This window comes from Gasterosteus aculeatus, chromosome 11, assembly GCF_964276395.1.
Source record: "Gasterosteus aculeatus chromosome 11, fGasAcu3.hap1.1, whole genome shotgun sequence".
In the NCBI taxonomy this organism is placed as follows: domain Eukaryota; kingdom Metazoa; phylum Chordata; class Actinopteri; order Perciformes; family Gasterosteidae; genus Gasterosteus; species Gasterosteus aculeatus.
The window spans coordinates 8,862,592-8,934,680 of NC_135699.1; the positions used below are offsets into that span (position 1 = coordinate 8,862,592).

The 72,089-nt window shown below is 44.4% G+C and overlaps 1 protein-coding gene across 1 annotated transcript; it reads right to left on the reverse strand.

The window, feature by feature from the left end:
- Positions 1-433: 433 nt before the first annotated feature.
- On the reverse strand, positions 434-29,683 carry spop (speckle type BTB/POZ protein). The gene is given in 13 exon segments (XM_078084733.1): positions 434-2,197; positions 3,248-3,270; positions 3,273-3,363; positions 5,519-5,574; positions 9,032-9,113; positions 9,116-9,196; positions 21,808-21,908; positions 21,911-21,948; positions 27,931-28,003; positions 28,006-28,047; positions 29,416-29,482; positions 29,484-29,555; positions 29,666-29,683. Coding segments are annotated over 13 exon segments (783 nt in total). The 3' UTR covers positions 434-2,158.
- Between the last annotated feature and the right edge of the window lie 42,406 nt (positions 29,684-72,089).

The window sequence follows — 72,089 nt, forward strand, 5'->3', positions numbered from 1 at the left end:
TCTGCAACCTCTCTTCAGACACCTAAAAAATGATGATCCCTTCACAGAGCCAAAGCTCCCCTGTTCTCAACTAGTGGGTCGCGGACATGTTTTGTGATGGGGGGAAAATCAATAAAAAAAATATTCTTTGTCTATTACGTTTTGTGGAAAAATGCATTTGAAGAATTTCTTTTTATTGTCTTCTTTCATATTGATATCTGCAGTATACGTTTCAGCCAGATGAAGAAGCCTTGATGTTTGCACATTCTGATAATTGTAGCCTATTCTAAAAGGCTCACATACACACAGTTTGTTTTATTGATGTGAGGATATGAAGACATTGCCTTCCGATTCTGCCTACATGTTTTCAATAACACATGCATGAAACAAAGTTATGAAATGTCAAATGTATAACATATAATATATATATATATATATATATATATATATATAATATAAAGATAATATAAGATGATGCACAAATGTCAGTGAAAATGGTCAAGAAAGACTGTAGAAATGAGTTTTTGTACACAATTAATAGACTAATGCATTATGTCTCATTAATTGCTGGTGAGTATTATTGGCGGTCATCTCACACCCACAGATGTATTTCCCCCAGCAGACCCTGCGGCGGTCTTCAACCTCCTGACACCCGCTGCACTATCACGCACACCGCTGTGTGGCCTTTAATGGCATTTGTCTTGATTTACTGTGTGTCTATAAACAACAGCATGTGTGTGTGTGTGTGTGTGTGTGTGTGTGTCTTGGCATGGCCACTCTTGGCACTTCGGGGTGTGTGTGTGGTCCTATGTATTCCGCACAGCAGCTCCAGACCTCCAGCTGACCTCTGACCCGAGCCTCTGTGGAGGAGGTGGGCCTCTGCCTACGGTAATGGCTGGTCTGGTGAGGGTGAGGCGACCGGCCAGCGAAGGGCAGGAAAAGAGCAGTCACAGCAGGAGAGGAAGCGGGAGGGACGGACCGACAGGGGAAAGAGTAAAGGCAGCAAATAAATAAATAAATGAATAAAACACCAGGAGGTGAGCGATAGATAATAAAGAGAGCAGCAGCGATGTGAAGGTAAATTAAAAAGAGGCCAAACTGTGACCTCCAGACGCAGGTAATCACACTGGATTGCTTTTGTTAACTAAAAATTCCAGCAATTATTAAATTGATTGTACCGTCGTACTACCATCACCAACAAGAAAAGTGCGTAAATTCTAATCTCTGAACACAGTTGATAGAGATTGTCTTTGTGGCTTTACTCTCTGCATCATCCCTGTGGAGGGTGAATAAATGAGACTGAGAAGGCAAAAAGACAAATCCTATTGTCTGGAATAAATGACGGTAAACTGCCTGAGAAGGCGGGTCTGGGAAGAGGTTGAGGTACTACTGGGCGGGAGGATCCTTTATGCATTCGTCCTCTAAATTGATTTCTTCCATTGTGTCCGCGGGAGGCGGATTGATATTGTTTCGCCTGCCAGGAGTCCCTCGTGGCCAATTTCCCCTCCACCACAACAACTCTCCGGCAAATTAAACTGTCATAACGGCCGTAACCACAATTAATGACTTGGATTAAGGGCAGAGATCTGCATTGCTGAACACCTTTAGGCGTGCAGGAGCCCTTAAGCACTGGCCGAGAGGCGAGAGGGAGAGCATGGAAGATGGGAATGAATGAAAGGAGAGAGGGAGGTCCAGGCAGGAACAAGTGATGGTTGAATAGAGGACAGAGGGATGAACAAAGGGATAGAAAATAAGAGGGAAGGTGATGCGCTTTTGTGGGAGAACTGGTCGGTCAACCACCGCTCTCCGTGGACATAAACGGCGGTCACAGATGCTAATAGGCCCCGTCCAACCTAAGCAGGCTGCCCGCCACATGATGAACATCGGCAGCTGAGCTTTATTGCTTTAAATGGCTCAATACCATACCGAAGCAAAATGGTCCAATCTGGGAATTAAATTAAAATTCCTCGGGAGAAAGAAAATTGCTCCCACTGAAAATGAATGACTTCCCTCCGAGCAAAAGCTAAGTGTAGAAGTGTGTGTGTGTGTGTGTGTGAGACCGAAATGAACAAAAAAGCTTGAAACTTTAGTAGTTCTGGAGATCAACGGTCTCAGTCGATAAAGTCGGCGAGGATCTTGGCGAGGATCTTGGCGAGGATCTCGGCGGCGTTCTCCACCCTCAAGACTGGTGCACCACCTTCAGCCTCACCAGAGCGTACTGCCAGTAGCCGGGAGAGAGACGGGAAACAGCAGGTAAACTAAATTACTTAAACAACGCCGCCACAAACAACTGTGTAATGATACGGAAGTGCGGAATTACTCCGCCGCGGCGAACAACAAGACTTAGATTGAATAAGAGGAAAAATATGGCCGAGAGAAGGAAAAGCGACAGCTCGGGAGGGTGGTGGGGGAGCAGCGGTGGGAGAGGGGATCACTTGAGAGGTAGAAGAATTATTTCCACTAATTACAAAATTGCGAGCAACAATAATCTTCTCACATATTCAGTCACACTTCAGAATGAGTCATGCTGCTTCAGCGGGGACTGCGAGGGAATTTTATTTTGAGCGTGATTTTGATTAACACTAACGATGTGCTCATCTCAATGCACTCGCACTAAACTTATGCAGGGATGTTTAGGAAGATGCTGTTTGTAAGCGAAAATAGCGGTCAAGAGAATACACAATAATTTCAGTGCAATTTTGCTCTCAAGCGTGAAGGCTGCGAGTGAAGTAAAGAAATATCAACATCTTGAGATAAGCTGACAATATTCAATCCTCAGTGCCGTTGATGAAAAGGCCCCGTGAACAGCTTTTTTTTTGTCAAGATCTTCGTCTTTGTTTTCATTGAAAAGTATTGGACTTTATATAACAATATACTCAATAGTGGATAATTGGATCCTTCAGACAGAACAAACAGGAACGGATTTGTCAAAGGGGGACAAATATGATACAAACATGTATGTGCAGCTTGATAATATTATTAAAGCAATGAGCTCTTAAAAACTGGAAGACCTGAGTGGCTTTGGATGACTTGACAAGAAACCTCAGGTATGAAAGCTGTGTGTCGGAACAAACAAGAGAAACTCCTCATTCTACATGTGTTGATCTCTATATGTTCCACATCTCTAGAAGATTTTGAACCTCTGTGTATGTCTGTGTGTTCAGGGCATAAGGAGCACATGGTTGTTTTTACACAATTATGCATGCTGTCTGTATATAAGGGTACCTAGTAACAGGTGCACGCACACACACACACACACACTCTGTACCTTGTCAGCTGCAGCCAGCAGGCCATCTTGTCCAGGTTGGGGGCCTCGCCTGTGTAGATGAAGCACGTCACCTCTTTGAAGACATCTGGCTCCACGTCATTTATCTCCACACGGTTCTGAACAAGGGGAGAGGACAGGAGAGGGGAGTACGCACAGGCTTTAGTGGAATAAAAGGCTGAAGCAGAAAAAGGCCGATGCATTGACAATCCTTCAATACCGGGAGTGTTTCTTTTACTATCGTTTCATGTGAAGATCGAAACCGGTACCTGGACTAAACTCCCTCACCTTGTTTAGCACACGCACAGGGACAGGCAGTCATGCAGTGATACAAAAACAACAACAGACTTCTGGACAGGAATTACATTATAGTGCATTCAATTTATCCCTTTCAGCTGGCTCCTGAAAACTTCTCTTGAACATTTCATTCGTTCATCCCTCGCTGGCCCAGTGTCGCCAACCTGCATCTTTCCGTCCTCACTGAGAGGCCGAGCAGAGCTTTATCGTCGCCACGGTGACCAGCGACGTCTTAGCAGGGTCAGACTGAGTGTACCAACCACTCAGTGCGTTTGAGTCAACTCTGACCGCTCGGCAACAACAGAAAACACACCGGCAGTAACGGCGGCGGAGTCTGAACGCGGACGGGTGGAGATTACAGTCCTTCAGTGTGCCGCAGTGGCCTAACTGTGACCCTGCAGGTACACATGCAGCACGAAACCCTCTACCCGGGACATGATGCGTATCAAATCTCCATGTGCATATTGTTTCTCAGACTCTTCAGGTTGTCTCAAAAACAACCTTTCCTGTCACAGCCGGAGCTCTCTTACTTCTGCTGTTTTCAGGCAATCAAGCGATTAACGAGGAGGTTTGACACGCAGAAGATGAAAAAGTTGATTAATTTCCTTCTGCGGATTTTCTGACAGCAGAGCGTGTTGGAGCGTTAACGGAATTAAGAAGGCAAAACAGCGGCGCGTTGGAAGTCACATGAGAGACGCAGTGGGGCCTCCTTCGGTCCTTTCGGAAAGTCGAGCTTTCAACGGCAGCTCGTAAAAGAGATGGCGCTCCTGTAGTTACAGCGTCTGAAGCTCCCCCTCTATCCACAGAGCAGCCCTCTATTAGAGTGTTTCTTTATGAGCTCATTTGTCTCTTCCATATAGAGTGCTGCAGAGGAGTGTTAACCCATTTATCTGTTTTTCCTGAATTGTACGGGGACGTGGCCCACCATCTCTGCCTTTCTGATGAAGACGCCCACTTAAACAGCAATTAAGATGCATTTCCTGGCTCTAAGCTTCATAATTTCCCCATTCGAGCTTCACGGGCATCAATATTCCGCTGACGTGACGGCTAAATCACCACGGTTCAATTTCACCACACAATCAACCAGATGAACACAACCAACTGTACAACACACACACTTACAGAGAGGAAGAAATGCACAAATAGAAACACAAAAAGGAACATAAAAATGATATGTATACTGTATATATGTCTGTAAAACATGTATGTACTACTATTCGACACATCAGCATGTATCTAACGTTTCTATAATATGAACATGTTTATGGGGACAAAAGCAAGACACTTGAAAAAGGTGTTTGTCTCATGTTAAACAAACCATATAAATACCAATTAGCTCAGTTGTGATCAGTGATGCACACCCATGATATGAAATGCTTTGCATATTTTATTTTCATCCAGCAAAAATCCACCACTGCACAAAGACAACATATCTTGTGGTTGCTTTTACTTAAATTAAAATTTCTACTTTGAAATTCTGAAATGTTTAGCTAAATATCTACGTTATTACAGTGATTTCATAATTAGGTCAAAAAAAGGAATTCTGAACTTACATTGCAAAACAAATATTGAACAATATCTTGGTTCAATTTTTTAACTCTCAAATATTGATATTGGTATCAACCAGTGATATCGCAGCGAATGCATCTGAACATTTTAGCTTTGACCTTCCTCAACAAATACCCCCCGACAGGCCGCCGATATCCTCCAACTGCCACATTTGCATCCCAGAGGTCCTTGAGAGGATGAAAGCTACACACTACCCTTCAGAATCAATTCATACAATCACGCACAAATGCAAGACATGGTGGCTTCAAAGACACCAGACAATAGAGACATGGAGGGACACGTGTAGACACAGCGAGATATTCGGAGAGACCAACGCTTCCGTAATGAAACAGAGAGGGGGACTGGAATTTAGACATTAGGCTCGATGCTGAGGGGGGAGGGAACGAGAGAGTCAAGCGCTTGACTCACCTTCTTGCTCTCCTCCACCTCGTGCTCAAACACGGCACTAAAGGCCCGCGAGCGGGCTGAGACAGACAGAGACACAAAAGACAGAGATGCAGACATAGAGAGAGAGATGGATGTTTGTTACTGCGTGTAATGTTGATGCATGGCGAGGTCTCTGATATGCATTAACAGCCATCCACGGAGCCGGAGGAGAGCGATTGACAGCGGGAGAAGCATCACGTGGAAAAAGTTGACTGCAGCTCCGTCGCGCTGACAGACTCATGACGGCCTCCGAGTTGTGTTCAGCCACTTTAACGCCCTGAGACTGACTGGACTGGAGCTCGCTTGTACATTACGGTTTTGCCTTCCAGTTTCGATACGGCCGCCTGCCGCCTCTCCACATAGACTGTTCCATCCTAGCACAGAGGACCACTGAGGGATTATTTTGCTGGAAAAAACAAATAACAAAAAGGAATGGATATGTTTCACTTGCTTTTCACCCAGCTTCTGTGCACATGCAAATCCCAAATATATGCTGTCCCTTGATGTAAGAGGACGCTGTCTACAAATCCTCTTGAGGGAAGGAAAAGTTCACACATTGCCTACATTTGCAAAAAAAGTAGAGAGTAAATGAAAAAAAAAATGCTGCCAGCGTCCCTGAAAGAAAAAGTTAACCGTTGAACAAAGTGTTTGCCAAGCGAGTAGTATTTTTATAATCCAGATTTAATTTCTATGCATTTTCTTTTATCAGTTTTTTTGCAGCACTTTCTAAATGAAAATAACCAAACGCTTGAGCGGTTGATTTAAAACACATTTGTGTTGTTATCACACAACAGGTGACTGCACGCTGTTCTGGCTCTTTTGCTACTCTGGACACGACCGCAGCAGGAGGAGTACGTTTAATCCTGCGGTCATGCTCACTGTCTGATCCGAGCGCAGCACTGCGAATTACAAGAATCAGTCTCACTTTCTGCTACATCAAAATCACCGCTGTATGATTATTCTGACAATAATCACCGCATCTCGTCTCTGTAGTTGTGCTTCAGGCAGAGTAGATTTTCTCTCTTATCATCACGGCGGTGAAAGCGGTTGGTTTCGGCGAAGGATGAGGACGAGCCTGTCAGACGCAGACGCAGTGACTTTGTGTCTCTATAAGCTTCAGGCCTTGAGCTAAAAATCACTCATCAATCGGTTAACATATTAATTATGTGCTCATTGGGTTTACATAACTATTCACCAATGAAATTAATGCTTCATCAACTAGTGATTAAAACATAACAAATATTTCAACACATTTTAATTGTGTGTCAAAGTCAGTTAAATGCAAATTATCTTAAACTCTCAATAATGAGTTTTCAACATCAGTGCTAGCAAGCTTTTTAATCCCTCTTTCAGAAACAGGAGGTCATTAACACGCCACAAATAGGAAGAATACTAATATTATAATATAGTAAACGAATACGTTGACAATGGGACAAAGTGGTTATACGGTAAGCCTCTGCTGCTTCGGTGGCAACACTGTGACTTACAGATATGTTATGAGTCTAGATAATGCATCAGCTCAGGCCAGGATCATCTTTACTTAGATTTAAAATGTCCAATACTGTATTCAGGAAAATCAATTGAGCTGTTACCAACTTTTGAAAGGTCCTTATTCCTTTAATTTTATCATCTAATTATCTGCATGTGAGGACGCATGCTGCAGTAAGGGTTTACTGAAGGTTAAAGTTGTAGACACTCAAGTTGAATGGACGGTAAACTGTGTTCAACTAGTTCTCAACAAGATCAGTGAAATAGACATGAATAAATATTGAAAAAAACAGACATATATATATATATATATATATCTTCCATTTCCTCTGCCATGGTAATTTGCAGGGTTTATTCAGAGTTGAGGGAAGCTGGTCGCACAATTTAAGTTTTTTTTTTAAAAAAGGTTCTAAAAAACAGAAACTTCCCCAAAGATGAGGACTCTCCCATCAGAAAATGTGTTGATAAGAGTTGATAATAAAAAGGGAGTTTGTCAGGCAGGTCAGGTGATATCGAGGATGTCGCTGCCAATCCTTTTGTCACCAACTGATAAAAAAATCCTTAAAAATAAAGTTTATTAATTTATTAATTAACGTCTGCATCCTGGAGCCCTGAAACCAAACTTAGCAGGTAGGACTATGGGGACAAACCAACAGTAGGTCTGTGTGGCGCAGCTCAATGCCGGTGAGCTCATACTGCAGCAACAAAGGGAAGGGGCGGGCGAGAGAGGGTCGTAGAAAGTGAATGGAGAGAGAGGAGAGAAAAAGTAGGAGGACGAGAACGGTAGACGGGAATGGGGAGTGAAAAGAACCGAGCGAAGCTTTGAGGTGGGAGGGAAACACTGAAAGGACGGAAGACAAATAAAAGGGATGTGATCACAGAAAAGAAAGTGTGAGGCAGGAGAGAGGAGGAGGAAAATGGAGGCAGGAGAAGGACACGAGCGAGAGAATGAAAAAAAGGAGACATCAAAGTGAAAGGAGTACCGTAATATTGAGAAAAGGTAAGAAGGATGTAGGAAAGTAAAGAAAGGGAGGGTAAGAAACATTGAGGGGGAACCAGAATGGAATGAAGATCACATGGCCAATGTGGTGCCAATTTGAGTTGCTCGCCCTCCTTCGTTTGATCCCTCTCTGTCCGTCTCCACGGCGATTAACGGCCGGGAGAGTTGTCACGGGAACGGCCGAGAGGAGGAATAACGAGGAGGAGGGACGTCGTCTGGACCAAGTAGAGCAGAGAAAGAGAGAGAGAGAGAGAGAGAGAGAGGGGAAGACCCCAAACCACAGCAGCACATAATTAAAATGGCTCCTCGCACACACATTTCAACAAATCCAATAATGAACAGCCTCTCCCTTCCTCCACAGAGACCCACGGTTCACCAGTTCCCTCAAACCACTCACTATGTGACGCTGTCTGTCATTAAGAGTCGGCAACAAGTGGCTGCATAGCGGGGCGCGGCCACTACGGACTCCAGCGAGGCCTCCACGGGTCACGTGCTTCACGGGCCAACACCCGGTGCTTTGACCGGATAATGGTCCGTCTTCAAATGTAACCAACCGCACTAAAATAATTTATTCAAATTGAATTCTGATCAGGGTGTTCCGACTGAATATAAAACTCTCAAATGAAATCCAGGATGATCAAAACATCTCCTTCCCCTCATATATTTGTTTGAGTTATTTCAATTCAATACAGTCAGTTACTTGTAAGTTGCACCTGAGTTCCTTGATTGACTTCCAGATTTGTGCTTTTCATGATGTTTTTATAATCCTTATGTTTATGTTGAATTGACATTGTTGTAACATCAGTATCAGTCGGTCTGACTATCAGTTTAGGTTGTCTCTTCTTTCCTTTTTTAAACAAAATCATTGTCATGAATTCACTTTAAAAAACTAAAAGGTAACCAAAGTTAACAATGCATTGCCTCCAAGCTAACACACCTTCACCCTTGAACTGTTACATTATTGGACAATAAAGTATTTTTCTGGTGGGTTTTCAGGTTACTCTCACCTGCCAGGATGGCTTTGTGCGCCTGCAGCTTCTGTCCAGCGACACACAGCGAGCAGCCGGTGAGTCTGGAGTTTTCCCACAGATCTTCTCTCCTCCTCGGCCGGCCCGCCGCTCAGGAACCTTCACCGGGTCCGTTGGGTTCTGGCCTGAGAGGTTCACGGAGTCCTGAGAACATACACACTTATTGTCTCAGCCAGGAGGATTGTGCGCTGCTCCTCTATGAGTCCATGAGTGAGCGTGCCCTTCCGTGCTTACCCAGCGTTCTGCTGCATCATTTTTTGGGATGCTGCACGTCCATGTTGGCATTAACTCCCGCTTTCTAAAAACACCTTTTATTGCCTGCATCGTACTGTCAATAGCTGCCTGCGGACTCCTCACTAACTATTACTATGTAACTATGTAGATGTAACCGGCAAGTGATGAAATTGATGAAACAGCTAAATGGATCGCCAACCCCCCCACTCAATACCAAGAGTGAACGACACACACGCTGATGAACCACATCACGACTCAGCGTGCTACGTGGCCAGACAGCTTGTCGAGTTTAATTTAAATGATCAGTTTGCGCAGATTTTGGGTTGACTCACCACTTACTACAATAAATAGTTCATGCAGAGGCAAATAAAAGCATACAATGTGCATAAAAAGAAAATAGATCAGGTAATCAAACATGCTGTGAATGATTAATGTGGCTTCCCAGCCTCCGTAATCAATACATCAGACACTCAATATGGAGGCTATTCAGAGACGACCTATTCTTCCTGCTTTATCCAATCGTATCGGCTACGCTCTCAAACAAGCCAGAAAATCGGCATTGTAGTCAAATTGGGCGTGTGAGATTGTGTGTGTGTGTGTGTGTGTGTGAGAGTGAGTGCATGAGAGTTGTCTCCCCTGCTGACTTCACCACCTGTTCCAGACAATGTCAACCAGACTCATCTATCTCTCAACAGGACTTGCTGCAAACGCACATGGCTCAGGAGAAGAAACACACCTTCTCTCTTACACACACACACACACACACACACACACACACAGGGGGGCTCAGGAGGACAAACGCACATTCTCACACGGGCACGCAAATCACAAGGTCTTTTAATTTAAGCTTTGGTGACCTTGGGAACGATCCAAATGTTAGCGCTAAACAGAGAAGGAGATCCATTGCTGAGTCCGACAGCCGGTAGAAATAAAACGCAGTAAGTAACTTACTGAGTATTTGACATATTGAGACTGAAGAAAATGATTCCTCTTCATGTTGAGATTAAGTTTGAATATCTGAAGGCCAAATCCAAATCCTCTAGAATTTTTGTCTGTGGGTACAATTTTCTTTCTTATTAAACAACAGTCCTCCTCTGTAGCTGAATAATTAGGTTTGTCCAGCGACATTTGACTGTTGCCACAAATTATTTGTCAAAACTGTCATAAAGCCTATAGTAGAATATATATAGACGTGTTGCTTTACATCCGTTATATATTTTCTCTCTTGACCATTTCAAACATTATTCCATACCAACAGTGTACTGAATTCTAATAATTTGCGTTTAATTAGTGTGAATGTAAACATGGCACATTCAAACTAAAACCTTTTTAAACAAACTTCACAAATATTTGAATTGTTTTCCATCAATTCAAAGTATTTTTTTCATGTTCAACCCGCACAAACAGAAACATAATGAGGGAATTTAACACTATACAATTATGAAACGGTCTATTTGGTTGTCTATTAATTCTACATACACAATACACCACCATCACTGATGAAAATAAAACTCCAAATAAGAAGAAAAAATATTTAGGGTGATTTTTGTTCTCTGTTTTCATTGCTGACGGCTTTTGAGCACATTCGGTAAACTGTTCACGAAAATCCCAACAAAGTGACCTTAGTACTAAAGCTTCAGGGAGACTGTCGCCTTAAACCCCACAAAATACATCCCACCTCATCCACCCCCATCCACCCGAATGCCCACCTATTCCCCCCAACAGCACATCCATCCACCTATTCAACCCGCACAAAAAGAGTCCTAGAAAAGGAGGAGAAGCGCATACAATAGACAAGTGCGTGGCAAGCAGGAAATTGAATGTCAAGGAGCCTTGTTTGCTCCTGATGGAGGTTTCAGAGTTAGCCTGAAGGGGACAGAAAGACAGAGAGAGAGAGACAGACAGACAGAAACGATAATAAAACAGAAAAAGAGAGGTATGAAAAGGGAGGAGAGAGTGAGGGTGGAGGAAGATGTAAGGGTAATAAAATGCATAGAGAATACAGATACAAAGGAGAGAAGAGGGGGGGGGGGGGGGGGGGGCTATGTGAGGAATCTACAGTTACAGACGCCCTCTTATAACCAGCAGCTCATTTCTTGCTTGGAAATGACAGGGACACGGTGAGAAGAAAATGGGACTTTTCTGAAGACTGGAGCATTCACTATATGTGAGTGTGTGTGTGTGTGTGTGTGTGTGTGTGTGTGTGTGTGTGTGTGTGTGTGTGTGTGTGAGTCTGGTTTTGACACAGCTGGCTCTATTAATCCCACTCCAGGGGGATGCAGGTCGGACTGACGTACACGCATCTCCTGAACACGCTCACACAGAGGAATGCTCACACACACACACATGCACTCCCACCAGGACTGTCTCACACACTGGCTTCCATAAAGCACTGATTAGCAACTCAGAGGACCCGGTAGGGTCCTCTGAACACTGTGGACAGAGACAGACAGACGGGGAAAAAAAAGAGAAAAAGGACAGAAGCTCGGTCAGCTCAAGTTGGAATGAAAAATGTCTTCCTGGAGAGGAGGAGGGGGAGGAGGAGGAGGAGGAGGGCGGCACCGTGTCCCGAGCACACATGAAAAAAGATGAACTGAGTGCTGAAAAGCGAATTGGAAGGGAGGGCATACTGCCTGGTCGATGGGTTTCAGTATAAATAGCCCAATTAGCGCGGCAGGGCAGACGCAGGGCTCTCGGATGCAGCGCGGCAGAGCTGGTCTAATTACTGGCTAACTTGACCAATTAGTCCACTGTTTAACTAGGTGGAAACTAAATGGCAGCACCTGGTTATTTAGACACGCTCGCTGCCCTGACAGTCTTCACGCTAGCGGCTGTCATCTTCTGTCATTATCAAGCCCGTCCTCTTTATCCTTCAGACACCCACAAACTAAAAGCAGAGACGTAGCCGGTTTAACTACATTTGCAATTGCGAAATAAACAAATACCCCACATCTATAATAATAGATCAATTTAGGAATTGTCACAGATTAGACCTCTTAACTCAAAGATGCTGTTGTTTCTTATACAGCCTAATTAGGACTATAAATGCATTACGTTGCACAACCCAGTGTTGAACAATGACTTAACCATGTTCATTAAATGAAAGCCATCACAAGGTAATAGTAGGGTAATCATTGTAGTCATTAGATATCTGTAATATCAGAAAAGAACGTTTTGGCTTGATGGTGGTACGATGTCAAATGTAAAAAGGGGTTACCAAAAACATTTGGGTTCCCTCCAAATGTCAAACATTTTTAGGATTGGTTAGGGTCAGTATTGTGTGTGTAGAGGGGAAAATCTGATGATTTGAAGGCCCACCAAAATCTTAGGCTGTGGTTCCTTATGGTCTTCGATGTGATTTTTCTCATTCAATCAATAAATGTCAAATCTGTACGCCTTGGGATCAGATCTTGCTCACATTGGGATTCGATCCGTCAGACCACGGAAATAAGCACATTTTTCATGAAATAAAAACATATGAACTTTGGAAAGTTTTCGATTCATCTTTGTTCAAGACATTTGGACTGAGACGATACAGAGCCATGAACTGAGAGAGAGAGAGAGAGAGAGAGACTATCGCGCGCAATGTTTTCTGCAAGTTGTTAATAATAATAATTTGAATGTCAACGTTAGGAATGAAGCTTCAAATTATTCGGTAGCCTGCAGCCCTAATTATGTTATTACCAGCACGCCGGCATATAAGCTCGCTATCTTTGCTTGAGAAATCCACGCAGCCCCGGAAGTAAATTAAAATGACCATTAGGTATGTATCACATAGAAATAAACACATACGAATACGCTACATACGCTACAAATGAATCAGTCCATCCGTGAATGAGGAAAGCTGACGTTCAGAATGCACACTTGTTAAGCTTTATAGGTGTGTAACTTTTCATGTAGAACATCATAGCACCCGTTGTATGAAGGGTCTAATGTGTAGATAGCGTGTGTGTTTACATGCAGTGAAACCCACTTATGAAGCGATGATTGTGTGATTTGGTAGAATGTATTGAACTGTGATATTTGTGTGTGAAAGGTTTGAATGCCAAAGGTTTGTTTGCGTTTGTGGGAAAAGGCTGTTAGTCCCAGTTTAGTGTCCAACTGGCCGACCAGCCAGCTTTTATTTATTCCCCAGCTGTGTTAATCATGCCGACGATGATGATGATGATGATGACAGAAATACAATCTGTGTAAAAACTGTGGGTAAAAAATTACAGTAATGAAGAATCATTGCCGCCATATCACCACAATCATTTGTTTGGGTAATTATGTTCCCGGGATAAGTACTTGCTAAAGCGTTCGCCTTCCAGTTAGTTGGATATCAAGATGGATCTGTCTTAAGCTCCCTCTTAACCCTCCAGGCAACGCAGAGTTAAAATTGAGTTTCTGTCCCCAGATGATTTATTCATAGAGCATCAATCTTTTTCTGCCTGTTTATGTGTTTGTTTATGGATTTACAGTGTTTAGCCAAGCGTGAAATAGTTTGGAACAAAAAAAAGTCAAATAAAGTGAAATTCATTAACTTAGGGAACACTTGTTGTTTCCCTCGTATTAGAGTCATACTGCTGCTGACTTTATGGGCAACTATATGGCACTCAGTGTGAATCTCCAGTAGCTCCATGCAATTGTCAAGATTAACCAGGCCCACGTGTCAGTTTCCTCCAAAGCTCCTTTCCACTCATTTCCATGACTGCCAACACATGGCGTTCAATTTTAGACACATTTAAAGACTATTGCGGCATCAAATCAGAGAGGGTGCAATTAGATTGCTATACGGGTTTCAAAAACTGTTATTCACCATATAAAGTATATTCGATATAACTAACATTGAAATAAGTGCCTGTTTGACTGGGACACAGTGTCTAATGATGTTTCTAGAATACATGTAGAAGTTATGTGTTTTTTGACAGATGACCAATCTTTCTGCAGAATCTGTGTAAAATAATGGATTTTTGAGAAATACTTACAATAAGCAAACCCAAACTGACAGAATGAATGGCAAAATTCGAAACAATTCTGCTGGCAGAGACGGGGCCCAAAACCAGTTTCAAGAAATGGCTGCCAGGCGAGCGAACAGCTATATCCACCATAGTTAAATTATTTTAATTGCTTATAATTAGAGGGAAAACTAAATTGTGTAATTGCAGCCTTTATTTTAATATCAAATGGATACCAAAATTAGCGAAACGCAATTTAATTCCATTGTGCACCTGCTGCAGCCCACTGACTATTTATTAATTCATTTTTTAACATTTACCCTCCTCTTTTCGTAGCTGCTAATGCTTCCAACGCTTGGTTGTAATTAATACTCAATTTGAATTGTTTTTGTCCCTCTTTGTTGATGAGAGGTCAGGACTGCATTTTATTCCCTCCAAAATTGCAGCAAGAGTACTTATATTTGCTAATAGTTTAGGATTCAACGCTCTGAGCATTGGATACACAGGAAACATGTTGTCTACATCTTTTTGTACCTGCGCTTTTGTTCCATTTAAAAACACCATATTCATCAGTGTGATGAACAACACCAATGCATTAAGAACACAATTGACTTTATTTTACAGAGAGAGTGCAGCAGTGTATAACGTCGTCTGTTATTAAGAGGGAATTTGATTGCAACTCAACCTGAATCTAGGGTTGAAGGGTGATACAGTATGTTTTAATCACACAGTGAACGTCTAAGACACGGTGGGTCTGTACTAGATGAAAAATGAGAGAAAGTATAAAGTGACCAGTAACTCCAGGATTTTCATTAAAACCAGCTAAATAAACACACTACAACGGCATTATTATATCTTTGAACCCGTCCTCTGAATCCTCTGGGCGCAAATCTCATCACCGGCTTGTTATAATGCACGACTGGCTCTCCAGCCGGTCAGAGTCAACATCCCCGCTGTCACCGCCCGCTCTGCAGCTCTCTTTTTCCATCTTCCTTTTCTTATTTGTCCTCTCAACCCACCTTCAGGTGCTATCCCCCCCAAAACAAAAAAAAATCAAAAATCCTCAGAGCAATGACAGGATATCTGACGGACTCTGAAACAGGATTCAGAGTTAACGGCCGCTGCAAACGTTGACCACCATCAAGCAAACAGAGCCCCAAGTCCCAGCACTATTAAATAAAAGTCAAGAATCAACACTGCACTCTCCCCTTAGAAGAGAATAGCTAGAGCCTCCTTTAATATCATGCTATTCATTTCATCCCAAGTGGTTATAATTGTTTTTTCAAGGACCTTATTCAACCTAAAAGACAATTTTGCAGTCGCTGTTCTTACAAGATACCGTTTGGTCTTTTCTTTGAAGGACAAAGTGTGACACGCTTTGTATTTCTGGGCTTGTTTTTAAGGAAACAAAGGAAGAAAAAACTGGGCAGATAGCTTAACACATCAGAGAAAGATCACAAAAAACACACAACTCACACAACAAATCAAAGAACAAAGACAATGTGATGAGCCGCACACCTCCAACTCCTCAGCCAGGTTTGTTGTCTTACGTAAAAAAGGTACAACGTGCTTTTTTCTTTTGAAAGTAAAGTAGACATTTGGAATGAAACATCGGGGCGGGACTTTTACCTTTAGCAACTTACGGTGTATTTTCTGTTGAGACGGAAACTCGATTCTCAATTTTTTCTTTTTTTCTCCTACTAGATCAAACCACCGTATCCACCCATCCGCGTTCTCCTCGTGTCGGAGCGGTGAATTCAGTTGGCTGTTTGCACGGAACCCAGCTGTGTCCGTGACTCACAGGGAGAAGCCCGCCATTGACACAGAGGCCTTCAGGTATATCTGCACACACAGAGGCATATTTAACGCATGGTTTGAAGTCCAGCTGCTGAACGAAGCGCCGGCGCCGGATTTACCGCCAAGCGTGGCTGTCTAACCCTGTCCGTACACATACACAGGCAGACACGGGCAGTTTTCACCTACACACGCACGCACACTTAGTTTCACAGCTGGCAGTGAGCATGAGCCACTGCGTGTCGTCTGTAAGCACCAGCCATTCGGGTGTCTTTTCGAGTACTTTTGTTTTCTCTGCTGGAGGATCGCAGACATTAAAGTGATAGCTTCTAGACTCCGAGGCGCTGCTAGATGAAATGTTTGGAAAAAGGAAACTAAAATAAAATAAATAAGCAGGCCAAAGTTGCCTGTTTGTTTATTTTCTACTGAGAAGCCAAGAGCTTCTGGAGGGATGCGAAAGATCTGTTGATGTGTTGCTGGTGCAGAAGTGTTGCAAAGGCGGTATCAATTAAAGGAGCCATTGTGGCTAAAATACTGGGTGACAACAAGCCATCCCGATAAAAACCCCTGTGCACGAAAAGAAAATCAAGCATGCATTCTCTTCCTTTGTCTCAAGCCTTATTTTCATTTCTATTGCTTTGACCCCTTTTCAAATGATCCAAATCGTCTCATGCAAAGCCTTTCAACTTTTTGCTCCCTGTTCTGATTAGGCAGAACAAAATTAGAATTATATTTTACCTCATTTACAAGGAATGAAAGATTGCTTTGCTTTTCCTTTTTTACCCAAAACTCCAAATGCAGCCTTTCCCCCCTTGTCACATCCTCTCCCACCAGCCTCTTTATCCTGCTCAGATAGCTGGTTGCGCATGTGTGTGTGTGTGTGCGCGCGTTGCTCGTTGTGCACGGGGGGTGCAGCTGGAGCATCTGCAGTCGTCTCCTCTGGCATCGGCGCAGCATATGGCAGAGCCCAGTGAAGGATGAGTGCTGTCACCCGGCAAAGTGCTTACCCACCGACAGGAGAGGAGAGCCGCACCAACACCAGGAGGAAGAGGAGGAAGCAGCTGAACGTCAGCACCCCCTCCACCCTTTAATTCTCCCCCTGCCACCCTGCTCCTGAAAAGGGAGGCACTGGAGGAGCCTCAGAAGGGACGACCTCGGACCGGCGACGTTGTTGAAATGAATTTGAGTAAATTGCATGAAAGATTGGCTATTTGCAGAAAATCAACCAACCGGTGGAAGGAAGCACCGGCCCCCTTTTTCAGTTTACACGCCTGTGCTGATTTTCACATATGTATTCATCAGCCTTCTATGCGTCACAGAGGACTGCGGAAGCCTGGCTACCGTTCAGTGCATGTATATTTTCTGTTTATACACAAGCACTTAATCTGTAAGCACAGTTTTTGCCTGTTATTTTGGCTCCCCTTTTTGTCAGACAAATTGGACATCTAAGGTCTGAGGTTGAGTAATTTAGATCAATTTACATCACTAAAGCTCTAAACCTGTGTCAATACTCTGCTCATTTTCATCTCTTGGTGTGTGCTAAATAGTGTCTATTTAATTAAAAAAATAATAAAATCTCGAAATCCATATTTTCTTTCTTTCTGTAAAATGTATTTTGATGCCTCCTCTTGAAATAGAGGCAACTACCTCCTGTGATGATTAAAAAAAAGGATGCTGTATCCGTGAAATAAATACGCCGGGTAAAGAAAACAGAAAATTGAGTTTTCTTTGGCCTTGCAGTCACTCTGCGTTTGATTTCACATTCCGATTAACTCGGTAAACCAGGACTAAATTTAGTACTGATCCACCAAGACGACGTCTGCAAGTGAAGGACAGCTCCTAAGCAGTCATGTCAGAGTTCAGAAAAAAAGAAGATAATGCCCTGATCTTGATCACAAATATTTAAACTGGTCAAAAGCAGAATAAAAATGTAAAATTCTTCAGCATATCAAGAGAAATGGTCAACAATTGTCTACTTTTGTTTCATTTCAGTAATAAGACATTCTAATAAAGAAGGCCTAATTTCTAATGCGCTCTTTTAGTATCTGGAATCCTTTATCTTTACCACTACAATCTTCATTTTCAGTCCAGTAAATCTCATCAATTTACGCGTCTTTTTCAGGGGCAGCTAATTCTCGATCGTAAATAGTGACCTCACGAATATCCATCAGAATACATAATCCTCGTCTGCTGATATAATCCTGCTGAGAGGCGTGTGAGCCTCCCTGAAATGCACATGCAACAAGTGGAGAGGTGCACCCGGCAGACACCAGCGCCAAGCACCAAGGACGGGCATTCTGCTCCAGTCTGCCGGGTGCGTCGGATTGATGAAAACACATTTGTGTTTGGGGCAGAACGCGTTACATCGTTACTTATTTCAACCTGGAGAAACCTATCATCTAATTTAAGTCTAAATAGGGCCAAATATACTTCATCCCACAAGAGCTTGCAACTGCTATGGAGGAAACACAAAATGTGTTTCTTAAAAGATTTGAGGTGGGAAGTTGAGGTAGTGAGCCTCGACTCCTATTCGATGTGCAAGGCTTTATAGAAGTTGTTTAGCAGCGAGCTATTAATGGCACTGAGGCCGGCAACTGCAGCTAGACAGCTGGGGTGAGCCGGCGTGTTTTCACTCGGTGAATTATGGGTTCATCTCAATGAAAGCAGAGTGGTTGTTGGAAGTGGAAAGCGCTCACCGAGACAGTTTTTGAATTACAATTAGCAGGCTTACATAACTGCTTTTGAGAAGAGCAACATAAATTATAGTGGTTGTAACCTGTTAATCAATATGTTTGGAAACAGCCCCACATGTTTTTTAATCTGCGTGCGCCGTTTTGAGGAGCAAGATTCCTACAAGAAAGAAAGCACAGTACACATAATTTAAACGGAGATAAGCCAGCTGCAACAGTACAGATAAAACTGTCTGTCGCCCAGACAACAATGTCACGTTGATATAAACGGGTGTGTACATTCTACTCCTATTTCATTTCTATGGTCTTTAACAAGTACAGACCAATAGTTAATATAGTATAATGTGTCTGTTGGGTACAGAGAGTATCAAGGTGTTTCCTCCATAGGTAACTGAGGAGGAGGAAGAGGAAGAGGAGGAGGAGACGGTCTCCTCTGAGAAAGAAGCCAGTAGTTCTCCGTCTCTATTTTTTCTACCTTGGGCAGACAAAAGGTGGACTGGTGTGTTTCAAGAACCAATTTAACATGACTGACAGGTAAGTTTCGCCGTGAACTTTTTCCTTCCCAAACAACCCTTTCTCTTCCCTTTCCGTCAGTCAAAACTGACTTCCAGGGAAGCATCCGCCACCACCACTCAGCCTGCAGGCAAATCACATAAAACCCTCAGAGCGTCTGCGTCATCGATAGCATGAGCAGCTGTGGTTAGCGAGGACCTGACCTCAGAGCCAGGGGTGACCTGCGGTGCTCGACGGGGGAAAGGAGGATTCAACCTCTTTTGCCTCCGCGTCTCATTAGAGGAGGAACGAGGAAAGAAGGTGAAAACGTGTCTCATCAACACAACAAAAACATTTACACTCCCTGTAACTAAATCACTCATCGTTCAGGCGGTTGTTCATCCACCGGTTGGCTCGATGGCAGCGAGCCCGCCCTCTCGGAAGGCCTCTGCTTCCATCTCTTCTTACCAAGTCCTCTTCCCCTCCTCTTTTAACTCCCGCTGTCCCTCGTCTTTCTCCTCTGACAGCCAGCGCAGCACCTTTAATGGGGATCCGTCTACTCGTTAAATACCCACAGGTGTCTGCAGCACTTTGGCAGGGACGGAGACAAAAGAGGGAGACGAAAAGTGAGAGAACAGCGGCTGGTGTTCTTCGCTCCCTCTCCGATGTGACACATAGTCAGATTCGCCCGCGCTACATTGGAATTACTAATGCCTCCAGCGGCAGACGAACCGAGCAGAGAGACCAGGGGTCAGGAGGGGAGATCCGGAGCCAGTGTTCCTCTCCAGCAGTGATCTGGCCTCTCCTCTTAGCCTTTCCATCCTCTTTGACACTACAACACAAAGAGACGCTGAGAAAACGTAGACGGGGGAGAGGTGAAGGTAAGAAACTGCGATGCTCAAAGTAGGAGGCAGCCAGAGATGAAAGAAGAAAAGGGAAAAGAGGAGGAGGAGGAGGAGGAGGAGGAGGAGGAAGAGATTGGGCTTGAACGAGAGACACCATGGAGGGAGAAAAGAGGAAGTGGAGGGGATAAGGGAAAAGGGGGAGAGAGAGAGAGAGAGCTGGGCTCCCGGGCGTTGGGGTGCTCTCAGATGCGGGACTAGACCATCTGGACGAAATCGCAGCCAGGTCTCTGGCGTTAAACACTGGGCTTCACTTTCGCATGGAAAAACCGGCAAAAAGAGATTCTTACCACCATGCCCCCAAAAACCTGAATCCCCGTGGCCAATGCGACCAGACCTCACTGTTGACAAGCTTATCCTTTACCGCAAATGTCCCAAAATCACAAACACACACACACAGAGCCAATTTACAATGTATTGATGTCAACATATATATATATTATATAGTCAAAACTGCCATAGCACACGAGGGAACTTTTTAAACAATGCAAATTGTCGGCGCCTTTTTAATTTATCTACGTTCTGCCCTCATTGAATCTGTGTTTTATTAACGATTCTCATTTGCGTACAAAATGTGTTTCATGAATTAGGTTAGGCCTCTCCTGCTTGCTCATCAGCACTGTCGGCCAAGTACAACAGAGGGAGGAAGTGGCCAGTGGGACTAGAACCAGCAACCTCGCTTCCTCCCCTCCAGGAGAGTGAGGACTCTTCACAGTAACTTTATCCCACTCTCTCCCAGCTCCTTCTCTCCAGCAACTTAAAACACACACACACACACACACACACACACACACACACACACACACACAAGCTGTGTGCACAACGTACTCCTAAAAGACCCCCATCGCCCGTCCCACACGGCTCTGAAGCAGCACTGCCCCTCCCACCCCTCTGTCAATAAGCCCAGTTTGGAAACACTTTAAACAGACTTGAACATTGCTCTGCGAAAAAAGGGAAAAACTTCAAGACATGCTCTCCTCCATACCCGCAGGGTTAATTAGAATTGTTTTAAACAGCCACCGCCATGCTTTTTTAAACATTTATGAGTGCATGCATTACAACTGAGACATTAACATATCCAGAAAGTTTAACCTCTTCTTTGCTCCCTGGCTTCATTAAGAGCAGCAGAGGGGGTGACAGAGAGGACAGTTGACCTCTGCTGCCCCCTGTGTTACAGCTGAAAACAACAAGGGAGATTCCAGCGAGGAGCAGCGGCGGCAGCCGGCTTTGGATCTGAGGAATCGGAGCCAAGTCCTCGCGCCGGCTGAATGACAATCAGCTTGCATGTTGGTGACGAGAGAGAGAACCCAGAGGCTGTGCAGCACCAATACAAACGTGCACTATTCACTAACAGGGACAGACGACGGGCTGTAGAGTTGTGTAAAAAGATTAGTCAGAAAGGAACTACAGTCGGGATCCCCTCCGGTAAAGCAACAACACCACATTTAGACATTTAAACAAAATTCCTTATTTTAAGGTTCTAGTTTGGGGAATTACAACTAGTTCTACGAATGCAGTTTGGTTCTTTTTAAGTTAACAAAAGACGTCTATGTTTGCCCGCAAGGTTGAAATATGTACTGTAATTTTGATCCAGCAACATAATCAGGATTATCCTTTTAAAATCGTGCTCCATGGATGTTTTGGGGAATGATTTTGAGACGTAAACACAAAGACAGGGGCAACAAATGATGCGAATTCATATCAACACAGTCAGCCGTCGCCTCCCAGAATGGTGTTAATTTGTCATCAGGCAGCAGACCGTCGTCCTCGTCCACTAGGAAGTCCCTCCTAATGAACTTTCTAAACCCCAGTCCTTCCCCTGGACAAAGCGGCACGCTCTCTGGAACAGACAACGCACACGGACAAACAAGATTATTTGGACAACCTGATCAAGCTCTGCTCGTGTGAATGAGTGTGCAAAAGACAAGTTTGGTTATGAGTCACGGCCGTGAGCCGCGCGCAGAAACAATGGCGAAGGAGGCCGGGCGCAGGAAGCATTGCCTGCAGGGAGCTTTTAACACTTCAGAAGAAAACAGTCTCTCTCCCTTTCTCCCTCACTGTATCCTCCCGCCGCCACATAAAGACGAGTGGTAAACACGAGACGGAACTGCTGCGCCTCTTTAGCCAAGAAGTGAGAAATTGCAGGGATCAAAGCAGTCCAATTATCATGTGTTTATGGAGTGCCAATTATCTCAGACAGTGGCAGGAAGGATTCTGCAACACGCCGTTGCACTACAAAGACACAGGAAAGGTGCTGGAGTTGTGTGGGGGCGGTCACAGCTCTGCGCGGTCCCCTAACAGTCACAAATGCTCCCATACAAGGTCAAACCGTAATGACTGCGGACTACGACTGCCGCAGAGATCACAGCAAATTAACGATAATTGACGACAGAGAGGTAACAAGTAACGGGGGTGGATGTTGGAGGGATGTCACACCATTCTTTGGAGAAATTACATCACCCGCCATTTTGTTAATGAGTCGGGAAAAAAAAAACTTCCCCGGGCCCCGCGCGGGGATTTCAGAATGCTCTCAGGCGAGACATGCTTGAGACCGCTTCTGTGTTCCGGAGACATCTTTGTCCAATCCCATCAGGAGAGGCAGGTGATGACTTACGGCTGTATGTATTCGTTATTGTGAACCCTGTCCTACAAAAAGCTCAGGCGGCATCAAACAATGCAGGAAAAAAACACTAGAAACCAATTCATTCGTCAAGTATTGTCTTTCTTTGGTGGGTGTCGTCAGCACGGCGTACACATGATGCTAAAAGGCATCAGGCTAATTGGATTGTGTTGAGAAAGAGCAGAGCAGAAAGAGCACAATCCGAGAGTAAAGTCATTGAGAACAAACTAAAGATTTAATCATTGAAATTACTAGCAGAAGTTGCCTGAACTGAGAAAATGTAAAAGACATCATGTCACAAAATTTTTGAGCAATTAATTCAATATATTGATATGCAGGAAATATTGTATGAAATACCATCGGTGGATAAAATATTTCCACAACGGAATTTCATCTGAATGATTAGGCTATAATGTTTATTCATCATGTGGATATAATGACTAAGGTTTAATAATAGGTCTGATAAGTTCAGAAAATGACAGTACTACTGATTTTCAGCATTTGAAAGAAGGAATAAACATGAATGCTATAACGATAATGTTCAATATCTAGTCCCATTTCACGTTATTGATCTAATTATTGCCCAGCTGTAACCACTTTAATGCAAATGTTATCATATCATTTAAGAATTTCGTGGGCCGTGCAAACAACATCCATGGACATTCTGCAGATTCAACTCATGCGTTAGTGTCAAATGAAGTGAAGCCATAGAAACAACCCGGTCATGATAAAACACTCTGACGGAAACCGAATATAGAGTCAGCACATACACCTCTCATGTTTATCTGCAGTGTGTGTGCAGACTAACATGTGTTTAGCCCCGGCTGTTAAAAAAACATTTGTCTTCAGGCTGCTCTTGTGCAGAGATCCCAACAGGAGATCTGCCGACAGATCACAGTGGGAAGCACTCAGACAAAGTGTCAATGCTGCTGTAAGATCCTGTGTCAAATCCTCTGTTTGGATCTGAGAGAGCAGGCAGCCTAAGAGGGGATTGGTGGGGGAGTGCAGTGCATATGCAGTTATTCCCACCACTGCTCATGCAAGCGGTCCTTCACTGTAATCCTCTGCCAGACTCAAAGACACTGACAGAAATCACCATAAACACACACACACACGCATAAGCACGCAAGCACAACAATCAAACAACAAATCCTTGCATTCGGCTTTCCCACAGCACTCCACTTTATTCTTTGTTCTGTCACAGGAAAAGTATCAAAAAAGACTTTTGTAGTCCAAAGATCTTTCAACCAAACCTGAACAGGTTTGAAAAGAGAGTGAAACCTTTGTGGCCTCGCAACACTGTACTGCTTGAGGCCGACTGCAGACTTTCAGCCACACTTTTTAAGTCCTTTCGACATGTTTGATAAGACCAAGCATGAGAGACCCAGATGAAGTCCCAGGGCACCTCGTGAAGTCGTGTTATTCGGGTACGAAACAAGACGAGCAGTGATGAGCGAGGACCTCCCCAGTGGCAGAATCTGCAGCTGAACGCGGGCGTGAGGAGGGAGGTTTGCAGGAGGGTGAGACGCGAGGAAGACCAAGAGGAAGAGGTGTGGAGAGGTGAGAGGGAGTGTTAAAGAAACCCCACCAGGCTAGAGGGAGGGAGGGAGTGGGGGGGGGGGGGGGGGGGGGGGGGTGAGATCTTTGGTGTGTATCTGTGACAGAGCACAGATGACTGTGTGTGTGTGTGTGTGTGTGTGTGTGTGTGAGTGAGTGTGTGTGCGTGCATCCTGTGGGCCATCACTGGCAGAGAATCAACTGTAGGTCAGATGGCTGCTGCTCACTCTTTCAGCGAGTTGGCCGCGGTGACGGGGAGCACGCCCACTGCGCCAGAATACCAAATACCAAGCCGAGCTGGACATTGGTGGAGGGGGGGGTCAGCACATCTGAGATATCAAATGGGACGAAGTTAACAAGTGCAGACGGGATGTTGCATTTAGTCTCACAGCACACTTAATATTTGTAATTGAATTTCTGTGAAAAACACAACCTGGAAAGTGTAGGACACATGAGATGTTATAATACTCCTGCATCAAAGTGTCTCACCGTCCAAAGAAATGGTGAAGGTGATGGAGAAGGTGAAAAAGAGGAGGCCTGAGACAGAGAGGAGAAAGGGCGGGGGGGGGGGTAGCAACGCCGTCTCAGTGAGCGAGGGCATCCATATTCAGGCAGAGGGCTCAGGGGCACGGTTGGCACACAGAGCGAGAAGGTCGCCATGAAGACCGGCTGGCGTGTTGGAAAATACCAGGCGCCAGAGCAGCCAGGGTCAACATCTCTCGCCGTGTCTGTCACTCTCCTGGCCTTCTCTTTAACACGTTCAACTTTGGCACAAAAAAAAAACACCACCCTCCCCAAAATAAGCAACCACGCACGGGCGGATCACGCTCACGACCATTTACCCCTCAGAGCACGTTGACGCGGCGAGGGCGATTTAAAAGCGTGATTACCTCCGTGCACCGATTCACGCCGCATAAAGCAAACGGATACAAATGCAAACACGACGCACAATCTTACCAAGAAGGAAAATCTCTCTTGGAGACTGAGCTTTGTAAACTAGTGTCGCCACAAACATGTTTATTGACATCCTTCCCACCAATTTCCGATACCACCTGATTACTTAAAGGCTGACCAATTGCTCCCCCCCCGCCCACACGGAACGCCTGATCGCTTCTATCAGTCACTGGGGGCAACAGACTCCGACAAGATCGCACGGGGGGCTTCAATTAACTGGACGAAAGAAGGGAATGAATAGGCGCACTGAATCTGCAGCTACGAAATATGAGAGCAGCACACAGCAACTCGCACATAAGCTCGCTTGGCCTTTGGCTATACAAGACAACATTACGGGTGTCCGTAGGGGAGACTTAACAAGGAGGCTATTTGAATACAAAACAGCTTGCGGCGGAGGGTGAGAACTTTCCATCTCTCCTCGCCGAGTGGTCAGAACAGGAGTCCCTCCGGCGAAAGGAGGCGGAGACGCGTTACAACCCGCCCAGCAGCCCCCCCCCCGAGGAGAAAAACCAGCACATTAAGCCGGGGAGAGAAATGATGTGGCCAAGTCGAGACTACGGGAGTTCAGTGTGAGGAGGAAGGGAGATAGGGAGGGGGAGGGGGGGTAGGGGGCTCACGCTGTTGCCTGAATCTATCTCCATTAGCAAGTAGGGACCATCAGAGGATGCACACACACACACAAACACACACACACACACACACACTCTCTCTCTAGTGGGGGGGGCTCAAGGGCTGACTGATGCAGATGTTGTGTTTCATCAGACAATGTCAAGCTTTCCAGACAAGATCCACCATCGCAGTACGGCATTTAAATGTTTTCATCCGTCCTCCCTGAGTACTGCAGGGATGCCTTAATTCTCAACATGTGCACGCCAGTCGGGGCAAATCCAAATGTATGCCCGCTCAGAGAGCAGGGGCAATTAAATAACCAGCGCATGGCTAATGCTATTCCTTTGGTGGCTTGTGAGAGTTTGCCTCATCCAGAAGCTTTAAAAGACAAAAATTCTAAAAATCCGAGTTGCATTCACTGGGAGTTTGCCGTTGGCCTGGGAGAGCAGTGTTGCTCTGCTCCATCTCAAAAGTGTCCTCGCCATGCATTTCAAAACGTGATTCCCCACATGTAGTTCTAGCTCAGTACTTCTGTAATAACTAGATCTAATATTGTATTGGAAATTCTTTCCACAGGGACAAAGCGTATAAGAAGGCCTCATGCACAGTCCACCGCCACCCTGCTTTCTTGATTAAGGCCCTTTGTTTTTATTTGGGCTGCTTTGCTACGGGCCTGGATTAAATTGGATTCTAAATGATCCAGAACCGATAGAGCAATCTTTACTGCCATATTCTTAGACGGAGGGCTCACTTAACTGTCACAAATACGGTGGCAGTTGGGTAATTTTCTGCTGTGACACGGCGAGCGATGATGAGGGCCCAGGTTTCCCCCAGAGGGATTGTGGGAAGATTGGAGGAGGGCATATGGCAAGAATGGGATGGGGCGTGCACCATGGAGCACACCATTTATAGGCGAAAGCCCCTTGAGACACAAAAGAGAGGAGCAGAGGAAAATGAGATGCTCTTCACTTCACTCCCTATTCTTCTCGCTTTTCTGGGGGCCATTTACAAGAGCAGTGCTCACGAAATGGCCAAGCAGTGAAGTCACACACCTAAAAGCCACGCAATATCACCACGTAGACCCCCAGGATACAGTATAATAGCCGGGAGAGAAAGATTTAACTGCAGTATGTTCAGTTTCCGTGTCGTGGAACGTTAAGAAGCGGGATAAAAGACAAGGCGCGTTATACTGTCAGCGGGAAAGCGAGGAGACGGAGGTCTCAGGGAGCAAACGAGGGACCGAGGGTACACACGGGGGAGGGGGGGGGGCTGTCAGGCTCACATGGGGGAATGTTGCTCAGCAGGAGAAATGATTTCCCTTTCTACACAAACGGCACCGCAGGGGGTTGTACACAGTTTCACTGCGTGTACGCCTCCGATTTAAACACACTTCCGCCTCCCACCTCTTCTCCCCCCCCCCCCCCCCCTCCTCCCCCCGCTCTCCCGAACCATCTTCCCTCCTGCGCGCTTCCTGTACGGCATGCTGCAGGGCACTGGGAGAAAGGGAGGCAGCCAGAAATGCCTGATAACCGGAGGAAGCGGTCACATCTGGCCCTCGCTAATTCAATTCCACACAAGTTTGCTTTTCCTCCCCATAACATAACCTAATTAAAAATAAATACATTTTAAAAAAGCAGGGTTTGGAGGCACATTCATTTCCAATTCATCAACGGGGAGAGAGAGGCGGACGATGACCGAAAAAGGTTGGGTCTTTTTTAATTAAAATCAAAATTGCTCCACACCACTTTGAATTATATATTTACTGGAAATGAAACCAACTGGCAGTGATTACATAAGCCCATATGGCTATCAATACCTCGCATTATTGGACACACTCAGAGTATTAGACACGCTCCTCACCTCTTGCATTTACAAGTTTCCGTGCCCCAAAGACACAGGTGGGACAGGAGTTTTTACTTTTCAACCTCTCAAACTTCAAGATATCCTCCGTTTTCTGCCGAACATTCTGATATGCAAGTAAGGCCTTATTTTCAATTATTAACACCGTGACAAGCTAAGAAAACCATTTCCAGTGGAGGACAATTAAAAGGAAATGGAAATATAGACTGCAGGTGTCTTATCCGTTATTTTTGTGGCTTTGGTCTCCTTTCCCTTGGCGTTGAGAATAGAAACTTCACTTTTTGGACCGCGGAGTCGAGTCTATAGTCTTTACTCTCCTCATCTGGACCTTTAGGGTTCACACGCACCCGGAGGTAGGGAAACAAAGACATGTACGGATCACAGGGATGAAGCTAAAAGGTGAAGTGATGCTTTGATCCCTGGAATCTTTTTATTTTATTTTATGTTTGTAGCAATAATAGTTTGCTTCTATCAGTAATGGCGCTCTGGCTTGACGCTGTGAAGAATGAAATTGTGCTGTCCTCTGCCTCACAATCACATCTATTGATTTCATCCACAACCCTTCACTTGTGGCAAAGTGATGGTTTGATTGGTATTGATTCTGCAATGCACACTGCTGTTTATAGCATGAAACCATGTGAGATAATCGTTAGAGCTGCTTACGTGAAGTGGGAGGACAGCACTGTTATGCTGCTGAAACAGAGTTGAAACCTGGAGGATCAAACCGTCTAAGCCTTGGAACAAAACACAGCAACATGGTTAAGTATCAAACTGGGGATGAGATAGTTAAGTTTGATCCCTCGTTTAAGTCTTTTCAGTGTTGTTATATTTATATCTTGTGCTCGCTCTCTTGGCGGCGGGCCTAAAGGTGTGACGCTGACCTGCGGTACACCCCGGATCTCATTTCTCTAACAAGCGCCCGTGAGACCATCGCGGCAATAAGCAGTGATGCTACCGACAGTGAGCTATGATACAGATGACAGTTAAAAGGGGAAAAAAGCAAGAGGATTGTCTCTGGGTTAGGCTCTTACAGGAATGTCCAAAAGCAGCTACGGCTTGGGGTTTCTCTAAAAAAGGGCCCATTTATTTTGGCATTTAAGCAGGTGGCTTACCAAGGCCACCTCCACCCCAGGCTACGGTCATTACTTTCAGGTACCAGCCATGTTTTTGTGGGAGATACAGACCCTCCGGAAGCTCTTCCGGCGACGTGACACAATGTCATTTTGTTTCACTGCTCACTATAATACAAATCTGTCTCTCCTACTGTATTCCTGATAAAACGGGGACGCAGTTTATGTAAATCTGTTGTCAAAAGTAGAAGCTCACATTCACTCAGCCTTCAACTCGTCAGTCCGTTGGAGACTTTCTCAGATCAGGTGGATCTTGTCTACTTCTGAGTAGTTCCCACTTTAAATGGGAACTGCTCCCCTTCCACGTTCCCACTGCAATCCCTTCCAAAACATTTGAATATTTGAAGATGATGCCAGACTAAATTCAACCATGGGAAAGTGCTACAAATATTAATATTCCAAACACATGTGTAAGTAAACATCATTGGAAATACAGGCCAGATGAAGACACACTCGACGCCCCCTGAGGCGGGCGAGTGGGTGCTTAAATCTCTTGACAACAACGTCATCCCCCTCAGAGAGGTAATAATTGGATAACACTTAGAGCAGTCTCACAATCTGATAGCTGCGATGAGCAGCCTTCAGCAACCGTTTGAGTTTGTCGTTGGCTCCAAATGAGAAAGTGCTGCTTTTGATGACCCCCCCCCCCCCCCCCCCCCTACACCTCGCGACAGAAGCTGAAGTTGTTGATGGTCCACGTGTAGCAGAACTTCACCACTTTGATCTGAAGCAAAAAAGAAACAGAAAGAGCTGAAAGCGGATCTATTTCTTTATATATTTATCCATTCCACGTGGGTAAGTGGTGCTTGGTCAGCCTGGACTTCAAAACCGCACATCAAAACTGGCTTTCATCTTAATAAACACTGACAACAAACAGAGTGAAAGAAGAAAGGATATTGTAAGAGCAGCAACAATAAAGAAGAAAGAAAAGAAAAGATTTTGAAGGAGGGGATAAAAAAAAAAAAAACATACTGGATTGGTCTTGGTCTCTTAACAGAAAAGCAACGTCTGAACTAACAAAGGCTGCACTGCAACGACTGAAACAAACACACATTTAAACACATTTTCCAGGGAAACAATGTAGGCGTATAATATTAAGTCAGCAAAAACAAAGTTACTGGATACAACCCTGACAATGCTCATTCCATTCAACTGCTGATTGAGCAACTTTACAAAATACGAACGCTTTAAGGATTATACACATATTTAAAGGGTCCTTCTTCTGCCTTGATAGACAGGCAAACTTTCATAAGTAACACCCACATTATGCATAGATGACCAGCATGTGTGTGCTAACGGCGAGCCAGAGGGCGATAATATACTCGGGGAAACAACACCTGCCGTGAATCCAGAGCAACGGGACTTCCAGACTACGGGCAATTGCTACTGTTGGGACGCAAAAACACAGTCACGAAAATGGCTCTAAACTAGCGAGGCACATTTCGGGTGGACGTCTGTGTTTGAGCATGCCAAAGCGTTTGCTAATTGAATGGATAGTCTAATCGAGCAATATTTCCCAGTGAGTGGGACATGAGAGGTCTGAATTCATTTGGGTTAAAGGAGGCTTCAGCATTGGAAGCACGCGGCGGCGGCTCGAGCTCCGCTTCCCCGGGGGGGGGGCTTCCTTCATCAATTGGCTCCAGCCAGGCTGCGCTCGTCCGGCGTGTGGCCCCCCCCTCGAGTGAAGTGCAGGACTCTCATCCGGAGCTGCCAGAGCGCACTCACACAAACGCGTAAAACCCAAGGTCACGGGAGACTTCCAGAGGTCAGCGTTGGCGCCCGAAATCTTAGCGTTGTTTGTAAAGAATGGAAAGGATAGGAGAAAATAAGGATTGGTTATTATTTATGAGATTTACACTGCAATTGTCACATTGAAATTGGCGTTAAGGGAAGTTCCGCATTATTTTCTAATTTTAGGTCCTTTGGTGCACCGGCTGCCTCATGGGATCAAACAATCTTGTTGGAAAATAAAAAGGACAGTTTGGTTCCAAAGCTTCACTTCTCTGCTGCCTAAATCTCCAATTTCCGCTCCTCTCGAGTTCCTCTACACATATTTAATACCTAAGTCGACGGATCTGGCTTTTTACCCCTGAACCTGTGCGTCCCCCCCTCCCTCACAATCTCCTGTCAAAGAGACCCGTACACGCTGCTGCTGCTTAATTAGAGGCTGATTGAAAGCAGTTCGGGACCTGAGGAAGCTTAGCAGAAAGGGACATCAGCCGAGAGACAGAGCGAGAAACGAGAGAAGTGTGGGACAGACTTCTGTCTCTGCGAGTGCTTTTTACGACGGGAGAGGCGACCGCGACGGCTTCACTCTCAGACGCGACTTAATTAATGCTCAGAGATAACGCCTGCATCTTATCTTCCCTCGATCCAGTGCACCCCCCCTCCCCGGCCCCCGTTTTATTCTTTTGTGCAATTTGTATCTGATGAAAAACACTGGTGGCATTTTCGCTCAGTAAAACAATAAAATATTAATCACAAAAGTTGGGAGAACAAGGCTGCACTGATTTGCAATTTAAATTACCTGAGACTTCCTGGCAATTAATTATAGTCCACATGAGTGAGTGAGGGCATACACGGGTTCTCGCATGCGTTTATGCACGCGCGGCTCCATTTTTGCATTTCCGCAATAAATCTGAAGCACAATTTACCAAGTGTTTTTTTTTGTATTCACGTCCCTTAAAGAGCTAAATGAATGGCAAGTAATCACAGAGAATCAATTTAAGGCAACACGACGACAGCGGCAGCTCTTCCTAAGTAGACACCGATGACAAAGCAACGATGGGTTTGTTTATTTCGTTTTTCATCTTTTTGCGACAAACATCAAGAGCAGAGCGGCAGGAGGAGACTCCGAGATGGAGATGTGCGCTAATCGCAGGACTCCCTCTGAAGAAATGCCTTCAGACAGTTCATTTGTCGTGGGAATCCGATGATGACAGCGAGAATGGGAAGAATGACTAATAGGTTCTAATGCACGTAGCATAGAGAAAACAAATATTGTCACATTACAGTGTGTGGCGGGAAGAGATTCACAAAGAAGGCCTTCCACTAATGACAATAACCAATGTGAATGAGGTGCTGCGCTTCACATCAGGGAGTTCTTGTTGCTGCTACTTTGGCTCCATTGGCACCTTGTGGGCCCGATAAAAAGCAGTGGAAATAAGGGAGAGGGTGCTCAGAGAGAGGGCTGCAGGAAGAGAGCAAACTAGTCCAGCTTCAGCATGTACATCTGAATCTTTTCTCCGAGAATCAAACGGAGACGGAAAAAGATTTTAAAAATAATAGCCAACTAAAAGGGAGCTTACCACACGTGCATAGAAAGGGCCTGCAGTGAACACCGGGGAGGTTTGTGCTGTTCGGTTCCTGCTGGGATTAAACACCTCCGTTTCAGAGGGCTGAGTGGTACTATGGCAGACGGCGTATGTTCATTCAGTGTAAATGAGAAATTGGACATCATGAGCATCACAAAGACAGCATTAAGTATAGGACCTTTTTATTTAAAGCTTCAATTGAGCTTTTTCAATAACGCTTCAAATGTCAGTCATGAAAGGAATATGTGACTATACTAAAACAGTAAATACAGAGTTCAGTATATGATGGTAGAAATACTTAATACGAGCTTTTGGACCGCAGTGAAAAAGTTGTTCTTGAGTGGATTAAAGATCAGCAGTTTGCATTAAAAACACTTTTTCAATTTTGGAAATGATTTTGTCCCTTTTTTATTAAAATCAAACTTTTGACCACGAGACGGAAACAATCAGAAGCTATTGTTGCACGTATTTATAGTCATTGCATATGTGTTTATTTATTATTGTGTTGGAAGTTATACAAACTTGTGATTAACACATGAGGTCGGGCGGAATATCAGGATCATTTTTTGACACGATTTATCTGTTTCATGAGCTGTGTACATGCATCATCAATATAAAAAAGTATATAACAGAAAAAAACACTTCAGAAGATGGAACAACAGCATTTTTGTCAGTCAAATGACTTGTTATCGCAGTTCTTGCAGATTAATTTGCTGCTGATGCAGTGGAGCGATTATCTACTAATTGTAAACAGTCCCAGTATAACAAATGTGTATTTTGAATATTCAAGAGATTGTGTCACCTTCGATCACACAGATCAAACAAAAACATCTTCACATCATTTTTCATTGAGAACAGAAAACTGGTTTTCAAACACACCGCTCCTTTGACGAAGTTCCATAAAATGAAAACTATTCGCTTAGACTGTCAGTGTTTGTGTGTGTTCCGTTCGTACAATGCAGGTAAGGAGGGAGTGCTGGCCAGCTCCACCCCACGTCCTCGTCCCATACGGGTTTCCAGGGAGGGGAGCCAGAGGAGGAGCGTGAGACCTGGAGCCTATTTATATTCATTACAGAAAGACTGTCGGCTCTCCCTCTGCCAGTCCAGCCGCCATCTCTCTCCATCTCCCTCCATCTCCCTCATTCTCTCTCCATCTCCCTCTTTCTCTCTCCTTCTCTCTCCATCGCTCTCCATCTCTCCGTCGCCCACCCCAACACACCAGGGAGGAGAGTCTGACAAACGAACAGACAGATACATTCAACTTCCTGTGTACAAACAAGAGCCGAGCGAGGATGGTGCCGCCCGCATCAGCCTCCCTCGTCCGCATGAGAGCCGGAGCTCGCCGACGGCCCGTTGCAGCCACACGACGCGCATTAATAAAGCTTGCGCTGTGATATTAACTCTTGTCTGTAAATTATGCGCAGTGATGGCATATATTTCTGGGCATATGTTACCTCCATCTGCAAATTTGATAATGTGAACAGCTTACAATGCATATTTACACTGGAGGACACATTTCCGTTCATTTGTCTCTCCATCTGTGCTCGTTATAATCTGAATAGGTGGCGAATGCAAATGTCTGCACATCCGCGCAAACCTGGGAGTCTTACTCTATTTTTAATACAGTCGACTTTAATTATTAATTCTAATCGCAGAAACCGTTCAACAGTTTCATTTTAACACCGATTCCTCTTTATGTAACAATCAGAGAAGATTTGCTATTTGTGGTTTATTCCAGATGCTCGTCATAAATGCAGCTTCCCTCAGAAACTGCGGCAACCGCTGCCCACAGCTGGCAGAACCGAGTCCGGCTTCGGTGCCTCCTCCCGGATGAGAGCGGTCAGACTTTGCTTCATTAGAATTAGAACTTTTCTAAGTGGATTGTAGTGCTCGGAAACACGACCACCTTCCTCCACAGAGACGAACAATATCGACATGAAATTGCAGTTATTGTATTAAGTTCTGTTGGGCAGCGTCTGAATTTCCCCTTTGGGATCCATTAAGTCTCAACCTATAATTGCATCATCACGTATTTCTTTGATATGATTATAGTGTTGATATGAATCTCCGCTGTAAGTCATCAGTGTAGTGGAGATACAACTTTCATTCTGTCTGAGGAGTTTTGTTTACGCATTTGGTGTTAATTAAATGATTCACATAATGGCTTTTACTGATTGAGTGATACTTGGTATTCTTCTTGTTTTTGAAAAAAATTGGAACAAATATCCGCATTTTCTTTTTGTTGTTGTACTTGTCGCTGTTGCTTTTTACATGGACTTGTGTGTCTGGAATATATAAAGGTACTAGAAAAGTAAAAATATTGGAAAAATGTACTTACGCCCAACACATTACATTTTATAGTTTAATCAGTACATTTACATGAACCAGCGCCTTCATCCCGAAAAACTCCCAGCGTGTGGCCATGCGGGGAGTGACATCCGGTGACCTGCTGTGAAATTGGGAGGTGAAGAGTGACGGAGACGGGGGCGATTTCAGCAATTCACAACATAAGACATAAAAAGATGAAATACGCACTTTACACCCTACATGCAAGCACTTGCGCAAATAGACATGTCACCATTTAAATTCCTTTTAACTCGCAGAGTTAAAAAGACACAAATACAGGCACCTTCCCACCAGCACTCTCCCCCAGGGGGCTGCTTCCCGCTGGGGGAGAGCAGAAAGCGGCAGGCAGCGCGCAGAGACGCCACCACCAGGTGGACAGGGGGTGGAGCTGTGTGATTTTTGGAAGGGATCCCAGCGGGGGGGCCCGGAGTGTTTAGAGGGTCACCTTGTGCGACAACAGGCAGCGAGCGAAACAGCGAGGCGCAGAGGCGGGCAGACTACAAAGACCAGGAGACCGTGCCAGAAAGCCGAGGCTGAGTGTGGCAGCCTTGAGCGTATGTGTGACGCATTTCTAAAGGGCGAATCACAACGGCCACATGCTACCTCACTTTTCAAGTTAGAGTCAATCCTGGAAAAGCAAAAAGAAACCCACTAAATCTGTTCTTTTTTCCTCCAGCTTGTGAGAATTCTGACAGCGGGTTAGTGAAGCCTGTTCGTTCTAAGGTCAGATAGCATTACAAGTTGTAGAGAAATGGTGTGCAGCCGCATCCGGGGGATCAGCAAGACTGATCAAGTGTAGCGGACTCTCATTTAAAAATCATACACAGCTGGCTGGAGGCACACACACACACACACACACACACACACACACAGGGGCCATGTGACAGAAGCGATTCCAACTCTCAGTTATGTGAGATTGGGGAGTTCTGGCAGTCGACGTGAGAGAGGAGAGCAGCGCTGTGGTGTCTCTGATATTAGTGGCAAGAAAAAAACAGCCTCGATGAGAAGCTGCTGCAGGTGAGACCGGGCAGAGCAAAACGTGCAACGGGAAAGAGGCTTTACGGCTGAGTGTGAGAAAAAAGGGAAACGCGTGTGAGACGTGGCTGGACGTCGTCTGCTGTGACACGGTGTCCGGCCCGAGGCGCTGCCGGGCGCCACAACGCTCGCTCAGAGAGGGTGAAAACGGGGGATAAGAGAACGCCGGGGGTGGGGAGGGGGTAGTCGGCCCTCACGCACAACGGACGGGGGGACACAGGAGGTGTGGTGAATTAAGAGGCCCACCAATGTGGCACAACCACCAGTGGATCTCTCTCTCTCTTTATGCCTGTGTTGAACCAAGTCAGAAGTGCTATTAAACCAGGCAACCGTGCCTCACATCTTCATACTGCTTAAGTCCCACCTTCCCACCTTCACCACCTCAGATTCTGACCTTCGCCAAGCCTCTGTTGCAGAGTGCATGTGTGTTAAGCTATAAAGGACCAGAAAACCCATTCAAAAGAGCACCTTCAACATAATACTCACCTACACACTAAACAATCTTCACCAGCTGTTTACTTTAAATGTTGAACACTCAGGCTCTATTTACATGACGACAAAGCTGCAGCATGCGAATGAATGTCGGTGTCTGCAATTAGTACGATAGACGATGTATTTACCCATGAAATACCTCAAGGACTTTGAGTCTCATCACACTGAACAGGCAAAGCCATCTGCATACTCTTCTCCTTAGAACTTGAACACTCAGCTTGAAACGTTCCGTATAAGAAATCCAATATCAAAACAACCTGCAAGAGAGATAAAGGGCTCATTTGACCGATACAATCCTCCAAAAACCCTGCACAGCTGCTGTAGCTCCTTGTGTCATTACACACACACAACCAGTAGATGTACTGCACATGAGTGTATGAATATAATGCCATCCTGGGACAATACATATCTTTAAGTCAATGGTGATTTGTTCTTACGCGACTCCGATGTGTTCAATTAACCCTCTGAACATACCAACACTTCTACATAAGCACAGATGGACACACACGGCATATATAAGCACACTCTGAGGCAGACATCAGACCCCAGTGGGCCTGTGTAGCCAGGATAACAAAAGAAAAGTGCTTTCTAAATGACAAAATGATACTGGTTGCAGCCACGTCTCGCTCTCTCCGTCTATTCGTTTCAAACGCAGCCGCCGACTAAAACGCAGCAAAGTGTGTCTGACCATCAGAAGATTTTTTTTTTTTGACAATACATCTCTCCCTTTCTCTGAACGAGGCCGCTGGGAAACAATATCGGTGCGCCCTCGCCATGCGCCCACTGAGATGAAGCTCCCTTCACGTCGTGCGGATCTTCACATGGATCCGCACGACGGGTGGGTTTCACTCTCCGCCCTGCAGAGGCCTCTCCGCACGGAGATCCATTCTCGTGAAGCGAGCCGAGCTCGGCGCCAAAGGGAGGAGCGAACGGAGGAAGAGGGGGGACGTTTTTGTTCCCGCGCCGGGTGCAGTGATGCAATTTACAATTAAAATGCAAATAATAGGACGAGGAGTCTCTCTTCACCTTGTTTTCACTTTGCCCAAACATTCTCAGGGGGAGGCGTCTCTGCCTGGGATCAATGTATCCGAGTCAGTAAATCAATATTCATACGGAGCGCCGAGAATCAATTTGAGACCGAGGCTGTAAAGTAAAAGCGACTGTTTAGCCGAGAGAAAACTTGCAGGTGCACGGACAGACACGTCCAGCCTGTGGCTAGAAACCGTTTTTTCCCCCACAAGGATCCATTCTTAAACTGAAGGCTAAAAGCAATTATTTCTGCAACGTGAAAACACAGCTCTCAGTCGCCGTCGGCCCGTCTCTGTTTTGACTGTAGCTTATCACAATAGGTGGCTCAAACATTCCCCTAAGCTTCAATCTCAACCAACAACATAGACCGGTGCTGGCGAGTGAATGATTTGGGAGTGTTTCATCTCAAAAGTGTGTGTGTGGGGGGGGGGGTATGATTTTTTTTGTGGTTGTCCTTCAGCGTGACTTTGTCATGTAACACATTTCCAGCTCAATTATCTGCATCCAGTGGATTTCAAACACATTTAGCAAGGACCAGAGAGCTTGGTAATTAGCAGGAGCCCTGGCTCATGAGGGGGCAGAAAAACAAAGCCTTTCTTTAGCTCTATCTTTATCCCCTCCGCTTGTCTAATCTCCTCTGATCCTTCTCTTATCAGAGTGTGTTGGACATCATGTGTGCACTCAGTCAACGCCTTCATCGGCCAACAGGTCTCAGCTTTTATAGACCAAAGCGTGACGCAAAGCAACACATTTGATGCATAACAATAGAAGATAAGTGAAACCCGACTGCGGGTTGTTAATGACAAAACTTCATGAAACCCCATTTACTGAGCTATCCCTTATCCGGGATCTAAACACAGAACTATAGTATATACAACCACAGAGTGTTGTTTTTGGAGGAGGACGGGTTCATCGATACCAACTTGGCTTATTAGTTTGAGAAAACATCAAAAACTCCAATGGACTCTGAATACTATTTTCTTCCAATTTTGAAAGAAATCTTGTGGCTGAGATGACATTTCACACAGAAATACAACATTGTGCAAAAATCGATGTTCAGTCGTGACATGATTACAATTTCCAATCTAAAGGTTAAGGCCATGTCGGGCTGTGGCTGCCAACCTCCTCCTTAAGTTGTTTCCATTTTAATTATGTTTTCAAATCATGTCAGCCTACTTTAGCACAGGAATGTCACCTTAGGTAAAACCGCTTTCGTTTTATTCCAGGTCACATATAAAGGCATTCTAGAATGGACAATTTAATCTTCCCTTCGGCTCCCCCTTTTCCTCACTACGGGGCTTTTTCCACAATCGCTCCCCAGTTGCTAGCAAGTATGTACTTTGTACTTACACTGGGCCATTTCATTTTAAAGCCTGAGTTACATTGCTTATGTTTATTTACTTTAAAATCATAAAAGAGACTGAATGGGTGGAACATAACATTTTGAACTAGACGGTTGTCTGCTCCCCCGGAGATGAGAATCGAGACAAAATGAAGAATGATTGGCGCCTGAAATGGTACAATAGACTAGACTACTGAGTGTTTCATATACGTAAGAATAGTGGATGAATATATAAGGCAGAGGTTTCAGACAGAGTGAGGTTCTACTTCCCTTTCTCCTCCCCATCTCCTCCCTTCTTCTCCAACAATTATAATGATGAACTTTGCCGGCAGCAGTACAAGTTGATGGATTTGTGAGACGCCATCTCACAAAAGAGCGGAGAAGAGGAACACAGCAGTCAGAGAGGAGCGGTGGGGACAAACTTTATGTGGATCTGCATTTCAATTCTATTTTTTTGGAAAATAAATCCTCAAATACAGATGTTGTGACTGACAGCAAGGTCTACTAGGTTCAGTGTCCCCCTACAATGAACCAAATATCAAAGAAAAGTCAACATGTTTCTGCACGTCCCTGCTGTTGGTCCCCCTGCTAACATTAAATCAAAGTGGACCCACACGCACGAACTGAAGAGGAGCCAATTAGTATCACGTTCACTTAGCTTGTCACACTGTCATGCCAACGTGCTGGAATACGGGGGGATCAAGGGCAATCCAGCGCGCGGGGCGGGGGGAGAAGCTGGCATTTTTTCACGCAACAGCCCATCTTCCACCTGAGGGGACAATATTCCTGCTTCTTACCAGATGTCACATCTAATCTCTCCCTCGCATTTTAGACCATTCAGCAGGAACCGCTGAAGCAAGGAGGCGCCACACGGGGTCATTCGGAAGCGCCGGTCCTGGGTCGTCCTTCGTTGATACTGTTCCCCCGAGAAAGAAAACGACAAACCGAGACAACAGATTTATCACGTTTGTATACTCGTATTTCTATGGGGGCGTTTAAAAAGTTAACGCGGTGTCCATTAGCAGTAAAAGAAATATCCCACATGCAAGAACTGAAAAGTTCTCAACTGATGTTGGGAGTTCTGCAAAATACCAAATGTAAATAGCAACACCTCTCAGAGAGTCGAGAGACAGAGTACGCGCAGACGCGTAAGAAGGCAAATTCAACAAAAGAAATTAAAGAAAAGACGTTATTCATGCCAAAGATGGAAACAAAGCTGCTAATAATGCAGTTCACTGCCACAGGTATTATTGTATTTCATTTAATGAGTGAATCCATTCATCTCATTATTTATAACATAATTTGCCAAGTACGAAGGTTTTCGATTTGCATTTGGCTTTTCACATTCACATTCACTACATATATATATATATATATATATATATATATTCACCTTTAAAGTAGGAAACCCGGGCAGAGTCTCACAGACCAGCAAGGAGATTCAGAGACAGGGAGACAGGTGCACACGCTGCTCTCTGTCTCATTGCTTTGCCGTTGGTCTTTTCATTGAAAGGGAGGGAGAGGAAAGGTAGCTTCGCTAATAAGTTCAGTTCTATCCATCGTTTGCACTTGGTACGACAAGGGTTTCTCCTTTGTGTGCCCCAACGTCACTCTGCCTCCCAATTACCACATTTACACACACTCGCATTCATTTATATTCAGAGAGAATTTTAAATCCTCTCTTAAAAGATGGATAGTCTTTCAAAAGCAACAGTGATCCCCTCACCTTTCTTACATTGTTATCTTTACATTTGAGAGCAGATGCACTATACAGCGAGGGCTGTAAATGAGCTGTCTCAATGTACAAAGTGTCAAACCTTGATAATAGAAAGCAAAATGTCACTAACATTAAGCAGATAAAAATATGGATGATAAAATTAACCATTCAAATCCTAAAGAAAAGAATGTATTATATTCACAAGGAATACCAATTAAATTTCCATGCTGTTTCAAATAAATCACACAATGTTTCTCCCATTGCTAGCTAATTATGCACATTTATACCTCACATATATTACCCTATAGTAATGTGCCTTCAATGACACTGCTGTTGTGGATTTTCTCTTTACGATGTATATGGCACTAAAGATGCCAAAATCTCAACCGTTTCAATATTTACATCTAATTTTCCCGTGACATTTTCAATATTCACTCCCTGAAGAGCCCTGGTTGAGATGTCGGTGGCCGTTGAGGGGCTGCAGCCGTACTGAGCCGAACCGTCTCTGTTGGCCTGCCGGCACCCAAATGCCAAGCTCGATCCTCGCGGTACTGAAGTGGAAACGACTGCAGCCACAAGCCCGACGCCAGACAACTGTTAATGTGTCGTATCATCCGCATGAATCGGTCAGCGGTCTGATTTGAGATCAGTTCATTACCTGCACACGGGGGGCTTACCGGAAAAAGCCAGCACGGGGGACTCAAATCCTAACTCCACCAACACTATAGAGATAACACCCTCAAAGTAACAGTCGGTGTTGCGAAAGGTGACAAAACCCTGTATCTATCTAAGCTTTCGTAATTCATGTTAAGGTTACATGTGTTCACCTCAATATTTTTTCTGCATTGCTGAGCCTTTTGGAGGGTCGTCAGATTGTGCCTTGGGTGCCGTTGTCGGCTCTGAAAGCAGGAAATGCCACGCAGATAAAGCTGCTAGTCTGCCTCGACCATCCACACACACACACACACACACACACACGGTGACATTTCAGATCCCCACAGTGAATCTGGGTGCCTGACCAACAGTCATGCTCTGAATTCAAGTCACACCTGCCACCACACCAAACTTCCAGCCCTAAAACTTTACACATTCTGTCATTTGAAATGACTCATGGATTACTCGCGGAAACTATTCAACACATCTTTGCTTAAATGGCACTGAGAAATCAGGCGCATCAGGCGCATCAGGCGCATGAGGCACATCAGGCACATCAGGCACATCGGGCCGCCTTTGGTGGCGACCCCCTCAGAGATTATCACTCTCTAATGAAGTCATTTGAGTCTGGCCGTTCACAGAGTCGCGTGTGTCTGCCTATCAAACGCACAAAGAGACGCTTTCTCTGCTCTGGCAGATGCCAACGCTGTGGCAACAACGGGCGGTGATGGACGTGGGCAGAGAAACGGAGCACAGACATAACAGCAGGGAGTATAACCGGGTATATCTAATTGTGTATAGGACGTGGTAATAAAGGAACAGTTGGGGGAAAATGAGGGTGCATTTGGTCCAGAGAATAAAATGGCCGATGAGAAAGAAAAAAAAGAAGAAGAAGAAACATTCTGACAGGCAGGAGAAAGAGAAAGTGAAGCAAACCAGGAAGACAGTTGTCAAAACAAATCGGATTCCCGTCCTTGAAACTTTGGATAAGCAAGATGGACTCGTCTTGAAGAAGTTACTGAAACATAGTAAAGTAAAGACTTGTTTTTGCTCGATGCAATGATTAGAATAATGTTCTGTTGTTTGGATTTACTCTAAAAAAACTGCACTGCATTACAATCCTAAGACTCACAGTTTCATACATCCAGCTGTGGTCATTTGCTGGCATAAAGATATCTACAGGCAAAGGGTTTCAGGGATGTTATTAAGAGATAAGTGTGGTAGGGAGACAGGCCGGGTGTGTCAAGGATGAGAGACAAGGAAAGGGGACAAGGAAAGGGAGAAAAGTGTAAGAAAGATTCCTGCCGGACAACAGGAAGCAAACTGTACAGTCCCACGGCTCTATTAGTATTTGAGTATGTCCAACTGAATTGATGCAACCATGTACAAGTCAGGCGGCTTTGTATGGCTACACATTGGATGGATTCATCGGTTAGTTAAAACTTACAAGGACACAAATCCTGTACTTATAATCGATTTCTTATAGCTGAGGAATGCAACGAGGTCTTTATGTTTACAATAAGTGGTTTTCTTTCTAAAAGAAGCTGCTGCTGTAGAAAAAAGGTACAAAATGCTCAGCGGTGCTTTAGTAAAAGGTTAAATCTGGACCACGCAGGGCGTGGCGTATGATGGCCCTGCAATAAAATAACAATAACTATGGTATTTCTAGCCAGTTATCAGTTCAAATCATATAATGCAAATGTGCTGAGGAATCAACAATTTGCCCGAACACAATATAAACTTGATCTGTATAAAAGCAAACAATCAGACAAGGCACAGTGAGCAAACTAATTTGCATCCAAGCATGGCGTTGAACAGGCAGAGACGGCCCACTAGTGTCCGTGAGTGGCCACAATCTACTGCACTCAGCTAACAGTGGCAGTCTGGAGACACTCATGGACAGACTGCAAAAAAAAAAAAAAGCCAGACGTGTGCGCCCCCATCGAAAGGAGCCCCACTGAAGGAAAAGTATAAATAAAACACAATCATTGACCGGCTCTGCCACACTTAACAAGCAGCTCAGAGGAACGACGGAGGGGGAATAAGTGGAGGGAGCCGGAGGGTTGCCGCGGCAACTGAAATTAGAACCTGGGATAACAAGAGAAATGAAAGTGTGTGGGACGACCCAGGTGAGACACATAGCAAGGGGAATGGAGACGGATGGGAAGATGAATAGAGAAAAATGACCATGCTGCCTTTCATCCTGCAAGCACTGCTTACACAATAATATGATGAATAAACACGTCATCTGCAGATGGCAGCAGCTCTTTCAATTTAACACATGAAGAAACCATGACATCAGCTAAATTACTTCTTCCTTTTTTTTAAAGATTATTGGACCCGTGTAAAAATTGCTGGGGAGATTAGATAATTACAGATACAGTGTTCAAAATAATTCAATTTCCACTTCCACCAATGAGGAAATTGTATTTCAAAGCCCCTAATCACAGTAAGTCTCCAAAGGCCTCTCATCATATCATGAACATGACGCCTTCCAACCTCAGACCATCGCTGAAAATTAGGAGAGAGAACTCCGGCAAAAACTTCATTAAGGAAAAAGAATGAGAGAAACCTTTGACACGGCTATTCATCAGTTAACAACACACACTGATTTCACACGACACTGACAAATTTGAAAGCACCCGTCTCCCCACAGCTGAGAGAAATTAATCTAGCTGTGAGCACTTATCAAGCACCTTTCTCTGGTCGCTCGCGGGTTGCCAAGAGACACAATGCCAACTGGAAGCTGGCCGTTTGTAAGGTCGCGGTGTTAAGACCCGAAATGTCAATATCGGTCCCGCGGGGAAGAGATAATTGAGGCGTAAAGATCTAAAACGCTCGTCACATATGGCTGGCCAGCTGTCACATCTGTCTGCTCGCATTCTTTCCCGGTAACGACCGTGCTTATACCAAAGCAGCAGCCGAGGTACGCAACGGCCTCCGCATTAAATGCCAGCTGACCGGGCTGCAGCCTCGCACAAGAAGGCGCACTGAATGAGGAGACGCCTGGCATTTAAAAACAACACAGAAGCTCCACTTCTCCTTTTTAGACGCTCACTCCCGAGTGGGTTGTCTCGAGAAAAAAAAAAAAGATCCAGGCTATTCCCTGTGGTTCTACTTCACACATCCCTGGTGTTCAGTGTTACAGAAGGCCGAGGATCAGAACACGGGAGCAGAGTGTTCAGGGAGGAAGCATGAACCTTAACAACAAGGGGACGATCCCCCCGCCAACTCACGCACCTTCAGGCGCAAACTGCCGAGGTGTCAGTGAGCAAGGCACTGAGCCCCCTCCGCTTGGAGAACTGCAAGGTTTGTTTGGTCCGTGGCGTCACTTCTCCGGCCATGATTATCACGTAAAATGTTCAATTCAGCGGTATTGTATCAACGGGAGCCATGCGGCAGGCAAATTAGTCATAAACAAATCCTGCTGCAGCCTTTGTGGCTTTTCGCTGAGCTCTGTGCACTTGCAGACTTGCAGGCTCTTTGTTTGCACTGAGCTTGGACCCTTCTGGTCTGCTCTTTTCCACTGTTTAGAAAATGTGTTGAAAGAGCATTTTACTGCATCTTGAGTGCAGGTTTGCCTTTGGTTCATTTTCTTTTTTGTTTTGCTTGGCTGTTCAAGCAAGAGAAAATACTGGGTATTGGATGTCAACGTCTTTCTCCTTAAAGGCATTACACTGAATTGCAGGGTCACTTCTCGGAGATGAAGGTCTAACTCCTGACAAACTACCTTGCGGGTCATCGGAGGTTCAGATTTTCAGCGGTCTCTGCGCGGTTTAAAAGCCAAAGCACACCTGCGTAAATGGAAGGAACGAAAAGCTCAAGGGTTTAAATTTCATCAAAAGAAACTCTGGGTGGGACTTCAACTGGGACTGATCTCCTGAGGAGGTTGCAGGGTTTAACGTTCCCGTTTTTTTCTTATCATGCCTGGTCAACAAATTCGAAAATCTGCATGGTCCTTTACAAAATATTTCCTTTTTTTTACTGTTAGAAAATTGTTCTTTTTCACCACATGGCCAATGAGGAAAGCGAGTTACTAGATTTACTAGACCGACGCGGCATTTGACTTGCGACGATGGCGACGCGTGTGGCAGGCAGCTGGTGGAAGTGACCGGCAGGTCAGGTGAGCGGCGTGATCTGTTCAGGCGTGCGGATCCAGCTCCTCTGACTGATCTGAGGAGGCTTCAATTAACTGGAGCAGCCAAGTGTGAGGGAGGGGTCTGGAGGGGACGGGGATAGGGGGGGCAAACTTCATGTCAGATTTTGGGGGTTTGACAGGTCCTCTTACGCCCGACCAACTCCAACCTTTCTCTGTCTCCTCTTAGCTAATTACTAAGTATTCATACGGAGACACTTGTCACTGTGATCGCAGCAAATTGGCTGTAACTGCAGGGTCAGCAAGGACTGAGTGACTTTCAGTGGCATGTACAGGCACACACACACACACACACACACACACACACACACACACACACACACACACTCCATTAAATTTCTAAAATATGTATAGTCCTTTAAAAGCAACTGGGATCTCTTCACCTTTTATAAATTGTTACCTAGATTTAAGAGCACATGCATTATACAGTCCAGGCTGGCCTCCAAAAAGTGTCAAAAGAAGTCTGACCACATTACCAAACACACACTATAATTGCCATCTTTTTTAATATTGAAACTATTTTCGAGTTTCCGGAGAGAACCGAAATGGAGTCAAATAAGGAAATCCAATATCACAGACCCCGACTCCCTTACAGTACATCTGCAAAACCATATCCATGTCAATTCTGCGCAATGCTCTCTATGTATGATAATATGGCAAGGAGGTGATTCAGATGGGCCAGCATTTCTCAACAAATCCCACACACAGATTTAATTTTCATGGAGACGAGCGGCAGCGCTGATATTAGAGGACGCTGCCAAGTGAAATGCGAGTTTTACTTTGAGTAAATGCAGGTGTGTCACACTAACGAACACGCGTGAAACGTGGAGAACACATCTCATCGGCGTTTAGAAATTCCTCCTGCGCTACATCTACCCTTTAAAGCGAAAAAGGGAAGATCCGCTTTGTTAAACGCCTGATGAGACAACGCAACTCCAGACAAGCCCGTGCTCACAAGCAGGCCAGTATGTCACATCAATAATTCACTATCACCTCGTATTTTCTCTTCTCAGCACACACATAGATTTGTGTCCTATTGCCCCGAACTGAATAGCGTGCTGCTCAGTCTTTTCATCTGGCTGTTGCTGCAGCTTTCTTGCTGTTCTTGCTAGTTTTACGTTACCTAATTAGCATGGAAATGTTTTCGGGGGAGGCATGAAACACACGGGCCTACATCAGTTCCCCTGTAGGATTTATTTTATGGTTCCTTTTTTTCATTTATTTTTGGGGCCTCTCCTGGTAGCACACCCTCCCACGCCTCCGCCCTAATTTCCCCTTCTAGAAATCGGATCTCCTTCCTCTTTTCCCACTTTTTTTTGTCGTTCATTAGAAGCGGGTTCGATTCCCACATTCGAATGACGGCTGAACATTACCTTCAACTTCTTAGCCAGCTGCCATTTATATGATCAAGTGTCTGCTGCATCCCCTTTTCTCTTGCTACTTGGTATTCCTCCACTGCTACGCCTCAGATCTTCTGTCACCGTCAGTCTTTTTGAAGGGTTGTGTTTTCCATTCAAACCATCTATACCCTATTTTCATTCTGGGTCATCAATTTCCTTTTACCAACCATTTGGTTCCCAACATCTGAGAGAAGGGCCGCACGTTTCTGAATGGCAACACAAAACTAAGTTTGAAACTACCGAACTACAACTTAGCAATTCATTATTTCCCATGACGCGTGCAGCCTATCGAAGACTTTGATGCCACGTAGAGTTTAAAAGGACTCATTCTGCCAAGCAAATAAACACGTAAATCCTATAACTGTAGACCGATTACTGTAATGTTGGTTTGTATCTGACAACTGACCACTGTTTATGAAATATATCAGTAACAAACTTAAGACAACTCAATAAATGTGTCACATGTGCTCTACTGCAGACGCAATATTGGTATAGACCGATGCCCCCCCCTCCCAGATCCTGCCCCCGTTTGGTACTTACCTACATCAAAGTCCCCCACACATCTGTTCCGCTCGCTCGCTGCAGCGGCGACTGGCCAGCCGGACTCCGTCCATCGGGTCTCTCTGTCCGTGGGTGTGTCAGTGCCGCGTGTCCGTCCAGAGGACGAGCGTCTTGGCGAGCTCTGCGAGCGCAAACACGGCGGAAAGAATCAACGAGACCGCGGTGAGAGCGAGCGTGGGTGTGAGCCGGTGCCTTATCGCATTCCTGCAAGGGACTCCTTGTCAAGTTGACTGTTTGTGTGTGCAGCGATTATGTAGGAGAGTGAATGCAGAACATTTCTTGGAGCTTTTCTTTGTGTGTGCGTGTGTGTGTGTGTCTGTATGATAAGATACTACAAAGCCATATTTCATGAAGAGGTGGTGAGGTTTACACCGCCAGGCGGAACAAAGTGGAACATGGGGCCCTTCTTATGTAATTACACCCGGCATTTAAACACTAATCCAAAGACAAACTGCATCTGGACTATTTCCAAACAGCCATCCGAGCCACAGGTGTTACCAAGGCTATGAGGGGAAGCAATCTCCTTCCCGCAAATCAAACGGTGGTACTTAGAACGATAAGGCATTCAAAGCAGGCGTAATGGTTCTTTAATACTTCTTGGGGTATTTCTACACTGACCCATAAATATGGATTGAAATCGTTGTGGTTGAAGCGGCCGTGCGCGCCGCATGTTAATGTAATGGATAAAAGGCCCGCCGAGACCCCAATAACCATCTGAGAGAAAGACACACGCGGTGGCGTAGAGGCAGTGTCTTCGAAAACCTCAAAGTCTAGTGATGAAGTCCATCGTGTACTCGGGTGAGACACAGAAGTGAGATGAAACGGTCATTCGAGTCTGGCGCTCGCAGAAAGGGCGTGGGGCGGTTTCACGGATCCGTCGCGACTCTCTCTTGAACTTCTCAATGTTTACGATCACCTGTAACAATTTGGTACCCAGAACGCAGCAGATGTGAAATTGTTCACGTTTGTTCACGTTCTAAGCTAAGATAAACTCTAGCAGGGTTCCGAGAGGGCGGCTGAGCCGGAGCAGGCGGAATGTGGATGGAAACCATCTGTCCAGCACCTTCTGGCTTAAAAGCTAACTAAAGAAAGTGTTATTTTTGTAAGAGGTAAGAGAAATGTGCTTCCCCTCCAAAGTCGATTTGTTGGAAGTTCACATCATTCATTTTTGGATAAGAAGACAACAGCTTGTTTTTACCACGAGGATGCTGCTACAGGCCTGATTTGATTTATTTTCATGTCTGAGGCAATCAAAGTGAGAAAAAAATAAATCATGCATCATTTCTTTTTGTAATCAAACCATGGCGCTCTGAGTGTGAACTGCATTGTGAGGGGCCGGAGATCCTTAACCTCACGTAACAGCAGCAGGAAGACACACATTTTGGACTTCTTGTGGAACGTGCGGTTAACCACATTGCAGCCCACTCCTCTCCTCTCTAACAGGGTTACAACGGATCTTTAGAATAGGAAAATTTGATTTTCAAAACTATTTCCAAAGAAGTCTCTAGTTGTTCATTCAAAGGGTGTTTTTTTAATACATAGTTTCTCTGCGCTCATGGCGTGGTGGTAATAAATGACTGTGAAGCGGAGAGACTTCCCTTCCACACAAACAGTCGTTGGACACACATTGGGCTTTGATTTAAGACATTTTAAGTAGAAATATTGATTTTAATACCGATGTGGGTTCAATGTATTTTACACTGAGCTTATTAAGTAATGATGTAAGGCTTTAAATGGTGGCAAAAGCCAAAGAAAATCAGCGAGTTCCCCCAGAAGTTGAATAAATCCTGAAACTGAAACCCTAACTTACAGTTAAACAAAGAAAAGACTATTTTTTGTACGAATGTCCCTTTATATTCATGACCAGCATCCAAACTCACCTGTGGGCTTTTACCGCAGAAACAGAGGGGATGATCTACATGAACGAATTCAATATCTTAAGAGCCACATGTTTACACATACATACCAAGGAAATGTCAATCAGATGCATAAAACAGAGGTTGGGTCCTGAGAGAAATGCCAAACTGGGAACCTGACTATGTAATGTGTGTGTGGGCCCATCACAGTGTGATCCACAGCCGCCCTGGAAAGAATACGTGATCACTGACTCAACAAAGCAGTCAACCAAATAGATGCAACCTGGATCAATCAATAGGCCCCCCATTTAAAAAATATGTTTAATACCAACGTAGTTTTATAAAACATTGTCAAAAGCCAATTGGGATACAGACGATCCTGCCTTTAACAGTTCAGTACCAAACATGTTTTGTTATTGCTTTTGATTCACGACGTTTAGCATTCAATTAGACTGCTTTTTTTTCTCGTTTTCCCGTCAAATAATGCTGTTTGTAGAGAATTTTCCCGCGGCTGATTACAAATACTGAATACTTTCAGATAACTGCACAGCTTTCACCCACAGTTCAGTAGTTTAAAACGCAACCGGTCACTTGCTGGATTAATTCTCTAGGCATCTGTGAGGACCAAGACAAAGGCGGAATTAACGATATTCATCAAGAACAAATAAAACAACTCAAATTCTTTGAGACAGAAGATGTATTTATTGCACAAAAGATATTTGTATATTTCACATTTTCTTTACTAATCTGATGTATAACTGCATAGGGCCAGTTATACTTTCACTTTAATCTTATTTTGAAAGTTTTAAAAGTTGTTGATTTTCAGCGTGTTTCTCGGTTTTATGGTTCACTGCCTCAGATCCTTATTTTTGGCTCAAAAGGCAGCGGAAAAAAACAGCTGCAAGCTTTCCGTTCAAACACAGTCTGTTAACATCAGCTGAACTAAGTGGAATATTAAGAGTCTAAAGAGTTTTCCGGTGTTGGTGCAGAAAAGATGATAATAAGTTAGATATGTGTTCTCAGCTTGTTCTTGCTGCCACCAAGAGGACAAAAAAACTACTATTGCAGAAAGAAGGATTTTCGGAACTTCCTATGAATACTATCTTGACCGAACGATCAGCAATGCAGCGACAACGTCTCCAACTTCAACATCTTCTTCCTCCCACAGCCTATTTTTTAATAAAAAGTTTTCTTTACTTTCGGTGTCCAAAACACACACACACACACACTGGTCAGAGGTGTGATAGTGGGTCGTGGCCGCGGGAAATGAAGTGCGACCTCTAGCTTGTAACGATCACCTCGACAGTTTAGATAAGCAGGAAGGGAATCAGCCACCATGCCCTTCCCGTCTCCTCTGTCCTGTGTCTTTGGCCCTCCTCTGCCTCTGACAGTCTCGAGTGGTCAGTAAAGACGGGGACAGATGACAACAGGACAATCCCACGAGTGATGCCACCGAGGCCTGACTGGACCACTCCAGCAACGTCTGAGCCTCGCGAGACAGCGTGCCTCATCTGGCAAACGGAAAGGGCCCCAAAGAAAAAACAGAGCTGCCAGACCAAATAGGAAACAAAATTGCATGGGCAGAACAAAAATTAAAAGGTGGAAAAATGAAGTGCTGAGAAGGCACAGGGTGAAAGATGTAGAACAGGCTGATGAAGTGCAGCAAGAGAAAGACAGAGTGAGAAAGGAAGGAGCGAAACAGCAGCACAAATAATGGTCAAGAAAGAGAGGGACAAAAATGAAAAAAGGGATGGAAGACATATTAAGCAAAGGGCAGAGAGGGACATGGAGGGAGCACAGCAACAAAAAAATATGCTGCCCGACTCTATTCTTGGGAATTAATTGGGGAAGGAGAACACTTTGCTCCTCAAACCTGCACAGACGTATAAAAAGACCAAAATGCAGAGAGGAACCAAAAGCCGGGCAGCCACATTAAGCTACATTTAAAAAGGAGCCTCAGAGAAGGAAAGACCGACACATTTAAGTGCATAACTGTCACCACGACCAATCAACGCAGTGCCGCCCACACGCGGGCGCCGAGCGATAAAGCCTTCACGGGGAGGGACGAGGGGTTACTAATTCGCTGCACTGACTGCTAAGTGAACAGCAGATATCTTAAGGGGCCCTGATAGCTACGGAGCATTCCCAATAAAAAACAGAAACACGAGTCACGTGTTAAATATCCACTCCATCAAAACACGTGCCTGCCTCCTGGGAGAAATACTGACATTTAAATATAATCCAGCTGTCATGCAAATGAAGTGCAGCCAATTCCACGTCCCGCACGTGTTAAAAAAAAAAAAAAAAAAGACTGATGTGTGAATCTGAAGCCAATCACAGGTGGATGCAAACCCTCACTCAGTGAAATACAAACTAAATTTAACGAGCTCCTCCACGGTGACATTTCCTTTTCCATTTCTCCATCTTTTACCACCATCAGTCAACCTGCCTCCATTTCTCTTTCCCTGTCCCCCACCCACTCCCACCAACGCCTGCCTGCCTCCCTCCACCCCGAGCTTGTCTTTTTTTTTTTTCCACACTCTAAATCCACTTCTCTGCCTCCGTCTTTTTCTTTCTCCATCCAAAACAACAGCCATTCCAGAAAGAGGGCCATCAATCTTCTTCAATGAGACCAGAGTGCGAGGGAGTGCCGAGGCTGGAGCAGATTACTATCTCTGCTCACCACCACTCAACACTGGATAACATAAAGAAGGAGAAGATGGGCGGACGGAGAGAGGGCGAGGCAGGCGTGGAACGAGTCAAAGGCACCGTCTTAGATAGCGAGTGGACACATTAGATCCTAAAAGCCTCAAATGCACCCCCCACCCTCCCGTCAACAGCGGAGGCTTGTCAAGTGGGCAGCAGCTGAATGTAAAAACTTTAACTGGCATCTCCAGACCCGACCCTTGATTTATTTCGAAGGAGAGCTCTGCTAATGGAAGCGCGGGAGCTAAACTGCAGCTTCCATCACCTGTAAACAGCTGGATTGGAATTGCCAGGGCCGTTTTAACGCATTTAATTCTTGAATCTTTTGATTGTCTTGATCTGTCAATTGTCAAAGAAGAGAGCAAAAAAATCCATATCACTATCTCCAAAAGTCCCAGGCGACCTCTTCAAACTGCATTGGAGAAACCAGCAATGATTTGTCACAATTGACAAAAAGAACTGTCCGACTACTACTAAGGCTGTTTCTTCGCCAATAACAAATACTTCTGTATATGCACCAATATATGTAGGATATTACTACTACCGTCTCCAGCTGAGAGACTCGTCCAGCCAATCCAGGTATTTTCTGCACCAAGTGTGCTTGAAAAGCCAAGCAAACACTTGTTAGTATGTGAACGTGTGTGTGTGTTATAGAAACTGTAGCTGAAACTGTATCAGCTTAACTAGCAGCGTTGGGATATTTAAAACACTTAAGAAAACGTGCAACACCAGCACGTCCACGGCCAAATGCGTACTTGTGCTGAGCCCTTGGGAGAAAGAGACAGCACGCATAGTTAAGTGTGAAGGATTTTCCTTTAAAAATAAAATCTCTTTTCAGCAGCAGTTGCCCGCAAAGGCTCTCCGATCTGAACAGCGTTCAATCCAAGGACACAACGAGACCACCGAGCCACCTCTGACAGCTACATCCACAACGCAGCACGATGGGGCTAATCGCTGCGCAGCTTTCTCGCCCAGGAAAACCTTGATATGATAAACTCTCGTTTACTACTCTGACTGGGGATCGGCGGGGTGAGTGGACGTTGACACTGACATAATCACTGGTAATTGATTCGACTGGTGAGAATGAAAATATTCAAAATGAAGAAAAAAAAAAAAGGGGGGGGGGGGGGGTCCTTAAAGTGAGTTGATGGGGCTCGACGCCGGCTGTCACGCGGCGTCTAATCACACAAGAGGGGAACGCGTGCGTATGGCCCGATCCGCCGTCAGCCCTGAACCCTCAAAAGGGGCTTTGATCAGCAAATGAGGGCCTCTGGGGGGAGACGGGGGGGGACACGCGGGCCAAGGATGCCAGAGAGATGGAGGAGGAAGAGAAGATGGCCCTGAGACATTGACCAGACAGGACAGAGACATAGCGGGGGGGGGGGGGGGGCAGTGACAAGCAACGTTTCAAACAACGTAGCCCAAATCAGACTCCAGGGGGTTTTATTCAAATTCCAGTTAACTGATGTGAGATTCTGAGATGTTCCAACTCGATGTTGGATTTGGCAAGTCTATTGACTCAAAAGGTAGATGGCTTTGAACACTAATATAAAGCAAAAAAACAGGATAAGATACAGTCGGAAACTGTATTTTGATGACAGACGCATAGATAATTTATCAGGCAAAACTGCCAAACATTACCTCGTTTCAGCTTCTCAACTGTGGAGAACTGCTAGTTTTCTCTTCTTTATATCATTGAATAAGTTTGGTATGGCAGTATGTAAAAGCTAGCTTGCTGCCTTTTCTATTGTAGCAAACTAAATGATGAAAATGAATGCAGCCTGAGCGAGATGTTGGGAAGGTATTCGTTAGCTGATAATCGATATGAACAAGTCAGCCGATATTGCAGTTCAACTAAAACAGCTCTCTGTGGCCTCTAATGAAATTACCCCTACAATGGTGTCATTATTTTAGTTAATAAACTCGTGTTTTACCTGCTACACCCGGAGTTCGACCGGACCCCCCGTTTGTTAACGCGGAGCCCCGACGCTACTCACCCTCACAGGTTTGTTATTAACGCGCAATGGAGACACACGAGGTAAGTGTAGTAGCGGTGACTGGGTTGGACTGATGAAGACGGAGGGCTCCCCGTGGGCCTTACAGTCAGAGCGCTGATAAATCGGCCCGGCCTCCACCCTTTTCCCCGCCGCAGTGAGGATGCGTGTGCGCATGAGAATCAGCATGGACGCCAGCTAGACTGCAAGTGACAAAATGAAGTGACACTGCCACAGTTTTCATGAACACAGCGAGGCCAAGAGGACCGAGGGGGCGGGAAGGCCTCCGTTATGTCACCCGAGACAAAGCAGCCAGTCAGACTTCCTGTCCTCCTCCACGGCAACGGCACACGCACTTTCCATAAAATGAAAGGTTGTGCAAAGCAGCATCGCGAGCATGAGACGGACGGGGTGCCAACACGCATAGCGTAAAAAAAAAAAAAAATGGCCGGCGAGGGGGGGGGAGGGTGGGGATCAAAGATTTTACAGACGTTTAAGAGAACCAAAGCAGCTTCTTCAGAGGTGGACTGCAGGGGTCGGATCTCCCTCAGCGGGGCGGGAGACGAAAGAGAGAGAATGAGAGGGAGGGGGGAGAGGGGAGTAGCGAAAGCCCCGGGCTGTAGGAGTAAGTGAGAAAATGTAAATGAAAGTCGGCCTAAAAAGGGAGGGGAGAGCGAGGGAGAAAAAGTGAGAGATTACTACAGGGACCGTTGGAGGAGAATCTGAAGAGCAGCACAAATATGACAATGAAAAGAATGTGCGGTGGTAAAGAGCAGAGGAGGAAACGGCAACGCGTGAGACATGACGAGCGCCTGACACGCAGCCTTTTGCTGAAAAAATGGGCTGTGATCTTCCCATTTTTGTGAAAAAAAGTAGTACTGTCAGCTGTAGACATCACAGCACTATGTGTCCCGAGAAAAGAAGATGCAGGAGACACACAAAATGACAGGATAGAGAGGTGGCAAGGAAGAGGGGAGACTTCTGCTGAAAGGATGGAGGTGATCCCCAAAGAGGCGGCCCATCTGCTCGTCACAAGCCATGGCCGCATGGAGGAAGAGGAGGAGGAGGAGGAGGCTGAGAGGTTGTTCCTTTTCTCACTGTGGCGTTTCCTGGCCGCCCTCCACCAGCTGCTGGAGGCCAAAACTTAAGCTCCGCCAAACAGCCGCCGGGAAGCGGGGAGAGGCCTCGGAAAGGGGTCATCTCTCCAATCGGGATGAAAAAAAAAAAAAAAAAGAACTCAGGGATGCACATCTGTCTCCCCAAACACAGCTCCGTCAGAAATGTGGCCGCCACAGCGGCCGGCGCACGCGGAGCCATATCAGCCCCGCGCCTCATGAATATTCATCCACCTCATTAACACTCAAACGGGGAAACACAGCATATTGCACGAGGCTCCCGTCACTCGGAGAGAGGACGGGATGGGACACATGGTGACTGGAGAGGACGCAAAGGGGAAGAGAGACGGAGGACGGGGTGAAAACTGGAGGGGGGGGATTGAGAGGGAGAAAAAATATGCTATACAGCTCCTGTCGCGTGGACTCCACGGAGCCGGGGCCTTGTGTGGGCAGCGGGTTGGCGCAGCGGGGGACGGGGGTTACGGACGGCTTAAGCCCCCCCGCGGATCCTGCCGCAAACCTTTAAAAACAGCTGCAATTTTGCCAATAATGTCTGGCTGCTCGCAATAACCGCCGCGCGGCGGGGGATAAGCGTGAACACACCTCGACGCGCGGTGCAGCCAAAGAACGCCATTCATGCCCCCCCCACCACACACACCCCGGTGAAAAGCGAGGCTGTCATGCGTGCGGACACGGATGCTGTCAGTCCGCTTGCCAACAGACACACAACAGAGGATCATTTTCTCTTTATGTTGTAACGCCAGTGAATCTTTTAAAGTGGAGCTGCCAACGGGGGAAATCTCCCGTCCAGCAGCTGTCCTCAGACGGGACGCTGGAGGCCGGAATGACGGAGGGCTACTTTTCCGTGACTTTGGCGAGGCAAAGGGGGGGCGATGCCCAAAATGTTTGTCCCCACCAGAGGGATTCCGGTCCGTTAAAGGGCACCTTATAGTCCTTATAGAAGCTGAGGTACAATAAGTGGACCCGGCCTCTGGAAATCAATACCGCTGCCTGGACTGAAGCTATTACGTATTCTACCATTTACACGCAGCTTCTGACCAGAAAAAAAAAAACCTCCTTCAATTTCAGAACAGTATGAACTATTGATTTCACAGCCTCAGTTCTTACGATCCCTCCGCCTTCTCATCCTCTCTCTGTTCCCAGTTCCTCTACCGGTGACGTGTTGCCGGGGAGGCCGGGGGTCGTACCTGTTAACTCCATCGTTTTGGAGCATTAGAATCCTTTTCACAAGTGGCTTTACTTCAATCTGTGCGGGACAAGCTCCTCCGCGAGAGGTTCCGTGGTTCACGAGGACAACTAACTATGAATTATGACTGAATTATGATGCGTGATGGTAATCAAAGCATTATGCAGGGTCACCATTTTCCAGGCTGCAATGCCAGTCAACATCAACCTGGCTTTTGGGCAGCGACGTATTATTATCATTATTATATACGTCATATTCAGATGGATTCCACGCGCCACAAGTGGTGTTCAGCAGCCTGGCTGAGACCGGGGACCCGACAGGCCCGAAACGCGGGTCCAAACTAAGCATGCGCGCGTGCACGATTTAAATCTGAAATGGCAGATGGCGAGAGAGCTGCACCCGTGTCTGGCTCCGAGACAGAAGCAGTGCCGCTGCAGAAGCAGAGGACGAGGACGCGTATTGGATGGCTGGCCCCCGTCTTTAGCATTACTTCTCCTCTTAAAACATTCACTTCATCTGTGTCACTCCGGCTCCAAACTTGTTATTGGAAAATGGGATCGCTGGAAAACCACTCGATGCCCGCACGCTCCGCATCAGTCACACACTGACACACACACACACACACACACACACACACACAGAAAATACATTTCATCCTCTGTATCCGAAAGAGCCAATAGCACTGGCAGGCATTTGCGACCTCAATCCATATTTCAATTTCTCTCCTCTCATGCAAACTAATTTAATACTTGTTGCTTTTCCCTCACAAGCGAACGGCAATGTGAGAAATGAGCTTCTGCTCCTACTGCCTGTATGAAAGGCCCAATCACAGACACTTCTGAGTGGGCCTCTGCCTGTATTATGTCTTAGTAGTCCTACACACATGAGGATTCTTGGAAGTATTAAAGGATGGAAAATCGGCGCTTTTCAGCATTTTCTCTAAACTGTAGTTAAGAGCGGATCACTCTTCTCCACGTTCAGCCTATATTTGCTACATTTAAAGCTCATATTTTATTCCACACGCTGTCAGTGCTTAAGTCAAGAGCTTAACTATCCATGTTTTTTTAAACCAATTAAATACGCATTAAGCTAACAGCGGGATGTCAGTCGAATAAGTGTTGTTTAAAATATGATGTACTCTAATTTGAGATTTGACCTTTTAAGTTGAAGTGAAGTTCAGACCAATATCACATTCATCGTTTTATTTATTTTCCGGCATTCATCAGTTCCTATTTGTGAAACTTGCACACGTCCCTCACAAAGACCCGCCGATAAATGCCAAAAGCTGCTCTGTAATGCCGTCGGCCAGCACTTTTTTGGAACTCATCCACCGACGCAGCTCAGCAGCCAGACTGGCCATAATGACGGGCCCCGTTTGAGGAGAGTTTCCGTATAGTCTGTTAATCAGGCTCGTTAGCGGTGGGAAAAAAGGTCTCTTCGTTTAAAGATCCTACAATGGATATTTGACGAGGGTCACGATTTCCAATGACTCGCCGGTGTTTGATGTCGTAAATCTCGTGGTGTTTTTGTTTTTTTAACACTGCAACGGCCTGGAAAAGACTGGCACACCTTGACATCTCCCCCAGCAGCACCATCTGCAAAAAGCCATTCCCCAAAAGCGCAGAGAACAAAGAAGAATGGGAGTGTAAACAAACAGAGAATGTGGCCAGCCGGGTGTTCAATGTGGATGCAACACACGAGCACCTCCGCCCGTCCTTGGCACACACCAACTCACCCACAACTACACAAACAGATGAGGAACACTGCAAAGCTCCGACTCGGGCGCCCCGGCTCCACTTTCCCTCACATACTCTTTGGTCATGTAAAAATGGACAAGCAGGCAGGTAATGGCGACAGATTTGGGGCTCGAATGGCGACATCTTTGCGATGCCTGAGCGGCCTCCATGACTCCATTCCTGTTAGACTCGATTAGCTTGGCCTCCGCCGACTGTTGGTGTTTGGCTGCTGGCCGATTTCCCCCGCAGTTACAGAAGCAGCCCCCCCCCCCCTCCTCCCCCCCGTGAATAAACCGAATGGCTGCATCTTTTAGCGTATGAGGAAGGGGGAGACACTTGATAGAGCGGCTGAATGGTTTAATATGCAGCACAGAGCTGGATGGACAGGCTCGACGAGAGGGAGAGCTGGAAACACGTGAGATTTTTTTATTTTGTGCCGTGTTTAAAAAGAATATGGAAGCAACCAGGTGAGAAAAGCACTTCTAAATCAAGACAAGTGATCTCACTCTGCTCCACACACACACACACACACACACACAGCTTCAAACAAAAAAGAAAAGTGTGTCTATCTGCCAGCTGCCAGGTGGAAGTCTAAGGAAAGGCCACCTGTCTAATAACTGTTTCTGATGTGCACAGCTCAGCAATATGAAACGGAGCATCTGGCCTGTCTTTTCCAAACTGATCATGTTGAAACTATAGCGGATTTGTGTTCCTCTGGTATGGAATGTATTTCAACTTAATAGGTTTTTCCCCTACCGAAGAAAAAAAGTGTGTTTATTAAGTTAACCAATCAGGGCTTGTGAATGCAGTTTTTGCCAACAACTCAACCGCCAGATGTCCACTGGATGATTTTTAGAAAATGCCCACAGAGCTTCCTTCCACAGAACCGGTGAATTTACCTGTTGTTCTCGACCAAAAACTGAGAATTGTTTTGAACTACATTGACACAAGGTCACCTTCTAAACCAAACACACTAAGAGTGGGAAAGAAATGCAAAAAGAAAATCTTGTAACAATTATTAAAATGCAATGCCGGAAAATCCTGTGGTAGAAATATATATATATATATTATTTTTTTATAGCTTTGAGGTGGCTTTCGAAAAACATTTCCTTGAGCAGATAAAAATGCTGAGCTGTAACTCAGACTGCTGAGAGAAGAAAGGCAGCTCACACAATTAAATTGTGGAAAGAAAAGATACATAGTAGCCATTGCGGCATTTCTCATATAATCAATAGCATGACCATGTTAAACAGCATGACCAACACGTCTTTAAATGCATTTTAATGCTGTTATATGGGCCCTTCTCGCAGCAGAATTGTTATAACAGAAAAAGCAGAAGTTTAATTAATTATTTTAATGATTAGTGAGCCGGCATTTTCACAATGTAACTTAAAATGCCTCAGCCAATGCAAAAAGTGCAAAAATAATAATAGTAGTGGTCATTACTCATGTTTTCTAATACAAACAGTATTTACAGAAAATGATCCCTATCAGGCAAATATTTCTTTATTACTCAAGCTAAATATTTTTCTGTGCTGCGTTCAGGCTCATTATGTTTGCTGGTGTTTTTTTGTTTGATTGGAGTTGGAGTTAGAGCAAAAATAAAACAGTTCGCATGAGGAGCTCAAATTGTGAAAATATCTCAGAGAACCGAGAAGCAAAGACAGCGATTTTATTTTGCAGCTTAATAAAACTTTGACATCTATGGTCACAAATCGCTCCTGACCTGCAGCAATGTAAACCATCTGTGTGTCAGTGTGAGAGGAGCAAGAGTTCTCTTTCAGGTTCAAATACGGTCAAACCGTAGACGGAAATGAATCAAACTCCCCGACACGCGGTAAAATACTTTAACAACTATTCTTTTTCTAATCATATTCAGACATGTTCGTCTTGTTACTTGCCAGTATTGTGAAACTTTTAATGAATTCATTTGTCTAATTATTTGGACATTGTTTTGAATCCTGTTCATTTGCTGGAAGCCACGAGACTGATAGACACCCAGCTTCAATAACAACTTCCCCTCCATGAGGCATTTCTTATATTATGTTCATTTATTCATTCTGAAAAGGTTTCCCCTCAGTTGTTATTGCAACAGCAATGCAAAAGTAAGCAGTGGGGGAAAGTAATTAAGTACAAGTACCAATTACAAGGCGCTTAAGTGAGTATTTACATTTCATGATGATTCCATATAGTGTGGTTCACACAGTAGCGCTGCAATGATTAATCCTAGAATATGATATGCAGTATTCTGACTATTCTGTATATTTTGATGCCAATACATGTTTTAGTCAAGTAAGGTTTGAATGAATTATTAATTGTAATAGTCATCTTAACAGTACGATATTTATACTTTTACTTCTGTAAACGATATTTGTATGTCTTTTGCTACCAGTAGATGATTATTTCTATGGAAGTTCATGACACAAAATTAATACCTAAAACCAAATCATAGTTCTTTATCTGTTTGGATAAAAGTACACATTAGAAGTAATAACACGGTCCTGGTAGTGTAACATTGCAAACCGTATTAGCATCAACATATACTTAAATAGAGATGCAAAAAACGATGTATTTGATTGTAAATATTGCTTGTCGGCAGGTTATTTAGCATGCGATATTTAGATATTTATGTATGTATGATGCTGTGCCAAAAACACACAACCAGCATTCCTCAGCAAAAATAAAAATAAACCCAAAACACAGAAAGCAACCGTTAGTAAGCGGCTGTTATTGGCGGCTGTTATTGGCGGCTGCATGGCGGCGCGTCGTTACTCTGCGTTGAAGCATCCCAAACCCACGTCACATAACACGCGGGATAAAGCATGACATGCGACCGACAGGTTTAGGAAGAGACATTTGTGTAGCTTCAAAACTCACCTTTGTTTCGTTGTTCAACGAAAAGAGGGGGAAAAAAGGACTTTTGACAGGAGTTGTCACTGCACTTCCAGGTTAGGCCGTCATCACACGCCCACAGTACGATACATATATTTCTTACTTTAACTGTCAACATTCTAATCCCTTGTGCTAGTGGTGCTCAAACTGTGATTTACTCAGTTTGATTTGAAGATTACGTTACAGCGGTGTAATATATTTAGTACCACACATGAATGCAGAGGAAATATTAATCAAACAACGTATTATACATTGAATTTAAAACACCGTATTATGCATTAAATGTCCCTTCAGTCCTATTGTTCCATTATTTATGCATCATTGTGTAAATCACATTTCATTGTTCTAGTTGGAGTTGAACTGAAATAACTGTTGATGTTTACCGTGCCCAGATGTTAAGATCCTCATTTGTTTTTGTTTATAAAAAATGTCGACATGCAAAGTAGTAACAACAGCTGTGAGATAAATAAAGCGAAGCGTTTTTCTCTGAAGTATAGTCATGTACAAGAATGAATGAAGGTCCTAATGAAAATTCGTTGGAAGATGTCGGTGCTTTTTAATGTTGAAAGGTCAACGGGTCAGGCACGTGTTCAGGTGGCTCAAAAGAAAACCCGAAACGACACAGCATCTACACTGACAATTAAAAATGGAAAGAGACCATTTCATGAAGTGAGAGGCAGATGGGGGAATGAGATGCAGGTGATCGAGAACAGAGCGAGAGCGCATGCAACAAAAGAGCAGATGACAGAAAAGGGAAACAGGTGTGTAGATGGGTGGGGCGTCAGATGATGTGGAGAGGAGGGGACATCTGAGGACATCTGGTGGATGGAGGAAAAAGGACAAAACGGAAATGGACTTGATGGAAAGACAGGAATTGACTACAAATGCTTCTCATGTGTGGTGAAGCAAACCCCCCCATCCATGGACAATGAAGTCACTGTATTTTTTCATTCTGAAAGAAGAAGTTGAGATGGAAAATTCCAAGATTAGACCAACAGCTCGCTGGTGAAACACAAATGATGTCTTATGTGGAAACCATGTGCACATTAATGTGTTTGTGAAATTCTGGTATATCTTATTATGTGTAGGATGCGCGGTGAGGTATCGGACATGCACAAAGAGATTGATTTTAAATTATGGTTACATTTATATTTTTATTACATTACATAACATGGCATTTAGCTGATGCTTTTATCCAAAGCGACGTACAATACGTTTTCATGGTAAATCTAATTTCACGCTCCAAATTTATTATGACCTTAAAATGCATTTTTAAGGTATACATTTGGGCATACAAGAGGTGATCTAAAAGGCAAATAAAAGCGAACTGAGAATAATGCAAGACATAAAGTACAGTGCAGTGACTTTGTTTTCCAGCCACATCGGTTAGATTATTAAAAGATGTTCTATAATACGATTATGATCTGGATGCCAGCTTTTGAATTGGGCATAAAAGGAATGGTGTGCATGCCTGTTCGTGTTGCAGATGTGAGTAGGCTGTGTTGCAGATATTAAGTCACCGCATGTGGGTAGCTGCCCGTGCAGGGTAGCTTGGCAATTTCACAAGTTTATATGATATCATAACGTGATTTTCTCTTTTGAAGATTTAAATCACATTCCTTCAACTTCAACAAAGCACTTGCGATTTGCTATGATGCTCATCCAAAAGGTTGTCTGGTGGGACATTTAGTTTAAGGCAAAGCAAATTAGGAAAATAATCAAAAAAGGGAAGAAGAAACTGGCAGTCGAATAAAAGGAAGAAGATCAAAGTAATTATGACACCTTGATTGTTTTCTTCTCAGGTATGTTTGATCCCTCGAGGAGCCCGGTGCTGCAGGGATGATATTGATAAGATCTTTTACAGGAGAAATGCGCTCCTGTGTTGCGTGACCATTGTCCAACGTTTTTAAAATTGTGTATATCTGCCTTGATGTTCTGTGTTGCTACTCACCTTGTCGTTTTGAAATGTACAGTGCATCCCTAAATGATTCACCATGTGGACTTTTCCCAGCTGGTGGGATGTCTCAGTACATGAAAACGTATTATTGTGTGACAATCCTAGTTCACTCCACAGGTCTGGCACCGCGTTCCGCCGTGGCTCAGCTCTGGAGTTTGATGCAATTATAAATAAATAAGCATGTGGTCGGCGAGAAGACGGGGCCCTATGGGGACAAGCTGAGAGAAAATAGAGGAAGTTTAATTAAAGCTGCAAACCACACTCCCACACAGGCGCACGCAGTATTATAGACGAACCAATAAACACCAGCTACGTGTGTTTGCGTGTGCACTTAACTGGCTTTTATGTACGCTTGTGTGCGTGTTACAAGTGTACAAAGAGGAAATTGCCGGCGTGTGCGTGTCGTGCGTGCAGATCTAGCGTGTGCTTGCTATTATTGTTCTTTATTCGATGCGCGCATGTGTCTACAGGCAAACCAATATAAAGCGAGGGAGATGTGAGTATTGAGTAACGTCATGTTGCATTCAGGTGAGGCCCCCAAAGTTTCTTCGTCACACAGGATACCTTTCTGCCGAGAGGGAGAAAGGTTTTCTGTGTGAAACACAACAATCACGCTTGACACATCCAGGGTAAAACGATTTGGTGTTTTCAGCTAGTGTATGTTTTTGTTACTTTATTTTCTGCAAAATGATTGAACTGCCAGTCTCCTTGTAATTACCTAAGGGGTGAAGGCAAAGGCACGGCCAGTAAAAGGCTGATGAGGGAGTATTGAATTTGCACTTCAATTAGAGTGCTTATAAAGTGTGGATTACACAAGGACTCCGGGGCCACTGCTCTCACTCAATTACCACAGCGTACTGTGGGAGGGACAGCAGGAAGGAAGGGTGGACAGTGAAGGCATAACCGCAAAGTAGCGAGGTGGCGGAGGAAGTGCACGAGATGTCCAGTGACGGTCGGGCCGGCATGAGCCAAAGCTCTAATCAGATCTGTGCAAAGGGAAAGACAAAGACAGAGCACTGGAGTGGGATCAATCCGTACGTGACTCAGGTCTGCCGTCTGAAAACGTGCAACCATCTGAGGTTTTAGACGCAGAGCAGCTCTAGACTGGTGGGAAAACTCTGCATGTGCATTCATTTAAATTGTCATGTGTTGTGGAAACAGGTTTATTTCAAGATGATACAGATGGATCTGTTCAAAAGGACAGCAAGAACCTCGAGTTAATTCTAGAATGGATTATTGAGCCAATGAGTGAAAATCACCGACCATTTGGAGTGGATTTGTCTGCGAGGCGGCGATAAACGACAGCTCGCTTTTTCTAGGGCTTATAGCTCCACGATTCTGAGAGAATCGAATTCTGAGAAGAAGATGGTTGAAGGACATACTTTTTACTTTCACAGTAAACAAGCCAGGGGCAGTGCCGAAAGCAGAATTTCAATTTGATTGCTTGGCACTATTTATAAAGACAATGTGGGATGATATGAATGTAGAAAATTCATTTTAAAGAGCCTAGAAGGGTTTTCGTGTTTGCGTGATGCAAAGTGTGATTTTTAAGTTTTAGGGGAGAACATGTGGAGAAGAAAATTACTTTTACAGTATAATGTGTTTTAGGCTGCACAAACACAGTGTGACAGTGCAAGATGTAAGATCCACATGGGGAGGTTTAACAGATTCATCTTGATAGTGTTATACGATGTACCTGGCAGCTACGGGAATGTAGCTCTCATGCTAATTGGATATGTGGATAAAGATATAAAGGACAACCAAATAGCTTACTGCAAACTGAGGGTTTTATATGTGCACGTTCCTCTAATCTCCCAGAAACCAGCAATTTTCTGTCCTTTTAGATCACCTCCTTGCCTTCTACCTTTACCTCCCTCACTTTCTCTCTCTCTCTCCCTCTATTTCCTCATTGCTACTGTCAACAAAGAAAGTGCAGGCTTCCCACAGGCCCTAAAGGAATCTCTCACACTGCACTCACATAATCACTTCAGACCCGGCTGTTTAGGCCGACATTTCCACTGGGATTTGCCAGACGCTCGCTGCAGGCCAAATCAGACCGCTGAGTTAAAGAAAAAAAAAAAAAGAAAAAGAATCAACCTCAACAGTGAGACAAAGAAGTGCGAGTCAGACAGAGGAGCGTGACCAGTCTGAGAACATCAAGATTATTCTTTTTGAATGGCTGAATGTCATACTCTTCTCCTTCAGTAATTGGATGATTTGGTGCCCTCCTGCATGAAAAGGATTTTAAGAGGTCTGCTTTGAGAATATAATACACACCAAGCAATTGTGAAGGAAGGGTGTCGTCAGCACATGTATGAACCTTTCACTGCCGCAAGAGCGGTTTAAATTCCATCATCCCGGGATCCAGAGCTTCATCTGCTTCTATCAAAGCAGCTGGGTTTAATGACATGTTTAATGACTCCTTACATTGGCAAATGGGCTTTATTTGAAATCTCCCGCACCGTCAGAATGAAGCCCTTTTCTCCTCCAATTAGAGGCATCCTTTGGAAGAAAGACTCGCTGTTCAAAACGAGGATGATTTTTTCAAAGATCGAGTGAGACGAGCTGTTGACGCTCGGTCCCTTGCTGCTGTCAGGCTCGAAACATGCTGGAAATACATGCGCTGTAAAGGTGGGAAAATGTTTTCAACAGTGGCAGGTAGCAACTGAAGCCGTGAGATGTGACAGTCCATGAAACGGAGAGTTAAGTGCATCTCCCCACTGAATCTACTGGTTGGTATTTTATGAATATGTTTCCCATATACACTTTTTTTGACGTAGTCAAATTTGCTTTCCTACCAACAGGGTTAAAGATGCACATAAATTCTACATTGAAAAGTTACTTATTTGCTAATGTGTTTCTCTATATTGGGCAAATTGTTGTATTGAAAGCAGCATATTCTTGCTCTAAGCGTATTACGCCTCAGTGAACCAAATTATTAATATCTTAATTAACAACTACAATATGAAAAGTGTGAGACACATAACCAAAATGAAAGAGGCTTGTTTTTTTTTTCCGGTGGCTGAGCCATGCAGCTCAATTTGACTGACTCGAAAAGCTAATTCCCCTCAAGCATTGACTCGCATAGAGACATTTGCATAGTAAAGGAATGGAAGCTGAACGGTTTTCAGGGTGAAAACGTGTGAAGACACAGGAACACAATGCGATAAAACATCTGGAAGTCTTTTAAATATGAAATAGTTGAATCAAAGTTAAAAAAGATCTCGAAAAAAAACTCAAAACAGACAAATAAAATAAAAGAATTGCTAGAACTGAAGCAGCAAATGTGGAGTTACCCTGAGTTTTAGCACATACATTATGCTGGTTTAATATCGTGTAGGCACCTGATAAAAACAAACAAATACAAACAGCTATTTAGTTGCAGGAAAGCAATTAGCAAACCCTTTGCAACGGCAACATCTGCAGCTACAAATTATACCTCATTATAACAAATCATTAAGATCACTGTAAGATGTGATGTACCACATTCACTCAAAAGAGCTGCTCATCTGTGCCTTTCAAACCGCAGTCATTAACTTTAACAAAAGTCCGAGACCAAAAGGACACTGGCTGGCTTTCAAGTCTCTGACACGCTTGGCTCCATTTCAAACATGTTGCACTATTACTCTGCGTTTGATTCAGGAGATAAACAAGGACACCAAACAAAAAGAGTCCCAGCATGAAGAACAAACCGAGCAGCTTTCTACCGACAGACACTCCATTTGTCATTTCATTGAACCACTTCATCTCCGTCCAGATGCTGTAGGCTGTAAAGGGCTTCATCTGTTCCATGCAATCGTATGCTCACTGACCAGCAGCCAACGCAGCCTTATCCGTCTTCTCAACGCAGCTGGGGTATAATGACCTCCCGCCACAGGTCCAAACATTTCTCTGTCCTCCATTCCCCAAATGAGGCTGCCTCTGCTCGTTAGTGAGGCAGCGTTTTAAAACACAGAAAAACAACCAGTGCCGTAGCCATTAAAGATGCCATCGACTTTTAAATTAAGTCTCATAAAGGGCCCATCAGTGTGAGGGCGGTAATGTACGATGGCGGAAAGCCAATCCCATCCCATTTCCGTGTTCTTTGAGGCTTTAACAGATCCGTTCTCATTTCACGCTATTAGAGAGGGTCTGAGACTGTAACGCTTAACGTCTCAGCAGATCCGGGCCTAATTTCTCATCATGTGCCATAATCCAATCCCACCAATTCATTAGTAGTTTTATCTTAACAACTGATCGTGCGGCTGCTTGATTGTTGAAGACGATGCTCGTAGAGACAGACCTGAAGAATTACGACCACAAAGCTCATCACAGACAAAAAGATCCAGATATTTCCTCAGGAGTTGGTGGCGACCAAGAACGTGTGTTCGGTCTGGATGTAAATGAGTTGAGACAGATCTGACATCTTCAGACATTTTTATTCACATCTGTGGTAGTTCCTTTACACAGCTCCTTCTAAAAATGTTCTTTTGTGATTTCTTGCAATAGTAAGCAAAATGGCCCCAGAGAACCTAAGACGTTTGGAGGGTTTGTAGCACAGAAGCAAATTTGAGCTTATTTTGGTTCTTAATCTTTCATTACTTTACCAGCCAAAAATAGAAAGTATTTTACAGAGAAATATAAGCAACGTGTACAGAAGGCACTGATCTGTTTTTCTTTTCTTTCCAAATCTGAGTAAATAGTCTAAGTAAGCTGTCTGGTTGCTGTTTAGAGGGAGCTGTGAAGACACTGTTACACTTCCACATCATTGGAAAACAAAATTGTAAATGGAAATTGAAATCATATTTTTACTTGGACATTTTGAATCACACTTTATTTTCATGGGGATATTTTCAATGTGGGTGTTAAAATTTAGGTTTGAGTCAATTACTGGTCCAAACCTTGTGATGGCTTTGAAGCATTCTGTCACAATGCTGTAGACGGGCTTTCAAGGAAGCTGTTTTAACGAAAAATTGTGAAAACATTATTTTAAATGAGCGCTCAGCTTATGAGGACAGAGCCTGAAAGACATTCAATTCAGAGAGTAAAAAGGTTGAAATAAATAAATAAATCATGTTTTACATGTGGCGTAACATGTGTGCTGTCCCATTCATATCTACACAATTTAAAGCCCTCACAGACTCTCACACTGAACCATTCACCAGGTGACATTAGTTAAGTCCTTGAGGATTCAGGGTTTCGGGTGCTGGGGGGGACGAGGGACACACAACAGACAGGAAATACAAAATAAATCAGGAAAACCCAAACACTGTGACATATTCAGTGTATTTAGTTGTGCAGCATGGCATAGTTTATAAGTTGTATTCCTTCTGCTGGAAATGTTCAATGTTTGTGTCAGAGAGACATGAGTGAAATGAAAAGAAAAAAAAAGAGATCAAAACAAAAATGCATGACCTAGATTGGTTCCTTCAGACTCCCAAGCAAACAGACTTTGAATCCTTCCTCTGGTTCCATCTGTGGTGGAATTATGCAGAGGGGAAGTGATGCTGGACAATCTTCACTCACCTCACACATGGGGCAGGTCGCCGTGGCCTCAAAGCTCTGCACATACAGTTATTAAGAGCACTGGGGCCGCCACGGTGCACTCACAAAAGCGACCTCCTTATCTCCGGTCGGCACAAGATACCACAACAAATTCTGTATATAAATGATTTTACAAAGAAAGTCCAACTTTCTACTTGGGGAATGGATTGTGGAACGGTTGGGGCCGCTTCACTGGGAAATTTCCAGAAAGCAATTGCCAACTTGCCAACGTATACTATTTTTTTACATTTTTATAATCCTCAAAATAACGTTTTATTTCAACTTGTGGTAGCCAAGTAACTAATCTGAATTCATATTTAACATAATATCAATCATTCAGTATTGTTGATCCTGCTCAACAACCAGCTCAGCCCGATGGAACGATTTATAGCGAGTCAAGCTTGTGTTTTTGGAAAAAGAAAGAGTATGGAGATTATTGTCAACACGCTGTGCTGCTCCGCTAGTCAAAGACCTTGATTATAGTCCAGCACATTATCTTCAACCAATTGCTTAAAGGCAGGAGAAAGAAGGTAATGGGGTTGGCAATATAAATCAGTCACAAGAACTCTATTATTGGTAAAGTAATAGGAGCCGACGTTATTTGTAAGCTTCAGCTGTTTGCTTAATTGCAGATTTACGAGCAACATTGGCTCTCATTTACATATGTAAATTCTAAGCAGGCCAACAGAGCTGCTCTTGGCAATGCTCCTGTTTGCCTGCAAGGAGGGGCGGTGGGAGGGGGGGGTGGGAGTGGAAGAGTGGGGGGGCGCTCTGTGGCAAGAGAAATAGGGAGAGAGATAAACAAACAGATGGAAACTAAAATAGAAAAAGGAGATGGAAGTGGTTGTTGAAGAAGTGATGAGCAGGGAGGCCCGGCTCTCTGGGGCGAAGCGACGGCCTTTGCAGAGGTGCTGGATGGATGACGAGCAGGAACTCAATGTTTTCACCTGGGCGCACACCTTCCTCTCCACGAGGCAGCACGCTGGGGTTGAGTGTACAAAAGGACGTGTTGCCCTGTCCTGTTTGTTAAACCAGAGAGCGCCACCTACTGGTCGCCTGGCGCTTGCAGGAGTCCTTAGGGCAAATTCCCCCTGCTACGTTCAAGGACTTTCAAACTCACACTGATGTACTCAGATGTGCACAGATGTTGCGATGACTGAGACTGTGATCTGCTGGCATTAGCGGCACTGTGTGTTACTAATTCATGTAGACAGCCGGGGACAGTAGGAGCAGGTCCCCAGCGCTTCACGCGCCTCCAGACAGCATGCCGTCAGCTAATATCGCCAGAGCATGTGTGTGTGTGTGTGTGTGTGTGTGTGTGTGTGTGTGTGTGTGTGTGTGTGTGTGTGTGTGTGTGTGTGTGTACAGTACAACTCAGGGAGAAAGCACTTCTCACAAGCCATCAACGAGAGAGCAGGACTTTGGAGCCGTACGCGCTTTGATCCTCATTGTTCTAGTGAGGCATCATTACCCAGGGAGAGCAAGCCAACAATGGGAACGTGCAGAAAGAAAAGAGTTAAGAGTTCACTCAACCATCCGGGGGAAAATGAATCAGCTTTGTTTTGAAAGAAAACATGGGCAAGATGTTACAGAAACAAATACTCATCTTTTCTCGTCCCTGATTAGGAGTAGCAATTTACATGCCTGATTGTATCAATCAGCAACTGAGATGATATAACATAAAAGTGATTCCACCTATTCCCACTTCATGAATATACATTAACTCCACCACATATCCACTGTCCACGAACTCTAGTGTGAATGAACTTAGGCATTTCACATCTATTGTGCGGCTTGACTGAATATGCGGAATATAATGTCAGAAATGGATTGAGGCCTTACAACAATATCTAAATATCTAATTCGGTGATTACCACCAAAGAAGGACGCCACTTTAATTGCAATGTGCTTTAAACTAAACTCAGTTAAAGCCAGTAAACACGATCAAGCCCAAAGATAGAAACCATTGGACATATGCTCCAGTCATTGGAATGAAAGCCAGTTACTGATATACAATTAATGCAACTTGGCAGCTGAGTAGGCCGGTGTCTCTGGTCAATGTCTCCCAATCTTTCCCTCTTTCACACATGCATGCACATGCACACGGACACAAAAGGCAGGCGAAACATCAATAGCATTTATTGCTACGTATTTTCACTTTGCTCTCCTCCTGTTGAAAGACTCCTCCTCGGGGAGAGGAAGCCTGATCTTCAGGCTGTCCGGATTCAAAGATCCTCCTGCGGAACCATCAAAGTGCCTTTTGCATTCACATTGTCTTTCTTCTGCGGTCCTCACTCATGTGTGAACACTATTAAACATATGGTCCAAGGAATGCACAATAGGTTGAGCAAAAGAAATGAATCCTCCTCCTCCTCCTCCGATGGCGAAGAGTATAGAGTGTGTTTGTGGATTTGTGTGTGTGTGCTTGCACATTCTTCTTTTATTTCTCACCACCTCTTCTCTTCAACGTAGCTAACGTTTAATTTGGAATTAAGTGTGGGGACAATTACGCACGGGTTGGTTACACAAGAGTATGACGTGTTTAAAGCTGAGACAGAGGAGTTTCACAGCATGCTTGTTAACTTTTCATGGTTGTTAACGTTTTGAGTTGTTTGTCTGGTCTTAAAACAAGTGCATATATAAAAAGTATAACCTCTTCTTTTTTCTCCAGATGGATAACAAGCTTGGGAAAATCTGGTGAGTCCTGTGAGATGGAGAAGAAGACTGAAAATGGAAGAAATCTGGATGTGTAAAATTAGAAAGTAGTGAGTTTAGCAAAAACTGTGTATCCCGCAGGTTGCTTTAGCTGCTAACACGAGGCCCTCAAATCTCAGACTGAACTGTCTAAATTGTAGGCGTCAGGGCTTCACACGAAAGAACACGTGGAATCAAAAAGCTGATACCCCTGGTTCAGTTGCACTTATGTCGATCCATTTGAGTCCGACAAGCTTATAGAAGTGCTATTTTAAATTTACTGAATTCTCCTGAAAGCTAAAACTAAAGCACATTTCCTTTGAGCTGTTTTCTATCTGACTTGGAAATAAAATCAGATTCAGCACCAAGGACAGCTCCAGTGTGGAAATTGTGGAATGCCGCCACATGAAGAGAATTTGTGCATTTTATTGGGTTACAGTTAGGCTGCAATGAGCATGTTGGGCTTCTACAGACACTCGTTGGTCGTTGGATGCCTACAGTAACACATTCCCTCTTTAAATCAATAACCCAATATGTTCAGTCAGAGATAACAGATGATCAGAAGGTAGGTACTATGTGGTGCAAAGAGGCACTTCCATCACGCTTGGCTCACACATTTTAAGTGAAGAAAGGGCCCGCCAAAAAGCATCTCCTGGGACTGCCAATCACCTCAAGTAATGATAATACCGGAGATAAATGAAGGCAATAACTAGTAATGGGATTATAAAGAGTGAAAGAGGGAGATTTGGGCCATTTGTCTCCCCCGCTACAGTGCAGATGGGGCAGTGCAGTGACAGCAAGGGTAAGACTGTTTTTAATACGACATTATTTAGCCAACATTATCGTGGAACATCTTTTGTAAACAAAATGTGTATTGAAGAAAATGGACTGAAAATGTAAAATTTAAGCATCAACATTTGGACTCTCAAACAAATAAGATAGATATAGAAATAGATTATTTTCTTTAGGATGGATGTCTGAGAAATCAATCATTTGTATTTCATATATTTCAGACAAACATTTTAGCTATCCTGACCCAGGAATTGACCAAACCAGCCTCAAATTGTTTGCATGGGCCTCAGCTGTTGTCTCAAAGAAATCTAGAATCAAAGAAAACAGATATCAGTCTGAACAGAACGTTTAGGAAGCAAAAGTTCCTGTCTAATAGACAGCCTATTTTTGCACCATGTAATTTATTCTCTCTGTGCTTACTGTTACATGCAGGAGAGATCAGATGCTTTAGAAAATCTATAATAGTGCCATGTGCTCATAGAGGTGTTTTATCACACCTTGAAATACCTCTTTCCACCTCATTAAACTTCCACTTATTTTAGGGTGTTGAAGCCTGTCACATAGCATGTATTACTGCAGTGCACATTATACATGTTTTTAAAAAAAAACACAATGCTATGAACATTTACTTTTCAATGTCGAAACAGTTATGAACAAGGTCTATAAGTCACTTTGGACAATAATTCCTCACTGTAATGTGGAGAGAGGAATTAATAAATCAATCTTTATACAAGGCGTCT